Source organism: Rhyacophila brunnea, unplaced genomic scaffold, assembly GCF_057557595.1.
Source record: "Rhyacophila brunnea isolate RB1 unplaced genomic scaffold, BYU_Rbru_1.0 scaffold_11, whole genome shotgun sequence".
Taxonomy (NCBI): Eukaryota; Metazoa; Arthropoda; class Insecta; order Trichoptera; family Rhyacophilidae; genus Rhyacophila; species Rhyacophila brunnea.
Genome location: NW_028232763.1, coordinates 25,285,348 through 25,357,436, shown reverse-complemented (window position 1 = coordinate 25,357,436; position 72,089 = coordinate 25,285,348). Strand labels below are relative to the sequence as shown.

The window sequence follows — 72,089 nt, the reverse complement described above, 5'->3', positions numbered from 1 at the left end:
ACACCAGTCCTAGCAACAGATGGCGCTGAATCGATCAGCCTTTCAATGCGGTCAGATAACATTCACGCGTACATTAGAACCACATTAAATTTACTTTATTGTTACATTCTAATTATCTACACAAAATTCGCCAGAATCAATGAGTTTGGACTATAACCGGAGGGAGTCTTATAAACTTTTTGTATTATTAATGCGTGTTATCTTTTAATTATACAATTTATAATTTACTATTTCTTTTATTCAACGAATAATTCACAAGATTTAAGAATGCACCATTCTAATTATTGAACATACATAATTTTGAAAAACACTAATTGTGTTTGCCAAAGTAGCTTGATTTAGAAGAACGCTGATGAGTGGGTATTAAAAAAATCCAATAGTTAAAATTTGTCGCAATTAGTACGTCACCTTGTAGCATATAGGTAATGCACGGATGGTGCGTAAACCCAGGAGATGCAGGGTTCGATTCCCTACCGGGGTGGCTTACTTTTTTCAAAAAGATTTTTTCTATTGGTTATAATACATTTTCTCAGAAAGTGTTTTTCAAAATTATGTATGTTCAATTATACAATTATTATAAATATCCACAATTTATCATGCCTAGTCAGCGGCGATTGTTTTTGACACAGATGATGCAATAGATTCACCAGTAGATTTAAAAGGGGCCTCAAAACAGTTGAAGCTAGTAATAAAATTATTAAATTATACTGAAATCTTAAAATTATGCATTGAGTGCACACTATGATATGAGTGCACACCAATTGAGTGCACACTATCAAAATCCCTGGAACTAACTTCGAAGAGATGAATTAACACAACTTGTAACTAAGAAAATAAACCCATTGTTATTTTTATGTGGCATCATTGCCTTCTTTAATATATATTTTTTAGTTCAGGCGTAATTCTAGAGAAGAGATACTTACGATACAATGATATTTTTAATTGTTACCTAGTATTTTTTTATATTTTAATTTTTATCGTAGGGGGCTGAAAATTAGTTAGTTTCTTGAGGCTTCAAGTCCCTAACCCCGTCATTATGTCTAGCCTAGATCAAGATACATAAATACCAACATAAATTTCCGTGCATAATCATTGATATTGTTTGAAACTGACGTACGTCCGCACCATCAAATTAAATGTATTATGACAGCCTACGTCGAATAAATTTGCGCGTTTTTGTCAAAATAACATTCAGCGCTCCTCGCGTCGCTACTTCCGATAAAACGCTAAAATGTTCCCTCAAGGCTATACCTCAGTTGAGGCATGGTCTAAAAATATCGTAGCTCGGCGATGCGCGGATTGGGGGTCGCGGGTGCAAATGACGCATGCCGAACGAAATATAATTTGTCATATAAATCCAACATGCGTCCATTTAATGTTCTGTTTATTGTTCTATTACTAACAATAATAATATATTCATTGACATGTTTTCTTTTTAAAATAAATGGGTAACGTTTTTAGTCATCTTTACACGATTTAAGAATTAATACCCCCGTCGCCATCACGAAACAAATTGACGTATTCACACCTCGACGTTCGCTCTCCGAATGCCAGCTAGCCAAAAATTTCGTCGCGTCTATAGTTGAAAATTATTTGCCGTTTCACTGAAGTATCGTCTTTTAAAATGGCGACACATATTTTTGTCAGTACTTTTGTACCGTCCATGTTTATAATCCAGATGAGCTTTTAAAATTTCAGTAACAGATTTATAAATATTTTTAATCAGTTAGTTAAAAGTTTGTAAATATATGTCACTGTCCAAATAATTTTTTACTTCTCTTTAATAAGCAATCTTCTCCACTCTGCGATATATATTATCTTAATATACCAAATTCCCTAGAAACTGCAGATGTTATTAAAATTCGCACTTATCTATATTGAGTAAGCAACGGACAACTCTCGAATACTGACATCTCGCCTCCCTATATGACTCATAATTTTATTGAGATATAATATAATATATGTCAGTGCATAATATATGTAGATCTAATGTGTAGGCAATGTCTGTAATAGTTCACGTATAACGGTCTCACATAAATATGTATGGGAGGAGGGTAGGTATTGATCGAGAGCATTTCGGGTTCCGACGGCGGCTAGCTTGCTCCTGTGCAGAATCTGCGTTTATAATATAATAATATGTAGTATAACAGATACACATATAAATACATATTGCAGAAATACATATATATGTGACATTATGCAAGCTGCGCTAGATGCTGATTGATGTGCGACTAGTATTCTTATATAAAATATCAAATACGAGTCTATAAACACAACGCTAAAAAAATAACTTAATATAGGTACTTCTGATAATAAATGTATTTAAATAAAAAAAATGTTTAAAAATGAATACTATCATAATATAAACATTTTAAAAATCATAAAAATGTTTTTTTCAATAGTGTTTAGGTAATGAAATTGAAGCCCCTAGTTTCAAAAGCCCCTAAAACGACTTTAGGTAGTTCTGAGAAAAATGAGAAAAATGGTTTTAGGTAGTTTTGAGAAAAATGAGAAAGAATCATTTCTATTAAATTTGTGAACTTTATGTATTTATTTTGTAATTCGTTACATTCTAAAGAGTATTTTGGCTTTCGATTTTAGGGGTATTTCAAAAGCACACCCAACCATTTTAGCGGGTTTTGAAATGTACCCTAGTTTTTTATCATACATATTGACGGTTTTCGGCGTTTTTTTCAAGCTCGATCTTTGGCCATCATATAGGTAACAAAAATATCCATCTAAATACATATCTAACTCAAAAATTTTCAAAAACCGTTTTAGGGGCTTTTGAAACTAGGCGCTTCAAATATACAATGAAATTTAAGAGTAAGAAGGTGGGTACTGAAAATCGCAATATTTTTTTTCATAGTAGGTACACATTAAAAAAATATTAAATAAATAATAATATAATTTAGAAGGTACCTCTGAATTATGCCTACTAAGGTATATCTTAGATATTATGTAGGTACTTCAGAATTGGTTAATTTCTATAAAATTACTAATTTAAATGATAAAATTTAAGCTGTTAATACATACTCGTAAATACATATCATATTATTAACATACTTAATAGTATTAAAACAAAACAATTATTTTTAGATAGGTAGTTCTACAATATTTTATTAATGTATATTGATAATGATTTGGGCTGTCAACTCAGGCTCAGAATAATCTAACTAAGATAAATCATTCTGAGGATTGGTTTATAGACTTTAAACGATTTTCAATTACACAAATATCGCGAAATTAATAATACAACTATTTTTCAAAACCATTATAATTGATATGACGTACCACATTAACGTGAGTTAAATTTATAGAATTAACATAACCTAACATAACATAAGTAGATCGGTTACATATATTATGCGTTAATTAAATATTATATCTTCTTCTTTCCACCATATCCGATCCTAATAGGATCATATGGGCCTCCACAGAGTGGAGGTTTGTATTAACAGATTTTATTTTTACGAGAAATGGATGTCAGCTACTTGCTCAACCTATTAGGTTCATACTCTGACTCATACACAAATTGAAAAATAATATGTGTACTTGCCAGACCCAGGATTCGAACCTGGTACCCTCGACTCTATAGGCCGGCGTTTAAGCCACGCGGCCATCGTGGGTGTAAATTAAATATATATGCCTGCTATATTTATTTTTTTTAATTCTCACCCCTAAACGAAGGATAATATGGATTTGCATAGAGTTGAGATTGTTATTAGGAACAAACTTTTGATGAGAAATAGATATTAGCCGTTCTGGATCAAACGCGAGTTAAAAACAATTTTGACTGGCAAGGATACGAACCTGCAACAACTGTTGTATCAGACACCGGTAATTACTCTACCGTATTATAAAGTATACCTACCTATAATAATTAATTATCCAGTAAAATTTTAATTTTAATATGAGGGTTTTTAAAAGAGAATATTTCTAAACATAAAATATTCAAAAAAGAAAGAGACGTCATTATATACTCTAATACGTATTCAATTCAAAAACACTTTGTGAATGTTATTATTTTGAATGGGTTTTTATTTTCAATAGTATTGAATGTTTAATAATTTATATGCATTCACCATAAGTATCTTAAGCTTTGAATAGATACATTCATCAAGTTTTTTATGGCTCGTGAAACTATATACATATGGCGGGGTCTCTTCCATTTAAACTACATATCCCTTTTCCATAAAACAATCCTTATATTGAAGTATAATTGTATAGTATAGGACAGTATAGGTCATAGAAGTTGAAAAGGAAAGTAATGGGAGAGACGAGTGTGAAAGAGAAATAAAAAGCACACACGTTTTGCCAAATATGCGGTAGCACATCTTAGCACTATATTAAATGATCGAGTTGTGCCAATTACCACAAAAATGATTCTTATCAAAGATTTGTGTTCTACATATTTTTGAAAGAATAAGTCGTGGATCCTGAAAAGAGTCATGTTAGTAAATTGGCAGAGGAGAGAATACACCAATCACTCATGAACTTGAAATGATGAAAGCTGCATTCTGCAATAATTGATAATCGTGGAATGGACAATCCATAGAGACTGGTGGTTTCCAGTAACTTTTGGGACGGCAAAACAGGCGAAGAGTTTATGGGGCAGTATTAACTGCCCTGACAAAGGTTGAGGGACGTGAGGGATGGAAAGTCTTGATCTCGCGTAAGATGGCTGCATTTTGAAGTGACTAAGTGAAAATCTGAAAAAAAATAATACCTATGTGGTTTTTTATCTTCTAGAATTTTTCAAAACTATAGTATCTTAGGCAATAAATGGAATAGTACAAAACTTAAATTCATTAGAATACTATTGACCATTACATTATAATATATTTTTCTTGATTTATCTGTTTGCAACGCAGCACAACACAGACACACCCTCCATGTCTTCACATTGAAGACATTGAACGAATTGAGTCAATCGACAACAACGTTTCTAGTAAGTAATTTATTGTATAATCGTTGTTCAGTTGGCAACACTGATCCCCATCTATAAAAGAATAACTGGGAAAATAAGAAAGAATTCGATAATTTTGAAACATATTTGCGATGTTTCGAATGTAATACTCGTATTATAATATGAGTCACGAAAGCTCTGTGTAGCTTTCTTAAATTTATTTGTAGTGAGTGTTTCCTAAAACGAAGACGTGTGCACTTTGTCTATTTTGCTTATTCCGCACAAGTCGAATAAATAAATTCCTCTCTCACTCGCCTTGCATTTTCATACAAAGAAATAATAACGACATGCCTCCTCGCGGGGGTCGAGAAAAGCTGCGGGGTATAAGGGGTGGTGGCTTCAAACAAGACCCGGCGAAAAGAGATACAAGTCAATTCCCCCGGGGACACTATATATTATTACGCGCAAGTTTTATTACCTATCCCTCTCCGGATCAGGGCAGGGTAGGCTACTAAGTGGACCGAATTCTTAGGCTTTATCGACGATTCTGGCGGAGGGCTGTTCAGGAGGAATGCCCGTCAACCGCCATTACCGATTAATCGTAAAAGTTTACGCAAATTGCCAGTACTGTGACGTCAATGCACAGTAATACTACAAAACACAGAGCTTTTATGATGCCGATCTCTGCAAGTTCCCTGCGAAGGCGACACAAGTAGTGTTTGTGAAAAGATTCAAATTCAGACTTATTTCACTATTTTTTCTGGCCCCTGAGTTTCTAGAATTTGGTGACCCTCTACTTTGAAGTCGCAGTGGCAAAAATCAGTTATTGCTTGACTAACATAATATGTGAGTGCAGTTTAGTTTAGTTCCTGATGTACTGAATAAATATAGAAATCCAAAGACATGATACGGACGCTGTTATGTAAAGGGAAAAATATTTCATGTATACATAATATTACACACTAAAGGTAATTGTTTTTTTTAAATATTAATAGGCATACGAGTATATTTATTATTACATATTACTCTAACATTGGTATGTTTTACTTTTTACTGTTATTAATATGTATATATTATATCATTATGAATCATGTTGGAAATTTAATAGAGGCTAAACAAATTATTTTATTAATTTTATACGTCAAATTACATGCTCAAAGGCGTTCATGGCAAAATGGGGCCAAAAGGAAAATATTGACTGATATTTACTTTTAAAAAAATGTTGAATTTACAGGAAAGCAATTAATTTTAAGCTTTGAATTGCCCACATAAATCTCGGTTCATTTTTTTGTCTAATATTGAGAAAACATTTGAAAATAAATAACTGAAGAAGAATAATATGACATTAATTAGATTGTCAAGTATTCCATTAATTTGGAAGTCACTTATCGGTGATCAAACTAACCGCTGTATTTGTTCATATATCATCATATTATTACCATAACGTTTTCAGCATTTCAAATTAAATATAGACATAAGTTTTTTACCAAATGGAAGATCTACTTAAGATACTTTTAACATAAAATGACCAAAAAAGCAATTATAAGGTTATGCCCAAACAATGCGTTTGGGACAACAAATGTAGATCGATGTATATTTGTTGAAATTGGTCGCAAAACAAAACTTGACTGAAATGTTTTTGGTCCCCTGAATATATCTTGAAACGTCACCTTCCCTCACTTGCATACAGTATATCTGTGTCTATGTATAAATCCTAAATGCAATATTTAAATACAGATTACTCTGTTGTTTTCTTTTTGTTACATTTAAAAGTATGTTGTTATTTAAAACTCATACAGCGCTGACGACACGGCTGCCGTGTCGACATCAGATGGCCATTAGATATAATTAGCATGTTATTTAAATGTCGTACTAAAATATTAATTAACTGGTTCGCAGTGAATGAGTAAATACAATTTATTTGTCTTATGAAGCTAGGTTTTACATAATCGCCTAGTATTGAGTTCTCCCAAGATTCAGAACTAACCTGCCTTTGGTGATGCCAATTGGGAGGGCAATAACTCTGCGGATGTTGATATATTCCACCTACGAGAGGATGAGTATTATAGGTGGCGTTGTTTTATAAATTATTCTTAAAATAGGGTCCACTTAGCTCATTCGGTGTGCTTCCATGCATTATAATTTTAATATTTCTTGTACCTACTTATAAGTATACTGTTTATACTTTTTTGTGATACTGCGTATATTTCTTTCAAATTTCATATTATGAACGTCTTAAATTTATAATTTGTAATGTTCACTTTAAAAAATATCATAATGTTTTTTACACTATGCATAATATTTTTATAAGTGATTGGTGTCAAATTTATAACCATCCCTTACATAACAGTTCTACCACTGATACACGAATCGTCGCCTATAGACATCTATGTACTCACGCATATAATAATATGAGTAACACCCAAACTCTTCAGTCTAAAAATATAAGCCCCGTAGCGAAGGAAAGGGTGTAATTTTGATTTATCTATTCGGCATATTTTTTGTCAGCGAATAGAAAGCTTCCGTATCTTAGGGGTTGCATAGCTTAATATGAACTGGGTATAGTAGGTATAATATACCAACACAACATTCCATATGTAATTATCGTCAAAATAAATACAATTATATAGAATACTTTTTTATGTTATACGTCATTGTCTCGAGTTTTATTTAAACTAAATAAATAAATAACCTTTTGAGCGCAAATTCCAGGAACGCATGTTCGAACCCCTGGGCGTCGTATTTTTCTTTTCAAAAAGATTTTTTTCTAGTGGTTATATACTTTCTAAGGTGTTTTCAAATTATATATGTTAAATAAATATATGTAGGTATTAAATTAGTTTAAAAAATATAGGCCTAACAAAATTCACTTAAAATTCATAAATATTTCCATATTATATAAAATTTTAATTAATACATTATTACTACATACTTACAGTACAAAGATCTCTATTAGGTTGAAAAATTAAACAATAGTAAGTTTTAAAAAAATTGAAAGAAATATTTTCTCATTCAATTAATAATAGATACGATTATGATTTCAGAATAAGTTAAATCAAAATTAAGATGCATTGTCTATTTAAAAAAAATGATAAACCCATCGTAAATACGTAATTTTATATATATTTTATATTTTTCTAACTTTATTACTATCTACAAAATTTATTAGATTGTTGTGTCATCAACATACATTTTTAAATTTATCAAAAATTCCCTAATATCTTATCCTATTAAGTATAATTTGATCCAGATGCAAGGTTCGCGGGTTTTTTATACGAAAAAAATATATATGTATATTCAACATAATATATATTCTATTTTAACACTACAACAGATTGTCAGTAATGTAGTTAGTAAATATAAGTGAAACAATCACAAACCCGCAGACTTTACGAAAATCACATAAATATATTGTGACCTCATCGAGAATTGAAGACCAGAAATAACTATAAGTCATTTATTTAGGTTAATATAATCCCAATTATAAATTTACCTCGCTGATTATACATACGTGGAATTAGAAGCATCTTCAACCAGTATCACATATCAAAAGCATTAAGCCGTTCTCTCCTGTGTGCTTTCAGTGACAATGTGATAATATAATTATCACACAATACGTAAAAATATCTTTAATATTATAATACTTAGATAAGAAAACAAAAGCTTACTATTTGCTTTATAAATATTATGACAAGAGTGTTTCTATGCGGGAAATCAAGTGAACAGTATTTATTTACTAAGCTTGCTGTCGCTAAGGGACGGGAGAGGAGTTAAAAAATTGATCGTTGAAGCTTTTTTGGCGAAAGCTCGCCACATTTTTTATTTTCATACAAAACATTAGTCGCTGATGGGCCCCTTATGTACATACCCTTTTGTAGTGAATCTCAACTATTTCATTATTTTTAAATAAACAATTTTATACGATTATTTCTATCTATATAGTATAACTTAGTAGTTTTGATAATTAATTTATAGCCCTTTCGATATATTTTACAACTCTTAACACACACACTTTATTAGGTATTATGACTTTTATTACTCTTGATATATATTTATATTATAATAGTCATTTAATATATAAAATAAATAGTACATTACTCCACGAGAGAATCGACATTTAAAAATACTTACAAAATTACAAACAAATATCAATATTTCCATTAATAATAATTTTATTTTTCACCCTAACGTAAGAGTGTGCCATACTAAACAAATTTTCAAAAAAGATAATTTGAAATATACATATTATTCGAAATTTTAGACTTACCTATTCAACAACAATTGAATTCTAAAAATCGTATTTCTCTAATAACATATTTACAGCAAAAATAAAGGCAGAGGGTGGCAATCATATCTCAATCCAATACCATCTAATATTCTATTTTTTTTAGATTAATTGACATTCGCTCTATGTCAATAATAAGATTTGATAATAAAAAATGATTTTTAGTCATCAACTTCATGCCCTGTACACAAATACATTAAATAACCATTATGCAACTTAGAACGAGAGCACGTGCGATTTAAATATTTAGAGACAGGTTTTATATGGGTACTTCAAACTTCAAGTTCAAATTTAATACAAAATATATTCTACAATACAAAATTGTATTTCTGTATTAATTATACAATCTTTTACTAACTGTATAATATATTATGTAGTATGTAGGTACTTATTCTTAATAAATCACGACTTAAATCGATTATGTCACTCTTATTTGAAATTTATACATAGATTATTCAGAAAAATGTACAAAATTCAAATGTGATAGCGGCAATATCTCCTGTCATCAATATATTAAATAAAGTTATTCCAAAACAGTTTCATTCCAAAATATCATTGCATATTTTAATGTAACTATAATAGTGTAACATAGTAAGATATTACTTAAAATCCTAAAATGCTATGTCTTATGTTAGCTTTTATTTAGTAATTATAATTCTAATCATTTTTGAAGTTATCCTACTTCTTTTGGCGCGTTTGGGAAAACAGATCAAGCTGTATTTTGGCGTGTGACGAAATTGCGCCCGCCGATGTAACACATAATTTATTATTATGATTATATTCATTTCGGTCTCAAGGGTACATGCGCATGCGCATAGTGTTATTTAGTTAGTCGTTCAATACAACCAAGTAAATAGCACGTGTTGTAAACATAACCAATATTGTCTCATAATAAATATATATGTTTATAAACGAATTTCTGGAGACTAACATTCTACACAGTTAATTTATATTCATAAAACTTTATTTATATTGGAGTGTATATTTATTTTTCATTTTAAAGATTGTGTAGCAAGATTTGAGGTTATATTTATGTAAGTATTATTTATGAGTAAAATTATATATCAATAAATAAATTTAATTGTAAATAAATAAATGTTGAGTTGGTAAATAATTAAAAAAATAGATTGAATTTTTTTATTAATTCATTACGGGCACTTCTGAATCGATTATAACCGCTGTATGGCAAAGATGAGCTGTTTTGTTCCAATATTATATACGAGTATTCTACTTACCTACTTTTAAGAGTGCGTTCCACAAAAGTCGGTTTTTTTTGCAAAATTTATGCGTAAAATGTTTAGAGCCTGTGATCCGACAAGTATGAAAAGATGCTTGCTAAAAAATCCCATACGCTTTTTCTTTAGGACAAACATTCTGTAATGTTCCTTCGGAAAGGTCCGTCTTAAGTGATACGTGTGTACATAAAGCTTCAAGTAATGTGATGTTGGGGAATGTTTGGATTTACAATTCAGTATTCTTTCTTACATATAAGTAACATCGTAAATAATTCAAAAATATGACTGGAACATTAGTGTGACAAATAATTATACACACATATTCATTAATATTATTTCTATTTCATAATGATAATCTGGCGGGAAAAGTGAATATTTTAATTAAAACGAATGACCGCGACAAGATGAATATGGTTCAAATAAAATTACTCATTTTTTTCATATTAAAGCCGGAAGTCCATGTATATTCTTTTTTCTAATGGTACAAAATGCTCATGACGTGAAAATTATATGTGCATTAAAATTATGTAACTAAATTTTGTAGAAAGATTCGATGCATTATAATAATGAATTCTACATTCTTTAAATGAGTTCTGGTTCTAAATGAGACCAAATAATAATACATTGGGTATTTCTATTCCAATAACAATATTGATATTTATTACATATTTTGTGTTTATTAAAATTTAAATGCATAGAAGTCATACAAAATCCTATATATAATAATAGATAATAATATTTCGTTCATATCGTAATATAATATTTAGTATAAAATGTTTATAATATGTTATGTGACGCCTAATTCATTTTTTTATTTCAATTTATTTATAGTACCTAATGCATACATAATCCACAGTGGACAAAATTATTCAATTGTTATTAAGTTATGTGATTTAGATATTTACAAAAAAAATATATATATTGAACATACATAATTTGAAAACATCTCATTCATAATATACCCACTAGAAGAAAAAAACGAACCCCGACGGGACTTGAACTTGTAACCGCTGGATTTGCGCCAGTATATTTTTCCAATGAAGCTACGGGCACCCTACTTAATTACGACGATTTTAACTAGTAAGTAGATCTTACATGAAATGCTTACAAAAAATTGCGTTAATAATGTTGGCTATCGTATTTTTGAGATGTTTTCAAATTATGTACGTTCAATATATTATAGAATGTTACATTCTCAAATCCTGTGAATTATTCGTTGAATTGAATTGGTTTATTAAAACAATAATATATGACAGATATTTTAAAATATATTTCTACTGAGTACCAACGTAAATATTATTTATATGATTCCCTTCGCTAAGTATTACTTATTTTAGTTGAATCAGTAAAAAACCATTTTCAAGTAAATTTCATAAAATTATCAGATTTGGTACATTTTAAATTAATTAACAGGAAATGAATTTTGTGTAACATAAAATAAGTAGATATTTTTTAATGTTTAAAAACATTCATGGACCGGGGAAAAATCTAATTACTAGATACTCAATGGCATTTTTTTCAATTTAAAGAGAAAAAATCCATCAAAATTGTCAATTAAATTTGATTGGATAACAGTTTTATCAGATCATATAAATCTGATGCTTCAAAAAAAACCTGTCAAATAAACTGATCGAAAAATCGTTAATCTTAAAGCTACTTTATTTTCAATTAACTGATTTAGAAAATCACTCGTGCGTATTTTAATTAATCGTCCACAAATAACAAATCACTCAATTAGTAGGTAGTGGTGTTTATTGTTTAGGTGGTGCAATTTGAAAGTCCCAAAAACATAAAATGTAACAGATTGTGTCGTTGCGACCGGGACGTCCCCGCGAAAGGGATAAACTAATTGGTCCCTGGATTTATTTGGATGGGGTGGTGTTTAATTAGAGCGTTCGGCGGGCGCGGACCACCTTTTGGGGACCAGATGTTTTATTGGAACCGTTCGATAACGCCCACCTCTCTGGAATAAGCAGAAAATTACGCCCAACATTAACGTGTATTCGTGGATCATATATTATTAATTTCTATAAAATTCAATCCCATTAATAAGTAATATTTAATGTTTTTAATTATGTAGAAGCACAGAGGGAAACAGCGATCAACTGAAATAAATTAATAACATTACGTTATGAATGGGACGACTTAGCAACGTAGACTGGATGACGTCAACTGGTCGCCACGAAAACTGCACAGTAGGAAAACTGGACGTTGGATATATAGGTGCCGCATGGATGAATAAAATACGCAAAGAAATAAACGTACTTGACGACTTAACGGCCCACGTGCTCGTCGTAGGTCGAAATTGAGTTTTTATTGTATTTTCAAACCATGATCCTGGACACTCCTTAAACGTTGTAGATAATCTATTTATATAATTTTAAAGCCTTATTATCCTTTATAGTTATTTTAAACATTTGATGACTGCATAACGTATTTTTATTACATAAAATAGTATTCTTTTAAACCTCTCGCTCTAATGTTTCAGAATATAGTCATATTTCGGTACATAACTGTGCAGTGGTGTTAAGATTTTTTACATTTATTAATTTTTAAACGCATTTATAAAACCATTCGTATAATTTACTACGAGATAATTTTTGTAAAATATTCACGATAAAAAATTATATTGATAATCTCTGTGATCCCAAATTTGACAAGAATTAGGCATTTTATTATTCAAAAAATCGGCAAGATTAACACATTTGAAGATGATTCTAGAGATACTGATTATAAGCTATGTCTTTGACCATTCAAGTGTGATAAACATCTTATGAATAATGATTGCTTTATAATAATTATTGACCTAAGAATAAGGTAGTGTTTTTTTGAAATACGCCATTTCTTTTGTCATTCCCTAGTGGTTAAGCTACAACATACGGCCGTAGCCATAAATTGACAAACTATAATTAGAGTAGGGAGTAAAATTATGTTAACGCGCGTGTTTGAACATGTACCTAACCGAATTTTTTTTTAAACGGTACATGTTCAAACACGCGCGTTAACATAATTTTACTCCCTACTTTAATATCTTAAAAACTTCTATTCTATTCTACTAATATCTTAAAAACTTATAACTAAATTTACCCTAACGTAAGTGGAATACATCAATATCCGAAGCGATTTGATTAAGCATAGTTAATTGGCAATTGACATTACTAATGGTAAGTTAGTTCTGCACCTTGGGAGAACAAACATCGGATGCCCTCGATTACTAAGATAATTATCAGTGACTTTCCAGAGGAATCATCATCCAGAAAATATTACATATTATATTCGAACTACACTCAGTCAAAATTTTTCAAAATTATATTGTATTTTCAATAAAGCTAATTCATAAATCAATCTAAAACTCAGTTTTTTTTCTGCCGAATCGCTACATAATGTTTTTTTTTGTACTTACCTAATTATTATACAGACCTGATTTATTATTATATCTCGCAGAATAGATTATAAGGAATTTCTTTGTATTTTTGTCTGAAATTCGATAGTTTAGTATCTGGAAAGCATACGGTAGCTGGTAGCCAGCATTTCTATTCGCAATGCGGGGGTGTGTAGGTATAACAAGTTTCGATGAATATTCTGTCAATGACAATTCGCCTCCGTGGGAATTAACATTTAGAATACGCTTAATAATATATAATTAAATACCTATGTATATATTACTTAATGCATATAATTGAACAACGATCAAGATAATTTCGTCCACTTTTACGTAAGTCGAAAATATCAACTTCACGTGACTGGATTTTCAAAAATAAATAACTTTTACAACCGTACCAACATAGCAACGATATTTTCAAACAAAACTTATGTATTTGTTAGAATTGCTGAAGTAATATTTAAATTTATAATCAATATAAAACTTGTTAAGTATAGACTACTTATGGTTATTTAGTATCTTAGCTTCAAATTTTCCGATGAATAAACGAGTTTTAAATCTCGTTTTTGAAAAAAAAAATCAAGTTATTTAACTGTATCCGTAGACTCTTTATATAAGATCAGTAACGTCTAAATTATGGTTTTGCAAAGTGAGTGCTGAATGGATTTGGCAGACTTGGGAAGTAAGTGGACAATATTTAAGCGATAAAAAATGTCTGTATTAACATTTTTTTAAGCAAACAATTATGATGAAAGCGTCCTAAATGGTTTCAAAAGCAGATAAACACACGTTATACTGTATTAAGGCCATGCATTAGTTGAGGCACGGTCTAAAAAGATCGTTGCTAGGCGATGTGCGAAATGCGGGTCGCGGGTGAAAATGACGCCTGTCAAACGAAATATTATTTCTCATATAAATCCAACATACGTCCATTTTATGTTCTGTTTATTATTCTATTAGTATCAATAATAATATATTCATTGACATGTTTGCTTTTTAAAGTAAATGGGTAAAGTTTTTAGTAATCTTTACACGATTTTAGAATTAATTGGCCCGTCGCCATCACGCAGCAAAGTGACGTGCGTCCGACTCCACGTTCTCTCAATGAATGCGAAGCAAGTACAAATTTTCGTCGCGCGTACAGTTGAACATTATTTGGCGTTTCACTGATGCGTCACCTTAAGGAATGTGACAATAATAAATATATATTGCAATTACATCGATTCAGTACAGAGAGAGAGAGTACAGTACCGAAGAGATTTGAAGGTTTTGTTGCCAAATAGACTACCCATTATTTATTATTTTTATTTTTTTAATAATAGTAAAAAATCTAGTGCGCTAATTTCCAATTTTAACATAATGTTCAATCCAGTGTGCTTAAATTCATCAGTCGCATGACTTTTAGATAATTTCGTCGTAATTAGATAATATACTAGTGACAAGATGGATGCAGGTTCAAGTCAAGTTACCTACTATTTTCATTTTTCTTTTCTTATGTCTGTATATATAATATGTTTCTAATGTGTTTCCGAATTACTTATAATGTATAAAGAATGGTACATTCTTAAATCTTGTAAATTATTTGTTGAATAAAAAAACAGCTTGTTTAAATAGTATTACTAAAGTTTACCGTAGCCAGTACCGTAACCAGTAGCCAATCGGTGACAACTCTGATATGCTTTAGTTACATTTAGTCATCGTATAATAAATTAACACTAAATTACCTACAACCCACTTTGCCATATTATGCTCTACTCCAGGGCTTCCCAAACTTTTCCTGCGATGGAACACTTCGCAATTTCTGAAATTTTAACCGAACACTATACTTATTTTGTATTATGATAAAAAAAAATGTTAATGAGAAAAGCATTAATTACTTATTTAGTATTTATATTTGTTTCAGCAGTAGTTGCTTAAGGCTATACCTCAGTTCAGGCATGGTCTAAAAAGATCGTGGCTAGGCGATGCGCGGATTGCGGGTCGCGGGTGCAAATGACACATACCGAGCGAAATATAATTTGTCATATAAATCCAACATGCATCCATTTAATGTTCTGTTTATTGTTATTAGTAACAATAATTATGTATTCATTGACTTGTTTTCTTTTTAAAGTAAATGGGTAACGTTTTTAGTCATCTTTACATGATTTAAGAATTAATACCCCCGTCGCCACCACGAAACAAATTGACGTATTCACACCTCGACGTTCGCTCTCAGACTGCCAGCGAGCCCAAAATTTCGTTGCGCTTATAGTTGAAAATTATTTGCCGTTTCACTGAAGTATCGCCTTAACGGAACATAGTTTGGGAAACTAGAATCTACTGTATAATTTTGCTTTTCCGTAATACTTATAGAGTTATTTTAGTGATTTTATAATCCGTCCGGCGACAACTTGCCGCAGTGCCGTACAGCTTTACCCCCCACTGGGAAGTAATTGAATCGTTTCGGCGGCCGTACATTAGCCCGAACCGTTTATTACTTAAAAAAGCGATAATAAAATGGCGTTTAATTAAACAAATCACCCCCTTCCTTCCATTGGCTGATCAAAATGATTGAGTATTAATTATTATCGTTGATGAGACGCGCGATGAAGCGTTGTGCGATCTGACACGCCACTGCCATTTGATTTATGATGATTAAAAATGGTCATATTAAATAAAATTTATCAGTTGATAAACCCCATGCGATATTTTTATTTATTTTATTCATTTTACAGACCTTTTGAATTCGGAAGACTCCTCTCATATGCGTAATGGAAATTAATCGTTAGGTACCATTCAACGCAAGGGCTTAACAAAAACGAACCATAAGAGCGAGTGGGAAAGTATTCGTCACGTTTATATCTCCACAATATGCGTTAGAGTAAAATAGAATTTCTACGGATGAATTAAATATTGTTTGTACAATTCGCCGGTAAATATAGAATTGAATGACTACGGTCATTTCAAAATTGGGAGTAAGTGTTGCTGAAATTTATTGTTTTTGTGTTAAATATAAAATGAATGGTAATTATTTTTAGTTAATTTAATAAAAAATATGGTTAACTATGTTATACACATGGTACTAAATAATGTAAATGTTGAGAACTAAACAGTACATATATTAACACTGATATCATATCGAGAAATAAAGTAAATGATACATGACATATAGAAAATGAATTTTTATTATAGTAAATAATAATAATAATATCTTACTTGTTTTGACCTGGTAAAACTTAGAATCAGAAAGTAAGCAAAGTTTTTAAGTCAAACGTAAAGGTGTCGACGTTATGAAAAACTATCTAGTTATGAACCCTACGCATTGTTGATAATTTAGTAAAACAATAAATAAATAAAGTGCTGCCATTTTTACGAATTCTATTTTCTTGAAAAAAATCTTAATTTTTTTAATTGAAAAACAATGGGTAAAGTATGAAACCTGCACCGTATAAATTAAATAATTTTAAATATTTAATTAATATAAACTTTAAATAATTTCATGGTAGCTTATCAGTGGTTTATTTTAATTATTTTTTGAAAAGACAACATGATGTTCGTGTTCATTATACACAAATCTCGTGTTTACATAAGTATAGGTAAATTATTCTGCAACGGCACCATGGGCCATTTGCATGTGTATTAGTATTAATTGCTATAATACATTTATTATGGTCCATCCATTTATTAGTATTTATTTTGGTATGCTACACTGATTATTTGGCTAAACAATAGGGTGACAAACTTATAGTACGTATGGCGAAATAAATAATTATATTTTAAGACCGTGGCTGTAGGTACTTTAATGTAAATCGTGCAAAATAAAACAGATTTAACACATAGGTTAGGTTGGAGGCGATTTTCTTAGGCTTGTATGATGCGATCGATTAGTCAGAAGATTTAAAAAGGGGCCACGAAACAATTCAAACCTGTCATAATTATTAAATTATACCATCTTAAAATTATACGTATTTTTCACAAATTTAATATTAAATATTAACATGCAACTAACATGAAACGGGCAGATAACATAACCACCCAAACAGATACGTATTTGTATGCAAAAAAACCACTGAGCAACAGATTGTTCTTGCTTTTTCGTACAATATGGTTGTTAGTAATTTTGAACAATCACAACCACACAGGCTTTGTGAAAATCACATAAAATATATTGTGTCCTCGCCGGGATCGAACCCAGAGCTCCCGGATGGAAGGCCAGCGCCTTACGCACTGCACCACGAGAGCCTAATATTATTATGTGTCATCACTGTCTGGTTTTTATTGTATTTAATCGTGGTGGCCTCAAAATCGGTCCGTCCGTCGGGCCTCCACGTACTTAAACCCACCACTTGGTTAATGCAAGCAAAATAAAACAGGGATTTTTCAAAAATAAGTTTATATATTTATCAGATACTTGTCTTGTGCTTAAAGCTCAATAATTTGTTAAATCCAATATAAGTAACCAAACAATATTTAAGATTTGATTGAATTAATATTACTAATATGTGCTTATTTATCTTATGAAAATTATTATCCCTGTCTATGTATTATGTTACATTTACGAGATAACACACTGATATTTTATACAAAGCTCAAAAATCCTGTCATACATAAATGACTCTTGGCAGACTTAGCAGTGCCAGCTAGCCGGTAGACAGACGCGGGGATGGTCGCAGTATAGTATAACTAGCGATAGTTAAAGCAGAGCAGACGAATGGACAGGGCGTGGCCCTTCTAATCGATGCTATATTGGCTATCGATTGCTTTCTCGAGTACTCGGCGTGTACCTGCTTCGAGTCGCAAACTGCTACTCGCTACTTTCCCTGCATGATAAGACTGTCGCAAAATGCTCCCCCGGCGCGCGAAACTGCACTCTGCTAAGGGTGCGTTTTCTCTCCCGGGAAAATGAAAGCATTTTCACGGATAATAATATTATTATTAGACATTATTAATGACTTTCGTTTAATTAGTTGTAATTTCTACATATCGTCTCTGTTCTGGCAGAACACACTAACTGGAGAATACTAGTTTTGAGTAATTTGACTTTGAAGTTGTTAAAATGTTTGAAATGGTCTATCATGTGTGTTTATTAAGTAATCGTATAAAGGGTGACTTTAAAATAAAGATTGTTTCTTTACTAAGAAGGTTTCCAGACGGTAAAGTTTGAAATAAGGAACATTTTGGTGTAACTAACTCAATATGTCATTTTTTCGAATTAGTGTCTTCTGCCAGAACAGTGACGATATTATGTATGCATATGTTTTTTTAAGTAAACTTTTACTTTAGCTTTTTCTTATAGTACCATTCGCGAATGAATGATCTTTGCTCTATCATCTGCTATCCGGAGCAGTTTAGTGAAGCTGCATTCGTACCAATCACAGCCACGAAACGCAGCGTCGTCCTCTTCTACGTTTACTGTTGATCGTTCCTTGGATAATACCATACTTGTGTCCTCTCATAATGTAGTCTAGGTACTGTAGTTGTCTGGTTTTAATACTACGCACAACATCTCGGATCTTTCACATTCGTCTGATGAAATATTTAAGTAGGTAAGTAAATTAATATACCTACTATAATTTAGAACACCTCAGAAACCATATCAAGTAGGTACAGAATGAGGATTGCTGCCAAAAGTTGATAAGTCGATGATTTAGGTATTTAGAGTTAACAACGGATTATGTATCTATATAAAAATATATGTGCTAGAAATTGAAAGTTATCCGATATATAGAACATGCACATAAAGCACAAATAAATTAGCATTTTATCTGATTTTAGAGGCCATGTCAAACTTCAAATTACAATTATTACTACATAACATGATTTCGAGACTTACCAACTTTTGGCAGTCGTTTTTTTACTTCGCTGTTATGCAATGTCCATACATAAAGTTATCAGCTTTAATAGTTTTAATAGAATCTATTCTTCATAATTAAAAGATATATATTACCTACGTAAGCCTTAAAATAACTCGGAAAAATAAAAATGTAGTAGAAAAATATTTAAAAATAAACCAAAGAAATAATCTTAGAACTAAAAACTATAGAGGCCTCTTCGTGCGGCATCCAGAGAGATATCAAAATATTCAAGGAAGGCAGAAGAAGAACGCTTTGGTACGAGAATTTAGCATTTAGCAGCGATATACATGGAAATGATTGTCAAAATCATTATTTACGATAGTGTATATTAAGGTATATTAAAACGAAGAAGAATTTCTTGACATTATATTATTATTTCGACAAATCAACTATTATTACGACTTAAAATCACTATAAGTTGTACCTACGTATATTATGTATAATAATAAATTTTATAAGTAATGAAATATTTCCAGGAATTCAATACTGGAAATTTCAAACAGTCGATTCTTTTATTTTTATAAATATTATATAATGAAATCTCACCGCACAACCAAAACGTGCTTTCACGCTAATCGAATCGCGAAATAATGTTCGCCTGCCTTATGGAACACAGCATCATTAAAATCTCTCAGTCACACCATTAAAAATCCACAACATAATATTTCGTATCAGCACAATTTTCCAAGTAAAATGCTCGAATAAACCCTACATCATTGAGCTGTATTTTTCCGAGAAGTGAGCTTTTGAAAACTGACGTTAACCAGTGGGTCTATTCTATACTTATCGACCGCTAAAGTGATAAAGTAATAAATATTATCATACTTAGGGTAGGTTTGTATCAAAATGTTAGCACTTATTGTAACAATTACACGAAGTTGGTTTTTATTGTTGCAATAAGTGCTATATTTTAACAGCACCTATCTTGCTGCTGTTGAAATATCGCACTTATTGCAACAATAAAAACCAACTTCGTGTAATTGTTACAATAAGTGCTAATATTTTGATACAAACCTACCCTAAGTTTGATACAATTTATCACTTTAGTGTTCGATAAGTATAGAATAGACCCACAGGTGGGAAGAAAGAGGAAATCTTCGGAGAATATAGCGGACCGAGGAAAATCAAATACTTACTTACGTAAAGATAATTTTATAACTATTTTTTTTTATATAGGTACCTACTCTAAGTATTTATGACGTATATATATCGTGACTTCAATACTACAACTAGATAACTCTGATTTGATCATTGTTAGGAAAATGAAATTTAAACTTTACAGCTTAACTGACTTACCTAGTTTTATCATTTTGTAGTAAAGGAAATGTAGAATTATATTCAATAGTTATCTTTAAAAAAGTGAAAATCGAGTTATCTAGTTGTAGTATTGGGATGACGATATATACATAGAATAATCAATGGTGGTATTTTATAAACTAGACGAGACAATCGCTTTGTTTAATCTTGCAATTTTAACTAATTATGATGATATTATGGGTCTGCAAAAATTAAATACGGAATAATTTTGCAAAAATGTACCAGTAACTTTTTTGTTGACAGCCGAGCACCAATGAGACCGTGGTAAATGTAAAAAAAGATAAAACTTACATAATTACTTGATAAAGTTGTTAAGATAGATAATATGTAAAATCGCTTTAACGTCACTCGGCTATAACAATTTCAATAATAACAAAATGAATATACTCTGTTGAGAAAAGGCTTTTACATGATGGGTTCATTGCATGTAAAGTTTTAACGTTGCTCTCAGAGATCCGCTGCATCGCGCTGTTTGTATAATATGATATTTACGAGCGTGATGCGTGAGCGTGACAGCATACAAAAAATATTGAGAAGCACTGTTCTACTGTACATAGCAACTTGAATGTCACAGAATTGTGCACGTCCTAATTGTTTTAATCAGCTTCCGCCAGTCCAGTTAGTGGAGCGATTTTCCAACCGAACTGCCTCCGTTTTCCATGGAGAGATTCACAATTTTCATTTGGAAAATTCTTAGAAACAATTAATGCTCTTCAAGTTTAAATACAAAATTAAGTCTAATTTAAGCTTCTTTTTCATTTCGACTGTTTTATAAGGGCTATAACAAGTATTTTATGGTAAGTCCAAAATAAGAAAAAAGGATTACCCTCTGGTTGTAAAAAGATACAATTATTAAGCTTGAGAAAATATGAGATAAAATGAGATGAAGATTAAAATGTTCCACGGTGAATGAGTTAATAATACGTGAAAGTACATTTAAAGAATATATTTCAAGATTTACGTCTGTTTGATATTAATATACATTAAAGCTTGACACGTAAACGAAACACGTATTCAAAACTGGTAATATTTGAGGACACTCCGGGCTTTATATCTCTTGTACGGCGTGGTCATCATTGCGACATAAACCAAAACTAGCTCCAAAGCATTGATATTTGATTAATCTGTTCTGTTAGTAAGCCTTTAGAGATTTTCCAAAGCGTGCGCTCACAGTCGAGGAGTGGAAGAGTGTCAATATACATGTATGTACTACTATTTCAATGTGTGAAGCGATGACTATCATTTCTCGTAAAACACCTTATAATGATAATTTAGCTTGTTTCACCTTGTAATTATAACTATTTCTGATTATATAGGCCTGCAGCATTTAAACATGGATGCATAATCGAAAAATGACGTCATAATTGCCCCTATAGATATTAGATCTTTTGTTGTTTGGTTGTAGAATCCAACATCTATTAATTGTATGTAGAAGGTTGCGTCATGTGTGTGATATTATAAATGTTCGGGGCACAATAGAAATAAGACACATCGTTGACATTGATTGTTTTATATTATGGTAAAACATTTTGGATTGTACACGGCATTAACGAATAGTGACATTGATAATGATTTTATTAGATATTCAATGGTTGCGACTGTTGCGAGTGAATATCTGACTGTACAGTTCTAGGCCCAAAATACAACTGATCTCTGAGCTCTCGTTTCCGCTTAGTATTATTGTCTGTGCCATACAAATGACCACAGATAATAATGCGTCGGTTTTAGAGTTGGGTAAACCTTTACACACACCCCCCCCCCACATGTGAATGAATGAAAAAAAATATTGTATCTGTCAAAGATGTTGAAGAAAATGGTAGATCATATTTTTAAAAAATGCATTAAATCTTGTAAAGTCTAATAAAAAGCCATATTTTATTTTTCTTATAAATAGGTTCTATGTTTAGTAAAAAAAGTCGCCCGCTTCGCTATTTTATTAAGTAACTACATACCTATATTTAAAATTGTGCTTGCCTGATTACCACGTAATATTATGTTAAATGTTTATTAACTTATAAACTGCGGAGCTTTTAATTAGTATATTTAATTACAGCATTTAAATAACATGCTAATTATATCGAATGGCCAATTAATTAGTGTATACAACAGGTGTGCCATCCGCGTTGAAAGGATTTTAACGGTCAAAAAATAGAAATCTATAAATTTTGCATTGCAGTCACTATAAGGAAAATCTTTTAGACGTCTAGTCTAAAATGAGTTTGTCTATAATGAAGGTAGTTAAAGGCTTATTCCTATATTTCGAAATATAAATTGTATTATAATTCCATGCCCAGAGTATGAAAATATATAAAATATTGGCATTTTAATCCAAAGTTTTCGCTATTTTTAGTGTGACAACTTTCTTCGACATTGACAGGGCCGCAATTAATCATTACACGTTAAGTAGAACAACATCGCTTGATCAGTTATGTAGGAGACGCGATACGTTCAAGAATTCCATTACTTTTAAGTATACAAAGGCTTGTTGGCAAAATCCGATAATGTACGATCCATCATTTATGAGCTAATGCGCCCCTGACATTTTATACCCTTTCATACCCTGTCATCAGTGGTGTACTCATGCCTATTTAATATTATTTTAATACATAGAAACTTTTTTGTGAGGCGGCCAAGATCCACATCGGATTTTACAGTCAAAATATATATATAAACCGACAGGATAGTACATGATTAACGGATAGTGCTTATAAAATTATAATAATAGTCAATACCAAAAACAGTATGTGCGTGTCGGATAATTAAAAATATGTACGTAGCATGTATTATGCAACGGAACAACGATTTTTCGAATAATACTTATTTATTGTATAAAGTAGTAATAAAAAATGATGATGGAATTAGATATGTTTTCTGTTGTTTTACATGAAGCACGTTCCTGAATTATGAATTCCATCAGAAAGTTTCTAATAGTTAACAAGAAGTTTGATATTTTTCATACATCCTCAAATGGGATTTCCACCTAATCATTAAATTCCGACCACGTCCGACCCTAATAAGATCATATGGGCCTCCACAGAGTGGACGTTGGTATTAACAGATTTTGTTTTTACGAGAAATGGATGTCAGCCACTTACTCAACTTATTAGGTCCATTCTCTGACTCAAAAACAAATTGAAAAATAATACGTGTACTTGCGAGACCCAGGATTCGAACCTGAGACCCATGACGCTATGGCCTGACGCTAAAGCTGCTCGGACATCGTGGGTCTAATATGCATCCTTAATATCGCTACCCGAAAGCAACATTGAGACTAGATAAATTAACTAATTTCTTAGGTTAAAGTTTGTTATGTACATCCTTATTTGATTATGCTTTATAATAATAATCACCTTCCAAAGAAGAAAAGAATTTATATACTGTTGTCTTACGTCCTTAGATGAGTTTTCGCTGGGGAGATATATATTTTTAATTTACCCTATTCTGCACAATAATTATCGGACTGCCACTGCTTTTATATGTACATATTATAACGTAATATATCCACCTATGTTAATATGAAATATGAATTTTTCCAAGCCAAGGCATATAGAGAGAGAGTGAGAAATGTAATAAATATTATAGGAGGGAGTGTGGGGCAACGATAATGACATTAACGTTAAAGAAAGGTATTAAGATAGGTTCACTATTCAGGCAGATTGTACTTTCAGATACCTTGGGGATGTTCCCGAAAAGGGTTGTGTTACATTACTCAGGCTTTATCAAGCTTTAAATTAAAGAGAAAAAGAGATTTTCTAAAAAAAATACTATGTACCTATATTAAGCGTAATATTGTATAGTTCAGATATATCTGTGCTTAAGATTAATAATATACCTACCAGGCCTTCACATACGACTTCTCAAAATTAGCCCGGTCGCACATACAAAATCGTCTCGACTGAAACATGGTCATAGATTAAAACGGCCGGCAATGCTGTAGCTCTCTTTTGCGAACACAGATGGACCATGCCGGAACGGTGACGTCACACGGCTAGCTGAAACGAATAACTTTCCGCGAAAAGCAACATCTGTGCATGTGCCGATTCAACAATTTGGTATTCTACCTACAGCGTATGTTAAGTGAAATTTGTTACATGCGACAAACAGATGTTTTTTTACCAAAAATATCACATCAACTCTATACATTAATAATGTACCTACATTATGCCGTCGAGACAAGTTTATATGAGCTTAAAGCCGACATTTTAGCGGAATTAAAATAAATCTAATACATGAATGAAAATCAGTAATAATCTCATGTATTGTAAAGTAATATATTTACAGGTTGATTTTATACTTGTATATTTACAATAACGTTGAGCAGATAGCTGTGGAATCATTAGTAGAATAGGACAACTAACAGTGCTCTGAGGACATGAATTCTGATTTTCAATTTTCTTCTTTGGGTGCCGTCGTCTACCAAAGGTTGGCGACCAACTTGCAGTACACCTCCCCATCCTGGACCAGTCGTATCAGATCCCTAATGCATTGTACATTGAGCCACTTACGGAGGTTGCATTGTCAAGAGAATCTTCCTCGACCTACGCCTCTGCTGCCATCTATCTTTCCCTACATTATGAGTTGAAGTAAATCACACCTCTCATTGCGGAAATATAGCCGAAGTATGCGATTTTTCGAGGTTTGATACTAGTCTTACCTTATTGACTCGTTTTAAAACGTCCTCATTGGCAATGTGATCTACACATGATATCCTCATGATATTGATATTGCCAAGAATGGCTCATTTACACCACCTGTAAGTCCAAAAAATATATATAACCAAATAAAGATCTTGTCTCACTTTTACACTACAGTGTGTATGTAATCATATCTAAGAGAATTTCAGTCGGGTAAACCCAAGGATTAGTATCCATCCACACGCTTGTGATTTAAAGAAATTTTCAGTGTTTTTGCAAGCCGATTTTTTGTTTGCCGAATTGCAATCAGCAATTCCCGATAAAATGTTCAATAAGGCTTTTTTTTAAATTACCATCAATTAAGTACCTTGTATACCTAGAAAAATCCTTATAGTGAACATGTGATACCCATAAAGGTACTTATCACATGTAAATTGTACGTATTACTTTACACATATCACCCTGAGCTACACGTTGTTCGTGGAGCATTGCAAACAGTAATGTTCCAATTTTATTAGATCCAATAAGAACATTAATTTGACATTGAACAATGCTGTCATTATCATCAGATATTTGATAGATACGACTTGATACTTAGGCATAAAGCCCACCAACGCGTCAACCAAAAATTATTATTATCAGCGTCTCTCATAACAAAGCAATAAAAATATTATTAAATTTCTCGGGGCTTGTAATTAATACTCACGATGACATTATTATACCAGCGAAATATTGGACACGCAATAACTAAACAAAGAGTTTACTGTTATTAAATAATGGCTTCTCGCCCGTCTATCGACGACGCTGCCAGGGGCGTGATTTTGCTAGCCATGTTCAATGAATGGACTACGTTGTATTTTCGTTAATTCGTATCGCTGAGAAGCCAAAAAACGATGACTCATGGGGCAGGCGGGCACAATGCGTCGTCAAATCCAGTGTGCGCTGGCGTATTTGATTACGTTGTAGTTTTGATGATTTACGCGCCACTTGTGAAATTTTGCGCGAGAGCCCCACTTGCTGCGTTAAGTGGGTTTTACGCCTTACGAGCACTTACCAGAACTTTATATACTTAAATAATTATACGATATGATTGTCTTTATTATTTACTTATGTATCTAATTTCTTCTTTTCCATTTTATTTCGGTGGTTTTGTTACGTATTTTTATGTGTTTTATTTAGACATAAATTTATCTTTATATATAAACTGTGGTACAGCCAATTAAACACGTAAAAATTTCCACACATGAAAGGTAGTTAGGAAATAAATATATATACAGCCTCAATTAAAGTCTCAATTTGTTTCAACCCTCTCCAAAGAATGCATAATTTTATTATAAGTTTAAAATTGGATAGCATATAGTAAAGTTGTTTCATACAATTGTCACAGCAACCTAAGTATGTATTCAAATCAGTTGAATGTCCCTGTAAATGTCGATAGATCATAAGATATCGCTAATGACGCAGTGTGTGGTGACTTAGAATTTATGAAAAACCTAATGATTTATGATGCCCGGAAAATATATCCTTTGCACATTTTTATCGTGGAAACTTAAGCATGCGTAACACTATCGTAAAATAGTGATGTCATCCACGCGGATTACACACTAATATATTTACTCTATCTTCTCTATAATATAAAAAAGATAATCCTAAATCTATCACATTTTCCTGTCACGTTCAATTTTTGCTTATATCTCATTTACCCAGACTTTAATTTGGGTACATATTATGTGCTAATGCGGTCATTATATTAAGGTTTTGGATTTCTTTTAATCCCATCTATCTGAAACCTTAATCAATAGGTTCCTAATTGATGATTTCTGTACATAAATGTAAAAACAAGGGCGTTGTCGATATACTTTTCGAGATAATTGAACTTAAATACTTAGCTGTATTTGTGCGTCGTCTCTTTAGGAGTGTAGTGAAAATAACGTGGAAATGTAGTCTGGGGAGGCGAACTTAAGCAGTGGGCGAAGCCGCCAGATCAGACGCAGAGACTCCTAACGAGAGGCTGGGTCGCTAAAGGTGCTCTGGTGGCGGAGCACTACTTAACTGCTATAATATAATATATTGCGATGACACCGTATTATCGGTAAAAAATTATTATTTTACCGATAATTTATAATTATTTTAAAATATTTTTTATGTAGATTTAGATAAAGCATAGTTGTAGTGAGAAATTTTACGACCTACCCAAAGTATGCTTCTTGAGTCTGATATGAATGTATAAAGTTAGCATAATACTACGTATAAAAGTGAAACAGGACTTATTTTTAAAAATGTATTAAAATAAACAATGTTTCTTGTAAACTGAAACCTCGTAGAGCCAAAACAGACAGATATGTATCAAATTCTTGATAATCATTCTTATGCATAGTTAATGTTTTATTTAAAGGTTTTGTAAAAAATATTTATAAATACTTAGTGTTTGCGCTCCGTTTAAAAATAAATGAGTGTTAAAATATATATTTTTTTAGACTTTGTTATTTTCTGATGACCGTCGCATCTGCCTCTTGAAAAACCACCGTGCATGTACCTACCTACCATATGGATAATTTTATGTAAACAAGATGATTGTTTCTGATCAGTATACGCAACAGAAGTGAAACTTTTTGTTCTGCTGTCGATGTTAATAATCTTCAGCGTCATCGTTATAACTGTGTGTGTGCGCACAGAATTCTCATCATCACAATATCAGAGCTCGAAACGGAAAAGTTTACGAACCGGAGCGCTCGACAGTTTTCTGAAGATATTTCCATAGTTATCAATTTTTATGGGTATTTCATAAAAATAAGTGTGTTACATTTTCTATTTTCGGCCTATCTGGTTCAAGTGGTCAAATTATTTTTTCCACGAGACGGAGCGATAATTTTACCGATTTCACGAACAGGAACGGCGCTCCGGTGCGCTCCTGTCCATTTCGAGCCCTGCACAATATTGAAACCATCTTTAACTTCCTTTAAGATTCTCCGTATACCCACAAAGTTACTTATTAATAATTATACATTAACATAATATTATTTATATACGTATATATCACACCAAATTCAAGTGTCAATCGTTTATTTTTGTTTATTGTTTAAATTCCCAAACCCGCACGAATTTCAATATAGCGATTTCAATAATAGCGATTTACGCTATTGGCCGGCTGGCTCGATATCCAATCAATCTATCTTGTGCACAGTGTTCTAAAAAAAACCGTGATCTCAATAGTCCAACTGGAAACGCACTCGACTGTCAACTAAAAGGTTGGTGGTTTCAGATTGACCATGGTCTTATTTTTCAATTTTCGAATCGGTTGTAATGGCTGCGCGTAAAAATGGTTCATGTTAATAAGATTCTTCATTTACGCGATTAAAAGCATGTAAAATTCCCACTCATTCAGCGCCTGGGTATATGACTAGCATGCCCACTATATCACTATAGATCTGTGTTCATTGAATGAAGTAAGTAAGCAATAGTTCAATTCCGAACGGAGTATTCAAAGCCAATTATTAAAAAATGTTTTTTTTATTATTCTTCAACGATGACACGCGGACAAAGGTTTCCTACCAAACAGAATGTATTCTTTTCAATCAAATTCAGGTTTTACAATTTCACAATTCGATAAATTTCTGTTTCGTTAGATCTCAATTGTCCGAGAATGTATTGAACTGTTGCACCTGTAAGTACGTACCTAAAGGCGGACAGCTCCCATTCATTGTATATTTTTTTCGCAAATTCGTCCAGAATCTATTGTAATTTTAAACGTTTGCACAATAATATGTTGATCGGAAAAAAATCCTTAGGAATCAAAAAGATTCGGATTTTACAAACAGGTGATGGACTATAATAATCAAACGCTATATTTCTTTTGATTTCTCTTTTATCTACGGTTGAATTTTCAGCACATATTAACATATCATTAAAATATAATGCCAATTTAAAATACATCTCTAACATTGTATTATAGATGTCGCTCGTTATCAAGGCGAATTAAAAGTGACAGATATATCAATAATTTATATGCTCCATGTGTGGTACTTCAGTAATTACATTCACAACTTCCATGGTAAATTTATATACGTGTTTGTATATTACGGATGAAAAGCAGGCCCGATCTTATGGAGGTAAGACCGATTAGGCTCAATTGGGGCTGGCGCTCTAGGGAGCCTTGCATCTTGATTGGATCCAATGGAAACAAAAATGTAATCCACAACAGAAAAATTGGTTTCAAATTTGAATTAAATATTGATTGTAATACATTTAAAACGCAGGGTTTTTGTATAGTCTTGAAATTTGTGGGGCCACATTAGAACTGATTATTTTTTTAATGTCTTTTAATAAAAAAAAATCAGGACCGCTATCTCAGGCATAGTGATAGGCAAATACAGCCAGTATTTTGCTGTTATTCTGGATTTTACAGCTTATATGAGGAACAAAAATTTCCGTGACAATTAGGTACATGTCTGACATATGCCTAATAAGTAGACTGTGCTGCAAGCATGACGCGCACTAGCGGTACATTCCATGGGGGCGACAAATAAAGGAAGGATATCTTAATAATGAATCTGAATTTTTCACGAGTATGTATCTATCATGGAGATGAGAATAATGAGGCCTTGATCACAGGTCAATACCAATATATGGGCAGAAATTTAAAAGAGGGTCGTAAGTCATAAGCATCTTAAATCACTATCAATAAATAAGGTCTACATATTATATAGAAAAACACTGTTGAGACTAAAGCTTGCGGTTTCTCCACTTTTTCATTTACCGATAAGAAATCTCGAAATCAGTAATATTTGATTTCTCGATAAATCGACATTATCATGAAATTACCTAGAATCTAATAGATAATTTTTCGAGAAATAAGAATTCTCGAAATTTCAGAAAATTAATTTCTCAAGATTCGAGATTGGTCTTTTATAATTATTTCTCGAGAATTTTTGAGACGAGATTTCTCGATAGCAACCAGTATTGTGCTACATACTAGAGCTACCGATATTTGAGCAGATAATTGTGCCAGAGAAAAATAAAAAGAAGCAACGGTGATAAAATATTGCAGTAAAATTGTGGTAACATTTTTATAAAATATTTCTCTTACAGTGAATTTAATGTTTTGAATAAAGCTCTCCCTCCGCCCGCGCTGTAAATCGAAAAATCCCCAAGTCTAATATTATTCCAATGTTTATTACGAAGAACATCCATATAACACGATTCCATTATAAAATCCCACCCTCGCTGGCCAAAAAAAAATGCCCGCGCAGTTTAGCCAACCCAAGGGTCACTCATTGTATTCGCTGTTTGCACTGCACGCAACATTGTGCTATTGCAACGATATCAAAACGCGCACAATATTGCGTGAAATTATCAACAATTATTTTTTTATTTAATTTGGACGTTAACTTAATATGACATAGTCCAGTCAGTGTGTCGCGAGAGATTCCAGGTGTGCCGTGAAAGAAGAAGCCTGTGAATCTGTCCATATCGTGTATTACACTATTTAAAACTGGCAGCTTTATTGCTACTTAGGCGTAAACGTTTTCCCAAACAAATTGTCAGCAGAGCAAAGGACAGAATTAAACCTCTGTACATCACTTTTTTGCAAGACACTACCTGACATAAACAATGATAAAAATTCATATACTTGAAAAACAATCCTGTGCACAAAGCCTCATTTTGTGATACCAGTATTTTCCATTTCGGTTTGGAGTCAATAATGGTAATATCCTTAATTGGCTCGTAGAAATGAAATTAACAAAACGGGAATGGTTACAAATGATAGATGAGGAATTACGCGTATGTTTATTAGAGATCGTTTTGACATTTTTTTCTCAAAATGAATTGCACCCTTCTCATCGATAAATTATTATGTTCTTGTATATTGCCTATTATATTGATAAAACTATATTGCTGTATTTTTAAGAACTGATTCTAAGAATATTTTTTTATTCATATTAGTAGATTTGTGTCAAATTCTTCTGGTAGTATAGGCCAGTGCTCCGCAACCGGTGTGCCGCGAGACGATGCTAGGTGTGCTGCGGCGCAATAGCCAAATTGCGTACATGGCTGCTGATATATTTGAGCACCTGCATGAACTTAATAAAACAATGCAAGGTCAGAATGAAAATATATTGACGTGCTCTGATAAATTAGAAGAATTCAAAAATAAACTCGAACTTTGGCAGAAGGAGTTAAGACAAGGATCTCTACAAATGTTCCAAATGAACTAGCAGATCACCATTGAAAACAAGCAATCAATTTTGGATCCGTCTCAAAAACATTTAACTTTGCTGCAAAAGAAATTTCATCAGTAAGTACTTTCATACAATCAATGCGACTGGATACGAAACCCTTTTGCAACCAATGCCAAAAATTTTATAGAAGCGCTTTTCCTATAAATTTGAATTTGAATTGGAATTTGTTGAATTGCTAAATGACGGGACGCTAAAACTGAACATCGCCGATGTTCCATTGGCTATATTCTGGATTTCGGTTAATAAAAAATATCCTTGGATTTCCGACAAGGCTATCGCAGTTCAACTCCCATTTTCGAGTAAAAAAAGTCGCCTGTGGTGCTATTTCATTACGCTACTATTAATGTAAAAACATCTGATTGTAGGATACAATTTATTATTATTGTGTCAATACTCGACAAATATTTATTATTCCTAACCCGACAACTAACCATAATTTATTATATTAATATAATATAACCATGCGAAAAATCGCTAAACATAAAATCAATACCATTAATTTTACCTCGAACACTATTTTAAAAATGCTATTTTAGAGTATCACGCTGTCTTTAACCTCAGTGATAGGTAGGGGGGCCGCCAAAGATCTTGACCTGGGGTCTCCCTTCAGAATGTGAAGTCCATGTTTTGGTGTACAAATTGTTTTACGTGTGGTGTGCCGCGGAATTCTGGGAAGACCTTTGGTGTGCCGTGGGTGGGAAAAGGTTGCGGAGCACTGGTATAGGCTACTCATTTAGGTGTTAGTATCGTTACTTTCAAATGACGCTAACACTATTCTAAAGTGATTTCGTCGTTCCTCTACACATACTTTTTTTGAAAGATTTTTAATTGGTGTGCCACGAAATAAACTACTTTTTCTCAATGTGCCTTTAGGTAAAAAAGATTGATAGACACTGAGCTAGACCTGAGTAGAGCAACACATGTAATCATATTGATCGGCCATTAAAAGGTATGCCTTAGTAAAGTCAATCTTTTTTACCGAGAATTGGATACTTGCTCAACCTATTAGATCCATAGTCTGGGTCCAAGCACACATTTAAAAACAACGTGTGATTTTTCCAGATCCGGGACCCACGACATTATAAGCGTGACGCGTAACCGCTCGGCCATCGTGGGCGTTAAAACACATGAATAATAAAATTAACTACATTGAGGTGGGTACTAAAAAATTATGACAAATTTGACATTCAAGCATTTAAAATGGAGCTGATGAGTACCAAGATACTTTCACAAAAAATAAAATATGCATCATAAATCTATTAGTAATAATTACAGACTATGCTTTAATATTATTTATAAAGTTTTAATAAAATTTACATGCAACATTGTGTCCGTTACGGCGCTCCAAATAGTAGATACATAATAGCAGTAGTATTTTTTATGCATTCCCCTCAAATTTAAAACGCAGAAAATTGCATAAACCTGTTAAGTCCAGGCTTCAAAATTTTATTCTCACAAAATAATCCAGCAGGGTAAATCTCTATACATTGTGTAGGTGATTTGGGATAAAGAGGGTTGCCTGCAACACACTTATTCTTCGCCATTATTCGATATAAATAATATATATCCCACATTGTGACAAGTTCATGAAAATTTAAAATCCCTTCGACCATTGTGAGGCGGAATAAAATAGTTACATTTTGTGGGAACGAATCAATCTTTGCATTTTTTTGCATTGTTAGATTCGTTATTTTTATTATTCTTTTTAGACTAATAAACTGTTTGAAATGTATATTGTATACAACTGTATGACTGTGATTGACAAGGATCTTGGTAATTTTGTTCAACCTGATCAAATGGGTTGCATAACATATTTTTTATGGTAGGTGGGTTAATACATATTCAAGTGAATCCCTACAGGTATATTCATCTTAAGTCAATAGTGACAACAGCGTCTATGCGATAATTTAACGTTTTACTTGTAAAATGTTCCTTTTTGTGTTTTATTTTGCTAATAATAAATTATAGAAGACACCAAAGACAATAATATAATTAAAAATATAGTAAATAATTAGATAAGTGCCACCAAATTAAAGAAAAATAGTGCATTCAATATAATATTTTAATTTTAACATGTATATAATATATATTACATGTATGGCCATTAGCTTGGTTTAGTCAACTGCTGGATAAAGTCCTTTCCAAGATGATTATACTATTCTTAATTCTGTGCATTTTGTTGAAAAGTACTTTGTCGATCCAGTGGCCTCGAAGACTCTTTTTTGGCCGTATTTATCGTGTGGGTACATATCATAGGATTACTTTATTTTTTTTCATTTATGGAACGTGAATGGATTGACCCTGCGATATATTAAAAATAATCACAAGATAAAAAGATCTTTTTATATACCACGTTTTTAAATTTTCTATTGAATCATAATCATATAAACTGGACAATTCTATGTATTAATAAATACTTTTTTTGAACTTGATAGAAATACTGAATAAATATAGAATACTGAAATGTCATTTTGACATTTCATATTGATTTCCATAGTAACGCACGTACATATTAATAATTTAGTTGCTAGGACCCCTTAGCATCCAATAATATTGTTTTACTTTTTACGGTTTTTTCCGAAATAACTTTCCATACAAAACAGAATTAACTGAAAATGAATTTAATTCTGCTTAAAGATAGCTAAAAGTATTAAAAGAATGCATTGTCATCTATTCTGATATATTCTAAAAGTTTCAAATGTCTAGCTAGTCGGGAAGTTAGTTAAAAATGCAAGATTTGTATTGGACAAACAAGAAAAAAATTGTACTGGACAAACAAGAATACGAGCTAATAAAAACGTGGTAATAACCAGTCACAAAATATATATATAGCATAACAAAAACAGAACGTAACACTTTGCAATTTTCTCCAAAATTGCGAACCAATTGTACACTCCGATATAAAGTTTTACCATATATATTTTAATATATAATTTTAAATTAAATGTGTAACCGGTGACCAGGGAACACTAAATTAATAGGAACTGGCTTACCCTACTTGGGTATTGTAAGTATAACAGATTACGGATCTCGAGTGTAGGAAAATGTTGAATAAACTTAAACACGTTAAAAGAATTGGTATATTGTTTTCAATAATTATATATGTATCATAATAATATGCATTAATGTTTGTTGCGTAAATGTAACTCGCATTCAACATTTGAGAGTAGTCGGCGCTCTTTGTTTTACTTGGGTTTTATGGCCTGGCCGTCTTAAAATACCCTGCCTTGGTCCATGGCGATGGCTTTTATATTTATAGATTATTAATCTCTTATGTGCGTGTGACAAAATAATAATTTGAAATATCATAATCACCGATACCTTATTAATTTAAACGTGGCTTTATTCTTAATATTTGTGATATGACCATAAAATATATGCTCTAAAAGTAGACAATAAGCGGAAAATGATTGGGAAACTATGATTTAATATACCATTATATATATATATATATATTATATAATATATAGATACGCAAGAACCATGAACACACTTGTTATCAATAATGAACTGATATTATAATACCTAGTATCTCCTTATCTGCAAAAAACACTTTACCTCGTAATCGAATACTATAAAATATTACCCCGGTGGAATATTTCCACATAATCTGTCGCATACATAATCCGATCCGACATAAAGCTTGATTTGCTAGGGGGCCTGCTTCACATCTTGGGGGTACATCTGCAGTGGCGTAGAAGGGGGTTCGCAAATTGCTCACGCACCCCCGCACACGTCTGCAACACTCGTGACACATGAATAACAAACAATGGACGCAAATTCGGAGCACAGTAATGGCGTCTCTAGCTGCATAAGATTTCTGTGCAAACAGTATTGATGAACGCCATATTCTAATAGGGGGGGTTAGAAGTGTTCTTTTAATGCATTCCACTGCATTTATTTGAATAATTACTGGTTTATATATTTTATTGTTATCTAAATATTTTAAATTTGGAACCACTTTTAGGTTTTGGAATATTTATTCATAATCAATTTCTAATATTGCAAGCTGCGAAACTTAATTTTTTTTCCCACCACCCATTAAGTCTCCCTATACTCCTGTATACTGTGTCCGGTGCCGTAACGAACGTAAGATCCTCTTCAATGTTGTGCTGAGAGTGTACCGAACAACATCCTAATAAATTGATTGGTATACAACAGTGTGCGTGATTCATATTCTTATTTATAATATATTACTAGAAAAAATTACCAGGTGACAGTGCCACCTGTCAACATTTTTGGATATGGCTTAGTTATGCATCTGTCAAACTAGTATAATAGTATATATTTATCATATTATGCAGACGAATCCATGGCGCCCGCGCGGTTCAAGTACCAAATTATGGATATGAGGAGTGGGAGTCACGACCACTTTCTGGCCTGGCACCACGACTTTCTTTTATACTGTCATCTTAGGTTAAAAGAAACTACGTCTCTCATATTATGTACACGAACAGTATTTTGTTTAAGTGGGTGCGCCGCGCCGCTTCCAAAAATCGACCCGCCGCCTCCTGTGAATTTTGTTCCTTGTGTGGTATTCGAACTAGGCCATTCATAAGTCCACAATGTATTAAATATGTTATTATAATTGCTTTATTTATTTTATTCATGTTCAAAACAAATACTCATTGATCGAGTAACACTTGTGATAAAAATAAATTAATAATATCTACCTCTATTCCATATTTGAATTTCTTCTGTACCATATATTATTACATTTATTATTAATAGTGGTTCTTATTTTGTTTTGATAATAAGCAACTGGTTTGTTTAATATAACATTGTATAAACAATTTCTGTATCTATGTGTAATATAATAATATATTACGTGAAAATATTTCATTATTTTCCATAAATACACAGCAAACGACCTTTCTTCTCCGCTATTATTTATATGCGCGCCTTATTTTTGTTTTATGTGAAAAGTTCCCGCCATTTTCGTTAATATATTAAAGACATGACTTCCATAGATAATATTATAACCTCTTCAAGAATGTAATATTTATTATAAAACTTTTCAAGTTTATAAGTTTTACGAGAAAATTTTTGCTCCGAGAATTCTCAGAATATTCACTTACCTACAATAAAACTGAACATTATTTATTATTATTTCAAATATCTAACTTTTTAAAATAAAAATCTAGACGATTCCTATTAGCACGTAGGTACTTACCAATAATATATGAAATGATTTTTTAAAATTTCCAATTTATCTTAATAGAGGTAAGCTTTTAAATAACTGAGAAGCCAATAAATTAAACAAGTAAGTATGTAATGATGACATATTGAACAGTTTTTATCATCATATACGAATTCAAGAAAGGACTCAAGCATATCCGTAATTATATTTATTTCATATAAAAAAGTAAGAAGCATTTTTGTCCTATCATTGGACGACTTTCAATAGTCATAGACTCCTATTTATAAACTGAATTCACTGTTGTGATTGCAACGTATATAATGAATCATTTTTCATTAACGCAGAAATTTTAAAGGGGGCCTTGAAACAGTTAACACCAATAATGCAGTGATTAAATTATACCAAAATCTTTAACAGATGCGTACTTGTATACACAAAAAAACTCTTAAATTAATGTGTCATCGTCAATATTAATAAATTATTTTTAGTCACATGAAGTGAGTCTGGGAAAGAGGGTCATTGATATTTTTACTATATATACGTTAGTAATTGTAATTTACGGTTCTTATTTTAGTCTTATCGAGGGGGGGGCTTAAATTTAGTCGATGTCTTCCAAATCTTTAAGCACGCTACTTCTTGCATTCGCTAAAAAAACTAATAAACATACAGAAATATCAATATTTTTACACAATAGTGAAAATAGATCATTTCAAAACATGGCTTATTTTACAGGATCTTGAAAATCGTTAAATAATATGTAAAATTTACAATAACATAATATTATTAACTTCGAAGTAAATTTAATCAAATTAGTAACCGGTGCACTTGTATCCTTAGCACCTCATTCTTTAATAATGCCTATATAAATTTAATTATATAAATTATAATTAACATTAGTAGGTATTATTTTAAAGGCTGATAGCACCGACATATCAATTCTGGCAAGTTAATAAACTATTTTTAAATTAATTACGCAAACCGGTTTCTAGAAGGTCTACCGGAATTACGTACACATATTTAAAATAATTACTAGACTTAATAAGAAATTACATCTAGTTTTTTCCTGTAAATAAGAATAGTTTCTTACATCTAATACGTGTGTATATACAACCGAAATAGCTATTGACTTAAAAAGTAATATTGTAGAATTAAATAATATTGTGATATCAAATCGTTTTATTCCGATGTCTAACAAAAGGGATAAGATCTACGTACCTACTAAGAGTTTAAGTCAATAATAAATTCATTTCACTAAGATTATGATCGGTAGATCAACAAGCCAAAACAGATCCCAGCATCATCCAAGAATATCTTCCATCTACCTACATCCTGGGCCACTGTCCTTGGTGTCTAGATCTGCAGCTCTAGCATCCCCGTTGATGACGTCCAACCACTGAAGTTTTCCAGTCGATCTCTGACCATCTGGTCTGCAATCCAAGATATCCTTCAGTGTTTGACCACTACCTATGTGGGTTAAGTCGTTTTAGATAACCATAGATAGTAGCCCTTAGCTCCAAAAGGATTAAAAAGCGTCATAAAGAGTAGAGTAATTATATTGTTTTAAAAAAAATCATAAGTCCTTAGTAAAGCCTTTGTTTATATATTTTATTCATTACTTATATAAAAATACGCATATATATGTTATGTAATATGTATTTACCTATTTTGAAGTTTTCATTTCTCAGTTATCGATTAATAATGACCGTGGCTACGTTTATTGAATGCTTATTATTATTTTCTTATCTAATAATGGCGTCTGAGAAAACCCCGACAGAAAAGCAACGAAACCCACCCTCGGGCAATCGTTCCTATTCAAATGCTGTGGTCCAAAATATATATTAAAGCTTTGCTCCATATGAGACCAAGACGGGAACCGCGGCCCATTTAGAGATAAGATACAATAAATTGTTCACCAAATAAAAAAATAGTCTTTCAACAGTCCAATAATTTTTTTTTAAGATGATTTTATTGTTATTGTTTTACAACTAGTGTGCCTAGAATATTTTTTTATTTACCTATAAATACAGCAACTAGCTAGGTGTAACTTATTAAGTGACCATTATTTGACCGATGTGTTGTAAATTGGCCGCTCTCGCGTTTCCAGCGTTGTCAGTGATTGATCCTTTCACACGTAACCACGCCGTGTCCAGGTCGACTGATGTTGCACATTGTTTATAGGGAACATGAAGTCTAATTATTTAAATATCGGTGCTTGGGGTTCCATGGGAGTTTTACAGATAGCCAAGTATGCCACTTTACTCAAAATATTAGAAAATAAGGATAACGACGTAAAAAAGTGTTTTCAAAATACAACTTTATAGTATGGCAAAAAAAAACAAAAAGTAAGAAGTTAACTCATTGAAGCAAGCGATAGTATTGTCACATTGGATAATATGTACTATTTTTAAAAATGTAGATATATAAACGATTAACCAATCATGTGTCATCGTTGAAGATATTTTCTTGGCCATTGGTATCAGCATTGATTTATCATAATACATAATATTAACCACTTTATAAGTCACTAAAGTATCAAAAATTTATAAAATAAAATAAACATTTAATTTAAAAAAAAAGATAAAAGACAAGTTATCGCATTCGCTGCTGAGTAGATGATGACTTTTTAATTAGCACCTTTAAAATGCACGTTAATTACATCGATCGGCCGCCTGGTCATTACGCGCATGTGCGTCTTCAGCGTCCAAAGTATTAAGTCTATATTGAATACATAACACCAATAACAATAGGTTAATTTACTGTAATGTTTGAATGCTTTAACGGAGGTATTGACCATGCTATAATTAATTAATAACCATTCAGATTCCCCACAATTACTGTCTAACATTAAAAACATTTTCTTACTTTTATACATAATTCATACACCTAAAATCAATCGAGGTTAGAATTATTATTGTCCGGTGGCTCGACTCTGTAGAACCTTGAATCTTCACAGTGATCGAGTAGATCTATTTTATTCTCTTGCCTTTTTTAAATTAAGTTTTTTCAAAGTTTACAGCTAATTGCATCTGAGCAACTGCTTTTTTATTGTATTTTATAAAATTGTATTTTTCTTTTCCTATATTGCCTGTCGTATCTACTTTTTTTTATATTTACTACTAATGTGTTTTTGTTTTTTTAACCATTTTCAATAACTCTCCATCATTACAGCGGTACCTAAATTTGATCTAATGTACTTTAATTTACGCTTTGTGTGTCCACCTGCTATTGTAATATGGGTCATAAATTGTAAACCAAACCAATCTCAAATGAAATCCTATGCAATCAATGGGAATTTACAGACAACTTTGTTCTTTCTTGAAAAGCAACAGTTTGCATAGCGACCCCGAATCTAGTCACTCCTGTCACACTCCGACATTACAAATAATCTGTACTAGCTGCTAGGGTGGGGCGGCACAACCTCGCTTAATATTCGTATCGCGTGTCCACGCATTGAAAGACCAAGCCGAGTGGATTCCCGTGTTGGCCGGCTCATGCATGATGCATGGGGAAGCCGGGATCCGCACACCACCGCAGCCTGCACCCCCAGCGTCTCTAATCATCAGCCATCAACCCTCGACCAGCGGATATCACGCCGGAGTCATTATGATTGACGCAGCAATCAAACGAGAGGTGTTATTCGTTTATCATCACGTCTTATAATCGAAGACGTCCTAGACCTTGACAACCATACGTACTATTACAACTAGGCCTACTATTATAGTCAGGCCGTGATAAAAATTGTAAACTTGATAGACAGACGATTATAGTGCTAATTATTGCTAGTTGCAATATGCTAAACTGTTTATAGAAAATGATGTTACACATTAAAATAAGTGTTTAATTTGAACGAAATATTATGTAATCAAAAATCTTTATTTGTTGCAAATAGTTTTCCACGTTGCATTTGAAGATAATCAATAAATAGAACTACCAGTTTAATTCATAATTCTGTGCCACGGTGTGAGTATAGTCGGTATTGGTACTAAAGATAAGACGACGATTCATATGACATTAGTAAGTATACAATCAAATTTATTTATATTTTATATTATTCTTATTAATACAGTTTTTCCAAACTCGCATCATTCTAGTAAATACCACTTTAGAGATTATATTTACCGGTATACCCACACGACTTTTTACGACTAATAAGTATATGAGTCCTTTTTGCGTGATCGATGAAGTGTGCCATCTTTTTTTCATTAATTTTATTTTCTAATCATTCAAATCATTGAATGCCTAACAAGATTACAATATGGAAATGAATATTTTTATGATGTATTAGTACGGTTGGCGAAACTACGCAAAATATTTATAATTCATTAAAAAGTTTACCCGCGTGCCCATTAAAGTCTTTCGTGTACGTCCATGTATGCAAACTACGGTTTAGTTTAGAAAATACTATTCTCCTCGGCGCAATGACACGCACTCAATACAGTAGCTAGCAAGTAAATTCGCGCATTCGCATGTATAGGTAGACGTCACGCAATTTCCAGTATGCGATATCACGCATCAAGAATTTATAGCAATATGACCTTTATTGTAATGGCGTTAGAGCAGTGTTTCTAATGTCAATGTTCATTTGAGCAAACCCGTTCGAACCGAACCATTCGGCAGACCCAACAAAAAGCATCAGAAATTTATAGCAATATCACCTTTATTGTAATGGCGTTAGAACAGATTATGCCATTCGGCAGACCCGACAATAAAGTGAGTGTCATTTTTTTTCCAGATGATTCGTCCATATTAATGTCATTGCCTCGGCGTTACCGACTCGGAGTTAGCTTTTTGTAATTTTTAGCATGTATGTAATGGTAGCATTTTATTTTATTTACACTTGTTATAGAATATTAATTACAAATTCGTTTTGTTAGACAAATTACAATCTACGGTTTAAAACAGATTCCTACGTATTAAAAACTTAATGTTGCCATTCGTTCAACCAATATACCTACTTATTATATATATTTTTTTTTAAATATCTGTATATATATATGTATATATATACAAATATTAAGCATCTACTTTCATTCGTTCAACCTCTGATTATTTTGTTACCGAACAAATATTAATTCATTAGAATCCTTTCTTTTTTGCAAGTATAGAGATTTTAGTTATGTTTTCATGACTGTAGATACTATTGTATAGTATATTGATAATCAAACGTATGAAAAAATACGACAAAGTGTGTTTCTTAAAAATTACGCGGAAATATATATATATTATATAAAAGATTTTGATGACAACATTCTTAGTTATTAGTTATAATAATTAACGTTGAATTGAATTATGGCGACCGCACACTTCGATAAAGGTATATTAGTCGATGACTTTGACGGAGAAGTTGATTCCATTTATTTTGTTAGTCGTCAATTAATTGTGTATTTAATATTATTTTCTGTTATTAGATTGCAGATGTCACTACTGTACCTACCTTGAGAAATATACCTTCTGATACTCGAATATGGATATATAATTTGATTTCTTGACATATCGATGAAAGTTTCCCTAAATATATAATAACGAAAAATTGTTTACCAATTCATCATAATCCATATTACACTCCCAGCCGATAAAAAATATAAGATATTTTAATATCAAAAACGACATTTTTTTCTCTTTCAACCTGTAGTACCTTCCAGTACGGTAGCGATTTCCAAACTTGGAGGCGCGGAGTGCTGCAAAGGGAGGCGCGAAAAGTTTAACACAAATAATGTACCCACAGGTTTGCAGTTTGCAAATGCATAGTTTATAAAGAGCCTGGGGGGGTGGGCATAACAGACATCACAAATTTACTCTAGTAGTTAAAAAAAAAAAAAGGGCGTATTTTGTTTCAAGACTATTAAATATTTTAAATATGTGGTTGTGCGTTATAATTTGATGTGATACCTATATGATGATTGCTATAGGTACTTAAATGAGAACTCCCGTGTATAACTTACGAAACACTACTTTAGAGCACCACACTGCCCTTAGCCTCAGCGATAGGTAGGTGGGCCCGCCAAAGATCTTGAGGGGCCCGTTTCAGGGTGTGGGTCCCATGATAGAATCCATTTGTTAATAAATAATGATGAATTTGGATTGACTAGGTACCTACTGAAAAGGAAAATTTGATAGAATTATCATGCGATAATTCATTGAAACAAAAACCCTATTTCAATTTTGATTGAATCAAAGTGAAGAATAATATAATACTTTGTCAAGAAAAGCAATGCAAGTAGGTACTGCTACCATTCGTAACATCATATTTATGCGAAACGGGACTTTCTGCATTAGCTGCAATGAAATCCAAATATCGGTCCCGCTTGGTAGAAAAATAGCACTCTGTGCTAATAAACAAACACATCCATCGCATGAAAAACAAATTAATTAAAAAATGAATATAATAAAAGTAGTGAAATCTTGTTTATTTTTATAATTAAGTTTTTTTCATTGTTGTATTAAGTAGTACATTTTTGGCTATTTAAAAAGGTGTCTGTATTATTTAATGAAATAACGGGTGGGGAGGCGCCAAGATTAGATTTTTTTAAAAGGAAGGCGTAGTAACATAAAGTTTGGAAACCACTGCAGTGCGGTGCGTACGACTTTACAATTTCCTCCCATCGTATCTGGTTCTGTATTTTTATAGTATCTAACATATATCAACATATATAACTAGTAATCTCAGACGATAATTAAGTACTCGTCACTAGAACTTATCATATTACGTTGTATTAGATAAAATGATTAGTCGATATCAAACCTTTCAATCAAGCAGTTCAGAATGATATCTCAATTGAGTAATCGTTGTCGAGTAGTCAAGTAACTCAATCCAGCAGCTAATATCAGTCGTCCATCTTTGATGAGACTTTCCAATACTTCAATTTCAACTTCCAGTTTGAGCTCTCCATTCTAGAATCATGTTTTCCCACTATCATCAAGTCGTGCGCGTGATAACACTGATAACAATATTTTGAGTGTTGTTCTTAGACAAATATCAGTACCTTTTTAATATAAATAATATATAATAATAATAGTGTTAAACTAAAATTAAATCTTTTCATCGTGCGTTACATTAATGAAAATTGGCAATCTTTATAATGATACTATAAAGGTACACAATCCAATTACTAACTATTTTATAATAGATATAGAGTGTCTGAATTATTCAAAGCCGATCGACACGTGTCGCGATCGCGGATCACTTTATATCGCAATAATGCGAAGGTTCCATCGCCTATAAGTAGGCTGGGCCTAATAAATAAAAGAAAAACAAGCAAGATCAAAACCTAATCGCGCTCAGCCCGTTTGATCTTTCAGGTATCCAATATCTATCTACGGAGCCTTCTACACTTCAAACACATCGGATTCTTAGAGATGCTTTCCCCCTTCTGGACAACTGGACCTACCCACGCTATAAGTATCTAAACCTAACAGGGTAGAGTAAATTTTAGTGTTATTTAATAATTTAAAAAAAAAATCGAAAGAATTTGGTCTCTAGATATAAGTCTTTTACGCACTCTGTATTACGAATTTTGAATGCAGTTCGATTTTCGAATCGAGCAATTTTTCACGTGGATTGTATTCATTCAACGAGTTCATTATATTTTTTCATCTTCTATTGGCAGCCCCGAAAACAAAATGGCGGCTCGTGTCCTAGTTTAAAGTCTGTTACAGACCTACAAATTTATCTGTAGAATGGCCAAAAATGGAACTACAAACTACCATAGGACGCCATTTTGAAAATTTCATTCAAATGTCAGATTTTGTGCAGTTACGAGTCTTGATTGGGTAGTTTTCGACAGTGGCTCCCCCATCCCATTCTTCAGATAAGTTTGTAGGTCTGTATTTTGTTTTCATAACGTACGTACGCATTTTTCGATGGTTTACATGATTATTCGTATAAAAAAGAATGGTCAATGAAAACTTTTGGCTACTTATATAAAATCGATGATGGAGTATTTTTCCACAGGTGACCAAATTTTATATTCAAATGTCTTATTTGATACAATTTTTCAGTCAGAAGTCAAATAAACTATACAATAGCTAATTTTGGTAATATCTGCGTATTTAGAACGATGTAGTTATCTAACTAAATGAGTAAGCTAAAATTATAGTGAAATGTCATAGTAGAAGTGTAAAATTCTCTTCAAATGAACCACATTTAGGAAACCTAATCGGTAGACCAATGGTATTTTAATGCTTCAAGTTCATGTATTTAGGATTCACCTCTATAGTAGAAGATTTCTTTTCAACATCTTTGCTAAAACCAGTTTTCAAAACCAAAACGTCAGAAAATAAAAGGATGTTGATCCCTTAATAAGTAATGCTAATTTTTTTTTTAATTAAAAGACAATTTAAATTCTTCGGGTAACCCTGAACTGCATACATGTAAACACTGACTAATACACCCTTATGGCCATACACAAACTACCCCCAGCCTAACGTATCCGGTGACCCTTCTTTCTAGCTGAATGGGAAAAGCGAATCGCAATGTAACAACTTTTATTGGACTCAAATATTTAAAGCCCGGGGCCAGTTTGTGCATACGTAGGTTAGTAAATCTTATTTCGGGATGTGTATTTATTCAGAGCATTGGCGCACCTAATATCTATTGAATCGATTTACCTATACTACATTTTACTACACCCAAAAAAACAATCAAAATGACGCAAACCAGAAGATAAATATAAGTAATTACTGTAAGTTGCTATATTCATTAAAAAAATTATGCAATGCAGCAGAAATTAGTGCCGATTATTGTTAAAATGTTTATGACAAGGTATAATATGTTAGATTTTAAATTTATAAAAAAATATAGTTCACAACCAATTATAAAATATGTTTTTATTCTCACAGAAAATATTAAATTTCCGTGTCTATCCCCATAATATACAAACAGTAAACACCTGTATGTTTTTTATGAGACTACAATTAGAAACTATATACTTGTAAAACAATATTAATACAATAAAAATAAATGTATATGCAATCAGGCGCGCGCACACATGGCCCATTTTGAAAAATATCCACAACATTTTTTATTGGTTTTTAATGTCCTGACCCTGTACAACTCCCCTGAATTATTCAATAGACAAAAACACTATACGTACATAGTATACGTAACATTGGTATTTCATAGAAAGACAAAAAAAATAATTGTAGAAACAATGCATCTAGAGGTTTAATCGATGTGGCTATTTACCATACGATAAATACATCATGCAACACGACAAGTTTCGTTATTAGAGAATTCATTGAAAAATATATTTTATGAATTTCCAGTTTTTAACCAAATATTGTTTTAATAAAACTTTATAACCTCTATCACATTCTTGTTTTATAATTTAAATGAGCGGGTGGGTATTTAAAAATGTCCGTATCTACGCCAATGCGGTCGATTTGAAGTTTCACTGAAACGGCGAGGGCTTATCCATTCTATCCATCGTTAAATCAGGAAATAAAAAAATGAGAGCAAAGGGATGATTATCCCTTTCAAAATGACGGGATTACAATTCCTTTCCGCAAATTTCAATAATAAATTAAACAAAATAAATCCAGGATGTTGATTTAATGAAAGAATACTAACTCGATCAATACTCATAAGTATTTATTCACGTTTCTCACGGAAAGATTGTTATAACGAACGCAAACATAATTTAAAAAAAAAAAAACTTTGTACAAAACAAACTTATTATCTTCAGTGATAACATACCTAATATAATGAAATAACTGTAGGTAAATCGAAAATCTAAAAATATTTTGTTGTATCAAAATTTCACATAATAATTTCGAGTATAATGTAAAAAATACTTTAAGCAGATTTAAGTACTCGTATTTTGATAAATGAGTCTTCCAAATTAAAAAAGTAATTAAATAATTCGCCTATTTCCAAAACAAGATAAGTCTACAATTCAATATTTGTGACGTTTTTATGTACAGTAAATATTTTGTTTTAACGCAATATTAATTTGGTTCCATCGTATTGTATTTAAAATTAGAATTTTGTTAGGCGTATTGTAGTAAATATAAGCCACATTAAACTCAGTGGTTATAGATTATCACATAATATAATATAATATTATATAGCTATTTTGTTTTAATTTGTACATTCCAAGTATTTCTGCACATTGGAAATAATATAATATAATTTCTTTTTTATGGCGATATATGCATATAAATGGATTTATTATTTTTAATTACATCTACTACCAGTATCTGTACAGTCATTTTTATGGAAAACAGTGTTTATGTGTTATCCGGTAATTGAAACGGTTATTGAAATTGTCAAACAAGTGGCTCCAAAAATAAACCTATTATTGTTAATATCATAAATATTAATAATAACGTTAATAAAAATATTTATGGAAACATTTTGTAAGTTCCAAATATAAGAGAATAACAAGGTTTTGTTTCTAACGACCTATGAAATTCATTTTTATATGGTTTATATTGACGGATCACGGTCTATACACACACGTACCCACCTAGATGGAATCTGGGAATGAGTATGTATCTATTGTAATATTTTCCTTTTGTTTTTTTATCTCTTTCTCTCAAATATCAATTAAATGGATGTTAGTTAATAACTTAGTAATAATACCTCAATACATTTTTATGGGTCCCAATAATTATCATTTTTATAAATTATTTTATTTCAATTGAAAATTTAATCAACTTCACACGTTTTCAATAATATCTCACGTAACATTAGTTTGTATTTTGCACAAGAAAATCCTTTGAAATGAAACGAAAAAATATAAGAAGTTATTTATTTCTTTTCTTGTGTCGAAAACTCATTGAAAATGTATAAAGGCTCTTGATGCCTGCTGGAAAACCGGATTCAATTTTAGAATTCAACGTTTCCGGCGGAGTGGAGCCTTTTTTTGGGATCGGAGGCTTTCGCAGGTAAGAAGGCATGATAAAGGGCGGGAAAGCGACGGGGGACACTGCCCGACCTATTCCAAATTCGAATTCTGTCGATCCGGCTTAGGGTCGGAAAATACTTGTACCTAAAGAGCAGTTTTCATTTCGCCGCTTTAAACGTTTCAAGCCACTTGCTAAATGTAGTTTAGTTGCCGTTAATTTTTATTTATTTATTTGATCGCAAAATCTGATATCATTCTAATCGTTTATTTTATAATATTATGTTCATTGCAAATCAAAAAATAACGCATAAACATTTAAATCGATGGGTTATGGATTTAAATACATTTGGCTATAAAAGCGTCATAAGCCAAATGTTTCTTAGACGTAAATGACGAATAATAATAATTAAACACTTGGAGAGTCATATAGGCGTGATCTAAATGCATTATAATATCACTCTTTCCAAGATATTCAGAATTTACTTGTTTTACTTCATACCGACTACGTAAATGTATATAATTTTATTTTCTCTTCATACTTACTGGCATGAAACGGTGATGACAAATATCGAAATTCGCAAGAAAATGCCATGTAATTTATAAAAAGGTGTCTCCAGAGCGGATTTGGGGCTCGTTGACTCAAATATAATATTACTTTTGGATCAATGACTTTCGGCTTATTTTTAATGTTATATCTCCTGGCTTGGTGTTGACCTAATTTATTATTACATGTCTGAATTATGAAGATGTATTAGGGTGAAAATGTATGTTTTACTTATATGGTATCATATAAAAATTTATCTAAAAAAAACTTCTCTGGTGAGTAGACAGCTACGTATCTGAAGTAAAAATCAATGTAGCCTCCCAAATGATACTGTGAGTAGTTATTTAATCGATGCAAGAGAATTTAAATCAATCATTACATTTATCAAATTAGCATTGAGTACACTTAGTTTCACTTCACTCTCTTCTTATTGATCATTCCCTCGTGGTTGAGATTGTGACCACCTTAAAATTTTGTCATCTTTTGAGCGAATGAGACTTTCCACCCCACTCGATCCTCTGCTTCTCTCAGGGCAGAGTGAATGCTGCACCCATTCAGCTCCTTCACTTGTCGCTCCAACATGTCGACGCTATTCCTCCGCTTTGCCTTCCTTGGATTCTACCCAAAATCAATAGTGTATATGTCCAAATAACTGCAGAATGCATCTCACTTCACTAATCTTTGTTCAATTACTATTAAACATAATACTGTTTCTAATCACTTAGAGACTATTGTGTCTAGTGGTAGTGTTGCCACTTTCAGTCGAATTCTCCGATTTTAATCTCCGAAGATAATCTAGTGTACAACATAAATAATACCCTCACATAAGGATTATACAAAATAAACAAATGAAGGTCAATAATTTGTTATTCAAATATCGATATACTAATTAAAAATGAATATTTGCATCATAGTCAGAATATTTTCAGTTCACTATTTAGTAGTTGGCATATTGCGAGAGAGCACCATGCGGCTTCCACTACATTGGGTAACTAATCAAAAATTTCTTAGTTGATCGAGTAAAAATTGTAACATAAACGTGCATTTTTAAGGTCGTATAGGTGGCATAATACAGCGTTGCTATATTTTGTATGAGGGTAAGGATTTTTCTAGCGCAAGGATATGCGGAGAAGTGATATGCCTATAGAGAGATTGTACCTTAGATGTCTAGTAATGTACATATACATATAAGAATGGAGACCGTTGAAGGTAGATGGAGCTATATTTCCCGTCCTGAATACTGTATGAGATAGCTAAGCGCGTGCGTCGATTAATTTGAAACAATATATTTTATGAACAAAACGACATGATAAGAAAAACGACTGCATACTGAAATTAAATAGATGTACTAATCAGTGACTTTATCTTTCACTTATCTACTATATAACAAGACAATTCTATACCAAATAAAATGTAACTAAACAAGAAGCAACCTGTCAAGGGAACGGTTTTAAACTTTATTATTTTTATTTAATTATGCTACAAATTGTACCAATTTTTCTTAAATAATTAAATAACTTAACCAACTATTGCTTTCTGCTGACATAATGTGTTCACCAAAGAAACGACATCACTTCGAAGAATCTTTTTTGAATTTTAGAATAAGAGCCGTTTCGGCTTCGAGCATCGGAACCAACTCTCTGAGGAAAAATAAGTACTAATAATTATCAAGTTATTATGTATCAATCGTTTCTAGAGTAATTAAGAAGAACATCCCATCAGTGGTAGGTATAGCTACCTCATCACAAGAGTTCCTAAATCCCAGTCTGATAATTAATGAGTTTTCTTTTTGGTTATATTAAACAAAAATATAAATCACACGGAAGTTTGAAAAATTAATTGTAAGAAAGAGCCAAAAATTCCAGTTTTTTTTTAATGTGAATGCAAAACACGTGTCTGGGATATGGCGTTAAATCTAGCATTTTATCCGATATTTAAAGCAAACAGATTAGATGTATAATTACTTACATAATACAAACGCGTTTGAAGTGAAAACACCAGATAAATAAGTACTATGATAATAATATGCTAGGCCTGGTAATTTTTCTTGAATACTAAGAGCCACCGCTCATGACCTCGGCCGGTCGATGTCAGTGGGCCAACCACCATACATTGTCGATGCACAGTGCTCTCCTCTTACCTCCATGAGTACCGTACTTCACCTTATTATTCCAGTTGCCGGTACCCCGCTGCATCTCTCTCCGTACTCCGATACTACACAATGTACATAGATTGCGTCTGGTTATGCTCACGTATAGGAGGCCGTCGCCTTGAGTTGTACTAACCGGCCGTCGTCATGGATGGTGGCTCTAAGGTGTGTAGCGAGCAACGACCTCAGACCTTATCAGCATTATTTCGACAACGTAAAAATTAGTAAGTCATTTACTATCGCATAATCGTCGCATCTACAGTTAGCATATTCTACAGGCGTGACATACTTTGATGGAGTTCAACTACCTCGGGCTTGGTTATCGAAACGGCTCTAAGTTGCAACATGCATCGGCCAGCAGATTTCCCAACTGCGAACCACATCAACAATGACTCTCTCAATTTACCGAATATTCATGTATATAATTAGCGAGTCATAGTTGATCATAGCGAGTCATAGTCACATCAGTCAGCTCAGTCAATTCTTAGTGTCAGTCAGATCTTAATTTCAGTATCACTCCGCACAGCATCTTTTTCACGGAGATTCGGACCAGCGCACTCTCTCGTCATGTCTCGCCCTGAAGCATTCTCTCACCGTGCCTGGGACTACAGCATCACTTCCACCGAGCCGCGGACCGCTAACGTATCTCCGTATCATTAAATTTGCTCTTGTACTAACTGTATACCGTTACGCAGCAATAATCTCTCGCTCCTCCAGTCATCTGAGCAACCTCCAATCTAACTTTCATCTCTACACGTGTCTTATAACTTTCAAAGTGTCACTATAATGGATTAATCTGAAAATAGTAATATTTTTCATATTATTTAATGATAACAGACACGGTACATGCTGTAAATAATCTGCGGCAACTCAACTGCATTTATTTTATTTTATAGTAAACACACCATTGATTAATTCTAGTAGTATTTAATAAAAGTATTTGTCTATTAAGATTTCTTTAAAGCTATTATAATATTTAGTAATCGGCGCAGTATTCCCTACATCCATATTCCAGCCATCCCGAGCTTAGAATGAAAGCCCGCCTGAATACATAGAAAATGGATGGAATATGGAATAGGCCCTAACACCGTCCGGGCCGGGCACAAGTATGCAGTGAGCACCGCGCATACAGGATAATACGCAGCCTCTGATATTATGGCATACACCAGCATCCATCAGAATGCCCCCGTCCCGGGGAATAACCGAATAACTCAATGAGAAGTGCGGGGAAATAATGTTTGCCATGCATTTATTCAGAAAGGAAGAGTCACGTAGTTTTTCCTCTTTTTTATATAAAACACTTGCGAGGTTATATTATTTATTCCATGTAACCGATACCCTTTTAAAATTATTACATTCAATATTCGGTTTTGTGTTGGATATTCAAAAAATGTAATAAATTGATACCATAGTGGTTTTTAGCTATGTAAATATTAAATCATATAAATCATTATATTATAAACCATAGTTTAAAAATTACAAGATAAAAAGATTTTTTTATATACAACGTTTTTAAATTCTGTTGAAACATACAAACTTGATTTGACTAGCTTAAATGACCAAAAAAATTTATACCTGACATGTCATATTGATTCCCATAGTAAAGCACGTGTATATTAAAAATGTAGTTTCCAGGACCCCAGCAACCAATAATGGTGTCGAAATAACTTTTCATAGAAAACAGAAATAACTGAAAATGAATGCAATTCTACTTAAAGATGGCTAAAAGTATTAAAAAATTGCATTGGCATCGTATTCTAGTATATTCTAAAAGTTTCAAATGTCTAGCTAGTCAGGAAATTAGTTAAAAATCGATTGCAAGATTTGTACCGGACAATTATCGACAGATATCGTTAGTTCTATTTCTAGATTTCAACAGTGCAAATGTATCACTGCTGACCTACTAATTACTAATTAATTACCACATTTAAATAGCATGTTAATTATATCTAATGGCCAACTAATGCAAAACGCGCCAGTCGCGGTGTCAGCACTAACACGGTGTCACACTTTTTTACAAAGATTAGTTGTTAGTAATTCGCTTTACCACTTTACCGCACGGCCAGAATCAATAAAAATAACGTCATTCTCATTGGAAAATCATTATGTATGTAAATAAATCAAACCTTGCCAGAAGGAATCAAACACGTAGATTTATCATGGAAAACAACTTATTTTGCTTGAAGATATAATTTTCACCATTACAAAATTCACAAGTCTTCTGTATATTTGGTATAGATCAATTATTAATGTTTTAATAATTGGGTGACCTTGCGTACGAGTCGGATAATACTTTGCTACATACATACCAAATATGGGTCGTCTCGGCGTCTGCTTATTTGATCCTTAACAATTTTCTAAAATGCGACGGTTATGGGTTCAAGTCCCATTCGATGTACTTTTTTCCTAAAAAGTAGGTTTCGTATTTGTTACAAAATAATATGGACATTCGATACAGAACATTACATTATTAAACCTTTGCATTATTCATTTAAAACCAAATAATAATCTAATATAATATCTTCGTAATTTATTTTTAAATAATTGTTAGAATTTACTTAGTATTAGCAAAATTCGTAACATAAAAAAGGCGTATTAATTGTATCACAGTACATCACATACCTACACTTGTCAAAAATAATAAAATCTTCATATTATAAGTTTCTATTAATTACTAGCTGAGTAAATATATGAACAAATCTATATGCGCAATTTATTTGTGTTATATTCAGTACAAATATTGTTACATTTATTTTTGTTAATAATTAAATAAAATCTCTTTTTTCCATTGTTCCAACTGTATGGGTACGAGCAAAGTCAGAAAGCTCTTCTGAAAGCTCCCATCTACATATAAAAGTGATTGTAACGTCACCACCCATATAAAAGGCATTCTTTATGTTTGTTTCTATACATATAAACTCAGCAGCAGTTAGGTATGCTAGACATTTGACATTATAAAGAAAGCTTATATGATAAAATTCGTGAGCGACTGTGGCATCAACGGATTGATTTTAACTTTATAATGTGTGGAGTTAATAATAAATAAATACTATTTTAATGATACTAACTGCGTATTTTTGTGGAAAACATTGTATTAATTAAAATAAAACACAATATTTAGTATTCATCCACTATAATAGGGCATTCTTGATTTATAGGTAAGTACCTTAATTTTATTTAAATTATCTTTAAATTTCTTAGTATAAATAGGTATGTACCTCTAAGAATTTATATTACGTATCTGTTGAAAATGTCTGTACTAATAATAAGTATGTACCTATTTACTTAATATTCTAATTGATAAATTTAAAAAAAAATCTGTTTTTAATTGGTGACTGTTTGTAAAAGATTCTGCATTTATTTTTATAATAATTTAAAATGATAAAATAATTTAAATAGTACATATTATGTTGAAGCGTCGGCCTATCGCGTCGTGGATCACAGGTTCGAATCTTGGCTCTGGCAAGTACACATATTATTGTTTTTCAATTTGTGTATGAGTCAGAGGATGGACCTAATAGTTTGAGCAAGTGGCTGACATCCATTTCTCGTAAAAACAAAATCTGTCAATACAAACCTCCACTCTGTGGAGGTCCATATGATCCTATTGGGAGGAAAAAAAATAATTGCTAAAAACCACGGTATTTCAGATGTTTTAAATTGCATTCAAATTCTTGTTTTTTAAGTGCGATATTATTTTGTAAGTACATTGTTTTCCATTCGATTCCTAATAAAATGTTGGTTTCATTAAAAATAAGTAAATGCTCTAAAAAATACAATAAAACAGAATTATTGTCTCAATTTCGAAATAAATTATTATACAAACATGTAAAGCACCCGTTACACGGAGAGAATAATATCCAGAGGGGTGTGAGTTTTTGACATTCGACAGCCGGCAGCCGCCCGCCGCAAACACGGCATAATGCGAATTTTATTTTTATTTTATATCTATTCTTGACATAACCCCGAATGATATTTATGTGCGGAGCCTCGCCCCATTGGAGCAGGTGTCGTCCATTTTTATGAGACATCACCCTCTCCTCCCCCCACTTCAAATCCATGCCGCTCTCCGCCGATGCCTCGGGCTCTTCTGCGACTCCCCTCCCTCCCACCGAAAGATTTTCCCGACCGTTTTTCCAACCCCCTTCCATCCACTCGACTTATTATTATAGCCAGTGTTTTACATAGTTTTCAACTATCGTGAAATTACTTGATACATTTTTAAATTAATATTATCTATTCGTAGTAATACCAAGTTGATTACTTAACGTGACAGATCCTATAATACGATATTTGTAGATATGCTTAATAGCTAAATTTTAAATTAAAAAATTACAAAAATTAGAAATTTCTAGCCGTCGGCATATAATATTTTGTAAATTAAATGGACGGAGCGTTTGAAATATAAAATGACACCAAAATTTAAATTTTACTTTGCTTAGTCTGCCAAAATCACCGCATAAAAATGTTATGTAGGTATTCTCTCTTTATAAACAGGTGAATGTGACGGAAAAATTAACTGTTTCTGCATTATGAAAATGATTAATTTCTACACTGCGTTAATTTCTACATAAACGTAATTATGATACATAATTTGTATATATTTAAAACTGGACTCTACCATCCGCAGATTTTATTCAGATAGTTGCACTTTTGTAGATAGTGTTGTTTGACACTAAGCCCTCGATATGTCGATGTGATTTTGTTGTTATTCACAAAATACATGTAATTTAATGTACCTCCACACACGGCTCGAATGCGACATTTTAGTTTGAAAAAAACAGCTGGTGTCACAAGCAACAAATTTCACCCGACATATGGGGCAGGTATAATACCAAAATGTCGCACTGCCACATGTGCGGTAGCTGCTTTTTCATAAATTTCAGCGTGACGTCACTGTCCCGACATGGCGTCGTTTAGGCACACGGAATATAGTTGCAACATTACGCCCAGTTTTGATTTGTGAGATAGTCGAGACGACTTTCAATGTGCGACTGTGCTAAGATGTAACAATGTCTCTGACACTACAAATAAATACTCATTCAAGTAGGTACTTAATTCATTTTAATGCCTATTTAGTAACTTCCCCATGAGTTCACTATTTTCGTTTTTCAAAATTCAACACGCACGGTGGCTTGGTTAGTAGAGGGTGCATCGCGGATTCGATCCAGTGGCTGAACAAAATATGCATATACATAATTTGTTTCAATACCTATGTGTTTGATTCCGTGCAAGAACCCAATGTGTTGTTACCATTTCTCGTATAAACGCTCTATCAATATAACTCCCACTCTGTGGAGGCTCATATGTTCCGCTTAAGAGCGAACGTAGTAATTTACTTAATTTATACTATAACCTATAGATACTGGTACTGTACGACACCTACTAATATAGCATTAACAATGCCGACCATTAAAGGGTTCGAGTTGTGAATATATCCGGACGTACTATGGGATACGCATTCATTTTAGCAACCTAACCTAACATAATAAATGTAGTAATCATACCGCTAAGCATTAAATGAATGACACACTTTAATGTAGGTTTTGTTATTAAAGCAAAAGATTATAGCAATAATAATTGTCAGCGTTTCCTCAATCATAACTAGAGCAATAGTGTTTGTTTTGATTGATAATTACGACAATATCTGCATTAATATAAATAAAAAGGACAATCTATGAATCTACACCCAACTCGTCGAGTCCGTGACGAGACGTGCTGCTATTGTCAAGAGTTCTTCACTCGACATAGTACTCGTACATCTATTATTCTACTCGAATTAAGTCTCTCAGTGCATTCTTATAATTAATCTCTTGATCATATCGATCTCATCAATACATCATTACCTCGCGATTATAATCTCACGTCATCATCCTTATTATTGTATTCAGTGTATTCTTGTATCAACCAATAAACTGTCATCTCAACAACCAAGCAACCATTGACATTCTATCTACCATCACCTCATCTTACGCCCAAATAAATAATTGCTTCACTACGAAGTATCTCCTCCAACACTACGCGCAATGCCTCACAAGAAGGATGTAAAGTGCTCTCAACGCATATTCTAATTATTATATATTACTTGTATGCGTTTAATTCTCAGCTCCCGATTTGACTGTTTTTAGCGTGAACCTGTTTTTTTTATATTAAAATTCCTAAAATTCTCTCAAATAAATATATTGAAATCGAAGAGTGAGAAACACTTGCATCGCGTCAAAATACTTTGTGAATATTATGTACATATGTAGGTACATACATATAAAAGGAGATCGTAATACTTGTATGATAGTATAAAATTCCTTTATGACTTTCGCATTTTTGTTTTACGCTGTCTAGTTAAAAGATGGCGGTCGCAGTAATAAGAACATCGTGTTTTGATATACAGAAAATATTCATTAACAAGAAAAACACACTATAATAGACACGTAGTAATCAATAGTAACTCAATTACCACATAGTCAATAAAGTGTCCTGGAAGAATCAAAATTTAAATTAATTTTATAATTTTAATGTTGCTGCAAATAATTTCTTCTTCTTCTTGCGGTGCCACGTTCTCTCGAAGATTCTAATAAATTCTCCAATAATCACGTAAGGGATCATGAATTTTGCACCACAATAAATTAATAACACGATCATTATTAGATGCTGTGAATAAAAAATCTCATCTCGAGAACCCTCAAGAAATCAATTTTCCGAAATTTCGAGAATACACATTTCTTGTAGAACCATCAATGAGATTCTCGAGAAATCGAAAAATAATCTCTAGGCAGAGCTAAGTCCGATTTTTATCCCAGAACCGCGTTGAGATTACGTTTCCCGGTATGTAAACTTAAAAAGATTTTTGAACCATCATCATTTGGATGAAAAATCGCAAATAACAGTATTTAAGTAACCAAATTTAAATCCAGGGCGTTGTGGCAATATTTTTTAGTTAGCTACCAATACAACCATAGACTATTTTCTTATTCAACGAATAATTCATAAAATTTAAGAATGTCACATTCTTTGTTAAACATACATTATTTGGAAACATATCAATTTGCATTGCCCGGAATCCGATGGATGCTGATTCGAGTCCCTCATATTTTTTCAAGATTTTTTCAAATTGGTATAATATGTTGGAGATGTTTACGAGTTATATAATATGTTCAACCATAGTTACTAGGCGGCTCTCGTGGTGCAGTGCGTAAGGTGCTTGCCTTCCACCCGAGAGTTCCTGGGTTCGATTCCCGGTCAGGACAACACAATATTTGTGTTTTTCTCAAAGCCTGGGTGTTTGTGATTGTTCAAAATTACTAACAACCACCTTGTACGAAAAAGCAAGGACATGGTTATTAATAATTCAAAAAAAAAAAAAAAAATTATGTGATTTTCTCAAAGCCTGTGTGTTTGGAATTGTTCAAAATTACAAACAACCACCTTGTACGAAAAAGCAAATACATGTTTATTCATAATTATTCAAAAAAAAAAAACATTCTGTTACTAAAACGTTTTGAATTATCTATCAAATATTGTAATACAAAAAGTGTAAAGGTATAATTCTGTAAATATAGATATAGTCCAAATAAGAATGATTGTCCATTTTTTTTTTGTTTTATTCCTTTAGTCCCCTTTGTCTATCGCGTAGAAATAAAATGATTTTTTTTTTTAAATAAGTAGCTGATATTATATCGAATGATATATTATGTGTCCAGTTGATATGCTAAATAACGATAAGGAAATACTTATATATTCTAGCCACCAATATGAACGGGAATTACTTTTTTTTCTATAAATATAGTGTAATATAATCTCAAAGTTTTCTCAAGAACTGTCCCCTCCGTTAGGTAAAAAGTGTCTGATTTTTTCCTGGATGCGGTGGCATGTAAAGTTTTCCCCACTTTTTTTTCGAGACCGAAAAAAGAATGATCGCATCACACCCCCAAGCGGTGGAAAAAAAGAAGCCTCTGCCGCCCCAAAGAATATCTATCACCTCCCCCTTTGGAATACATAAAAAATAACATTCTAACATCCTATCTGGAAAAGGCGCGGGACACTCGTGCATCCCTGTTACGGCACCAATGGCGTAGACATATTTAAATATAACCATTACAGGATTAGTTAATAAATATTATTCCCGCTAATAATAAATAATATCTAAAATAACATTTATAATTTTTATGACAACTTCTCTGCTACTCAAGTAGACTCATTCACTCTGTCCGATCCACACTCTGCTGGTTAAAGCCAGCGCTCCATTGGTGAGCCAAAAGTCCGAGGATAATAAATCGTCCGATTTGTCTATGCTCTGCTACTGATCAACGAACGAATAAAAAAGTCGACCTGTCAAAAGTCAAAAGTTGCGATCATCGTAATGTCTTCCGATAATCCTACAATTGTGTGTTATTTATAAATGTAGACTTGCATAAAATAATATAGCAGTGAAAACAACACAAGTTTTACGTTTTCTTTCATGAATTTCATGAATACAAATAAAAAAATAATTGGTAGGTAAATCTCTTATTTTCTAATGTGTAAATTAACAAATTAATCAATGAAAATGTTTAAAACAATTGCAGATTTTTTTTCGGTCCGAATGATCGCGTATTATCCAACATCGAAAATTATATTTTGCACATAATTTATATCCACATCATTGTAAATACTGTTTTTCATTCAAATCAGATTTTAATGGAATATTCTATAATCATATAATATGTATAACATATTATATTAAAAACAACACTTGTATTTGGTTCCTATTAATGAAATCCATCTCCAAATCCGTGAATCTGAGGCTTTCGCTATTTATAAAATGATTCACTTGAAACGTCTGATTCACTTATAGACGTTTTTTGAATCGGACTTATCTAAAGTTTTAAACATATTTACATTTATGATGTAAAATTATCATACGCACCGATCATTTTTAATACAAAAAATGAAAAATTGATACTTTTTACCATTCTAATAAGAAGCTAGAAAAATTCTATCGGGAAGCTTGAAACTGTGGTGATACATTATGTGCATTCTTTGAATTCCTATGTGTAAAAACATTATTATAGGGTTAGTTAACTATTCAAAGACTTCCTTATGTCTGATTGATCACTTTTAATGTGACTTATTTTATTTGTATGCAATTTATTTACCAGATGTTTATGTGATTTTGCTTAAATTTGTTGTACACTTAATTGCAACCCATGCAGTTTCGTTTCAAATCGCGGTGTTGTGTTACAATTATTGTGTTTGTTGGTAACTACATTTTAGTCGAGAAATTTTTTTCCGCTTCTGTAAGTGTCATTAATAAAAATATTTTTTTTAATACCTGAACATTGATTTGTTTATTATGAATTTGCATGATAAACGAACAATTTCAAATATTAACATTGGCACTTTTACAAAACATGTATGGGCACCAGTACTAAATATAATTCACTTTATGTAGTAAAATGGGTACGCCAATGGTTTACAGGGGGCACTTTCCCGGCCGTAAAAAAGCTCCGGACTTTTAGCATACTCGTAAGCCTTATCGAAAAGGGCTTAGCGTCGAGAGTGGATGCAAACTCCCAAATGCGACATTTTTTATCTTCGAGACAGCTCACTTCTGCCTCGACAATGGACCAGTCCACTGGGATAAAAAAACATTCTTATGTTTTGCCTGGAATATTATTAGGATTTTCTTTTACAAACAATATAATTTGTAGTTTTCTTTGCTCCGAGGGAACAACTGGGCTTGCCTATTGAATTTATAATGGCACCTATTCCAATTTGTCAATATATCGGATACCTACCTATAGGGATTAATTATATTCGATAGCATAATAATTAATTATAATATTGTAATCTAGAATAGTGAAACGCATCTGAGAATCGAAAGGAGTGGAAGGGGTAGGGAGTTATCTTGATCCAATGTTTTATTGAGCCCGGCTGAAAATAATGATCGAGATTTTAATGTGTATGTTAATTTTAATGTGAACCCTTGCTCTTTCGTACAATTGATATACGTTCGATTACATATCTTGCATTGTTGAGAGGTCATTCCATTAAGAGAGAGGTAAATTTAAACACCCTTGCCAGCAACATAAAAACATCACACGAACTCACACAGATATTAATGGGCCACGGAGCACTAAAAGCCCACATATCTAAAAATTGAGGGACGATGACTGTTGCCCATGTGACGGCAACACCTCTCAAAATCAATGCGCGACCAAAAATAATAACGTTTGAAGTCAAACTAGGAATTCTGCACCAATTGTACAACGATGTAGGTTTTACACATATGAGTCTGTTATAAAAAATAGTGTCAGGCACGGTGGGAGACAAGAGTGGGAAGGGGGTTTCGGGTCCAAACCCTTCCCTATTAGGAACGAAAAAAAAACAAATTATTTTGTTGAATGGAATATTATTTCTTCTTCTTCTTCACCCACGATGGCCGCGCGGCTTAAGCGTCGGCCTATCACGTCGTGTGTCCCAGATTCGAATCCTGGGTCTGGCAGTACACAATTATTGTTTTTCAATTTGTGTACGACTCAGAATATGAACCTAATAGATTGAGCAAGTGTCTGACATCCATTTCTCGTAAAAACAAAATCTGTTAATACAAACCTCCACTCTGTGGAGGCACATATGATCTTATTAGGATCGGACATGGTGGTAGTAGATTATCATGACCTCGTGACTGAGGATCGTGACCCAGACAATTTTACTGTCTGAACGGATTAGCCCCTCTCTTTTCGCCATTCTCCAACACGCAAGGCCTGTATCAGTAGAACTCACAGATTGGTGCAACTATCTTTGGCATCTAATGTATACTCTAATATTCTGATGCGGAAATGTCTTAAAAGACATGATAACGTGGTCGTCGCAAGCATTGTAGCAAATCGCCGATACACATGCGAATCGCCCATGGTGCCACTGTGATTGATGATGATTTACCTATACCGATACCCAAGTACTTTAACTTCATCACCTACACATACATAATAACACTATTATAGCTACCCAATCCAGTGACGTAGATTGGCATCTTATCGATATTTATTTGGAGAAGAATACATAAGATATTTTACTGTTATGAGATTATTAAAATAAAGATGTGCGCATTTTATTGTCGCTTGACCCCTCGATCCGTTCAAACGAAATAAGTAAACTGTCAAAGATAAAAATCCCCTAGTCGTGTTTTCCGTAATACCTACCATACCAATATTGCCAATCGAACAAAAATGTAATGAGACTATTTTTACGTGAAAGTAATAAATTTTACGATTAAAAAAATATTTTTAAATAATTTGGACGAATGAAAATCGTACAGTTCGGTTATGAGGAATACAGCGGAAAACACATTTTGAAAATACCCGATATACTAGATTATTTGTTAGTTTGGGTTAGTTTAGGTTAGGTTAGGTTAGGTTGGGTTAGGTTACGTTAGGTTTGGTTTGGTTAGGTTAACCTAACAAATAACCCAGTATATCGGCTATTTTCAAAATGTGTTTGCCGCTGTATTCCTCATAACCGAACTGTACCATGAAAATATAGGGATACCTTCATTTTTTATTTGATAGTGATCTATGGGCACCCAATGAAGGCATCACTTATAATGGAAACGCCTTCACTCTTCTGTATCCGTAAGCCAACTCGCACATCAAAACTCGTCTCGTCTGCAACGTGTCGAATACGTCGTTGTGACGTCATCGTCATTCACAAAACACACGTTGCCAAATGGTACTCCGCAGATTGGTCAAATGCGATTTTATAGTTTGAAAAAATATCTAGTGCTGCTATCAACAAATCGAAGCGAGTCGAAGACGCCAGAACGCATACGCACACCTACGAATTGGTCATTCCTATACCGGCTCACCGGTCACCGCATCCAAATATATATACGTTTCGAGAGGTTACGCGCGACTGTCGTCAGGTAGATGTGCGCGGTCTTCATATGCAACATCGAAACGACATTCCTAGAAGATTTGATTTATGGTGCTGTTTATTTATGGATTCTGTGCGCAGACGAGGCGAATTTAGATGTGAGAGCCGGCTTACAAAAAAAAAAAAAAAAGCATTTCATGTCATAAAAAACGATGTTCTTTAAAAAACATTAAGTAAAACTATGAACCACCCATACACCCACGGTGGCCGCGCGGCATAAGCTTTGGACTATCATGCCGTGGGTCCCAGGTTCGAATCCTGGGTCTGGCAAGTACACACATTGTTTTTCAATATGTGTGTGAGTCAGGGTATGGACCTAATAGGTTGAGCAAGTGGCTGACATCCATTTCTCGTAAAAACAAAATCTGTTAATACAAACCTCTACTCTGTGGAGGCCCATATGATCCTATTAGGATCGGACATGGTCGGAAAAAAAAACTATGAATCATTCAAAAATGTTTTCGCTGCATTAGGGAAAACTTAATAATTATACTAAATTTTAAAGATAAACATAACCATGGAATAATGTGTTATGATAAGGCAGAATGCTTTAAATGTTTTTAATTGTTAGTTTATCTTTGACTTAAAATAAAAAAATATTTTCTTTTTAATGTTTTAGATACGTATTGATTAATTAAAAGACTTTAAAATGTAAATTATCCATAAATTATTACGCTAGATGCCTCTGGTAACTGGTCAACTGAAATGAACGAAAATGACTGTATAAACATATATTTAAATTGTTATTAATCAACAAAAGTTGATTCTCTCTAATTAGTTCTCAGGCATGCCATAATTCAATGTACCTATCAGTTTGGTCGCTCTGTATCTTTTACTTAACCTCAATCTTACAGACACGTATGGTTGACTCTTGATTTATCGGGCTAGATGAGAAAATTTCGCTATCTTAGCTCTATATCCCAGAGTAATTTACTATCCTTTTATTTAGTCTCCTGCAATCCTCTCTACTCTGCCTTGTAATGCCAATTTCCGACATCAACAACTCAAATATTGTTCTTCACTTCGTACAACCACCGAACGGGCAATGCACCAGACTCTGTCTTCCCTCAGGTTTAACCTGAATACTGCCAGAGCCAAGTTAACTCGTCAAAACATGTATATGGCGTCAGGCCATGGGCAAGTTAACTCGGTAAAGTGACAAAAATAAAAAATAATAATATGAAGTTGGGACAACCATGTTTGTGTAGAATATTTATCATTTGAGTGTGAAAAAATTCACAATAAACTCGAGAAACATGTTGATTTGGTAAGTTTGCACAATTATTTATCAGTGATAAGGTTAAAGATGATAAGTACATTTTCTTCTAAGCGTCAAGCCATACTACATATTTATGATCGGTATGTTACCTACTATCGACATTATCAATATTTTATATAGGATAATTTAGTTGTTTTACATGACCAGTTGGTAGATTTGAACTGATTGTTCATAAAAAAACATCCATCTACGAGCTGATAGGTATAATTCACTTTTGGATCTCATCACTGACAGATGAGAATGACATTCTATTCTAGCATAATCGAATTCCCAGCTAATCCTAAGCACCACTAAAACATGCAGTTATAATCAGTAAAAATATTATAATAATAGTCGTCCACTTTGCATTTCTCAGTAGGGTGGCTACTAGAAACAGAAAATACAATTCAATTCATAAGAAGTATTTTTTTCAAAAAGTATACACATACTGTCCAACAAGAAAATCTATGCAATAACCGGAAGTCGCTGGAGTCGAAGTGCGATTAACTAAATAGGGGGGGTTTGTTAGCTCACAGTTTTAACACGTGGACAACTCATCGATAACCGGAAGTTGTTGCACTCGAAGTGCGGTTAAATACAGGAGGGGCTTATTAGTTCACAGTTTTAACACGTTGACAAGAAGATCTTTTTCGACAGTACACAACAAATTACTTAAGTCATTTGAAGTGTGCAAATGATGTTTACAATAAAAGATTTTGTTCCCGACTGTTAATCCACCACCCGGTTAACACGGCCCCGATAACTCTGAATACTGTTCAGCAAAACCTTGAATTGCTAGTAATTTGGTCTGCAAGTGTTTTACAAGATGATTAAATTAAAAGTTTAAAAAATCTTATCTTGATAAACGAGCGAAATCTTGCAATACGAGTAGTACATATACGCTTTGTCCACCGAGCATCATGTGATCTCAACTGAGCCGATGGTTCTTCTCTCTCTCTCTAAGAAATCCTCAAAAGAAGGCAAAAGCAAGTGTCATTGAATTGCTTCCTTATTAAAGTCACACAAAGGATTCCAATGCGCCAACAGATAGCACTGATTCCATAAGTGACAGTAAAAGTTGTCATACACAATAATTGATAAATTTGATTACTCTATATGTAATTTAAATATTAAAGATATAAAAAAGTAATTTGTATTTATCATATTTAAAGAGTATTTTTGGGTTTTGGAACGAATCATTTGAGTTTCCATTATTTCTTATGTGGAAATTCACTTTATAAGAATGCTTTGGATTACAAAAACGTAGCCAGAACAAATTACGCTCACAACCCTAGGTCTGACTACTAATAAACCACTATTAATTGACTTAACCCTTCAGCGAAAATTGTTCCAACGTTCCATTAACACGCCATCAACAATATACACATAGTTTCAAATCTCGGCTTCATTATCTCTGGTATTATCAACTCATTTATAGATACCAGATATTTTTAAATAGGTATCAATCCTAATAGATGTGGTTATGACAATCGAGTATAGATAATAATAACTGTTCATTATCCATATCAACTCTGAAAAGGCTGTAAATACTTTCTACTGATACTTCATTCCTGCAAACATACTAAACATATACCATAATAACAAACAAACATAACTTATATCAGTAGATGTTCATTACCACGGACCTTTTGTCACAAATCTTTCTCTGAGCACAGTGTTTTGTTAAAATATTTGCATTAATACATATTCTTCTTAGATGTTGATTATGCTTTAACACATTGATAAACACATATTATGGTACCAGAATTTATTTGTAATTACAGAGTCATTCCACGCCAAGGACGATGGATCGTAAGCAACCTGAATTGACAATGTGCAAGTCTAAACAACTTATATAGTTATTTATTTATTGGATATCAATATGAATGTCGACCAAGCAAGCCTAAAATTCAATTATAAAATGCAATATACAAAATGTCTCATGAATTTAAGTAAGCTCAATATTAACATTACGAAGTGTTTATTTCCAAAAGTCCACATAATGGTCAAAATCTAATAAAAAATATATTTTGCATGTAATTTCTTACCATATCTGATGATCTATAACTTCCATAACCTGTTAAAAGCATTAAAATAATTTCTGTTAAATTAAAATAGTACAAATAAATACCGTTCTGCCTAATTTTATTTTGCTTATATTGCAATCATGGGTCGATCGCCTTATTAAATGGGTATATTGTTTTAATTTGTAAATGCAATATGATGGATAAAAAACTAAGATAAAAACCAATCATGCTTGAAACATAAACTAAATTGTTTTTGGAAATATATGCCTATAGGATATAAATAATGAAGTAATTGTAAATTTTCTACAACGTTTCCACACAAGATTTCTTTAAATCTGTAAATGCGTTATATAAACTATATTCAAGCGTATGGACACATTAAAATACATTTCATACAGTCAATAGCTTACAAATTATGTTATTTAAACAAACAAACAAAAATGGCAGACAGAATATCATATAATATCAAGATTTCGAAGCAAAGATGAGCGGATTAAATCGCTTGAAGAGCAGATCATTGCTGGACAAAACATCGTCCAATAGTAACTAACTACCTACCCAAGACACAAAAAGACTTGAAAGACGACTAAAATCCTGCTGAATCAATGAGATCACTATTTTTCTTAAAATAGTCTGGTATTAATAAATTTAGTTATCGAAGATAAGTTTTATAAATTTATAAATGATTTAATTAACCATGACGCATAATATGCATAAATCAGAAACAGGACGAGTCGAATCGAAGTCTTGAATTAGTAAATTTTCCACAATGATTGTATTAATTTTAGACTTATCACTCTTTTCCTTTTGCACACAAAAATATACTGGACAATTTCCATAGCAAAATATAAAAATTCTAGATTTTACAAAGTAGGATTAAAAAAATATTTACTTACATGTAATATTATTTGTTTAAAATAGTAATCCAATAATCCAGCATATTTTCTTTGGGCACTGCACCATGTCTGAATTTATGATTTTTAAGAATAAAAACACATTGAAAATAAAAGCATCAGTAGGTATTTAAATTATATAAAATACCTAGGTACCTAAATAATAAAAAAATGTTTTGTTTTACTCGGTGGTCTATTTTATTAGAAAAAGAGATGCAATATCACTATAAGATTTTGTTAGAAGTGTATTAAAAATATAAGAATATTTTCTAAATAAGCGCTTTACACCGATTAACAAAAATATCCCAAACATATCCACACTGAGTAATAAAAATATATATTTTTTTACAAAAATTTCTTATCATATGTACCTCCTAATTAACAATACTTTTAATATAACAATCTATTATCAAGTGGAATGAATATTTTTATATCTCTGTGATGCAAATGCAAGTGTTCATCGCTTATATTTATTTAGAAAAAAGAGTATTATGGCATTACAGTGATTGATTGACCAATGTGCCATAATTAATAAGTTAATCATATTATTATTGTTGATTTTAAATTTAGGAAAACACTAAAATAATCTTAATTGTATTCAGCACTAATTCGTTTTTTATCAAATTTTTCACATAAGCTTACTTTATTTTTTATTTATGTATATTTATTCGTTATTTATCGACTACTATATTATTTTTTAATTTTATTAGACAAGAAATATTTAAATGAAACCTGTTCAAGCTCTAACCACCTCACTCAACTGAATTCCATCTCAAACTGACTCATATGCAAGTGTGAGGAGCCTACTCTACATTTATTGGTATCGGTGAAAGCGAATACCCTCAACGCTACATCTCGCTCACGCTATTACACACCAATGGAGTACTACCTTCAACCCTTGCAATTCGTATACCACTACATGAAAGAAAGTAAAATATTGAAGGGGTTACATTGCTTTTTACCCCACCTAGCGCATGCAACTATTTTTTTATTTTGACGATATTCTCCGTCTCACTTGCTCATTCAGAATTTATTCAAGCCGCTAATGCTAACTCAATTGTTAACCCATCAATGGAGAACTGCATAAATACTCTCTTTTAAGAAAATATATTGACATTACTAATAGCTAGAGTTTTATAAACTTTATATAATATAAAATTTTTGAATTCTAGTGTTTTATGATTCACAAAATGGATAGAACAATAAAATAAGAGGTGTTTGTTGTCTCTCTTCTGGATATACTTATGCAATTTTATGAAAGGGGTAAATATTCTCCCCCTACCATTTTTTGCAACCCTTTCTGTGTTAGACAATTCAACCCCTTTTTTATATTTTTTATGCACCTTTTTTGGTTTTGAAGATAGTGTTGCCATGTGAATTTAATACATATCTCTAAAAAATGCTGGTTGGTGTGCTTTATTACGGTAAAACACAACTCGAATTTTCAGTAAAATATCTTATTTATCTTTTTTTTATTTACATAATGTAATATTATAGTATTTCAAACATTATTCTTAGTTTTATTATTTAGCATTTGCGTTTGAGGGAACATGGTTATTTTTTTGTCTATCATTGTTGGCAAACATGACTGTCAAGTGTCAACATCCTGAGTCCCGATAACTCGATAACTCGACAACTTCACGCCGGTAGCCGTCAAAAATCTACTAATTTTCGACATTAGCGAATAATTGTGGTTTTACAAATAATTAAATATGACGTTATATCATTTTGGCAATTGCCTTGCTTTAGTATACGTACCGTATTGGATGGCGTATAAATATTCTGGATTGTATGTCATTTTCATTCAAGTTTCTTACATTATTTAAACCTACATTGACACTAATTTAATTAACCTATAATCTGTGCAGATCTGAATATGGAGCCTTTTGGAAATGCATTCAAGCTGGAGGAATATACGTGTTCGCACAGTTGTGCAAAATGCTCGTCCTGGCCACATTCTTCCCTGACACTGATGCTGAAAATCTTTCTAGCGGTGTTGACTTTTTAGGGGTAAGGAAAATAATGAAGACTGATTCCCTACGTCCCGGGATTTTTTATAAATGGCATAAAAACATTTTGGTAAAGATAGTATTGTACTCCGAATCGGTTTTGTGGTTAAGGTTTCGAGACCAAAAACCAAACCAAAACATAGGTAACTTAATTTTTTCTGGGTTGCAGTAGATTGTGTTGGTTTTTGATCTCAAAAGACACCGACCACAAAAACAAGGAATACTGTATTTTTGTTGTAACCGACACTTTAAAATTCGATGACATATTTAGATGGGTCAGGCTCTAACTACGGATTAGAAACAATTCAGAGATTGGATAACTTTTGCTCGGCATGAAAAGTTATCTTCGAGCGGTCCTCCAAGCTCGATTCCCGGCGAGGTCACAATACATCTATGTATTTTCTCAAAGCCAGGGTGCTTCTGTAATTTTTTCACTGCTACTACTACACTACTTTTACTGGGCGTCAAGACGTTTTCTAATGTTAAAAAACAATTTATTTATATGATATATGCATTATTCTTGATATACATAAATGTTAGTATTGTAAATGCTTCTGTACAACATTGCTTTATATTCAAAAATTGGATAATGAACAGTCTCACTTCATTATTATTTTATATGTATTTTTTTCTAAATTACAGGAATTCTTGAAATCGACAATTGATGTAGCGGATCTAGTTGGAATGTATATTGTTTTGGCGGGTATTCCCGGAAAAGGACATTCAAAGATATTAACCGCTGGCATAGGATGGGCTGGTGCCGAGGTAATAAATATATTATGTTACACTCATTTTATAATTAAAAAAATACACTGGTTTTTTCATTTAAAATATTTTTCAAACAAAATGTTTCTTTTTACACCCAAAATTGAAAACCAAATACGACCAACTATAATATGTAATTGCAGCAATATTATTCTGTGTGCTTAATGATTGGTCGTCATAAATGGTACAAATATACTTACAGTTACACTGCACAAATGTTCACCAGTCAATCTCGATGTGTAGTAAAAAATGTTAAAGCTACAAACTATATAGCCTAAAGCTCTGAAGATGTTGAATAAAACTCTCGAAAAGAAGACAGCTGAAGTGGAGCTAAGAAAACTATTTATAATAATGATAAAATTTGTTGCAAGACACTTCCCAGTTCAGATTGATTTGTAGAAAAGTTTACACTATTATCTGTCAAACAATTTCAACACAATTTTATGATCACTCAGATCAAAGTCAACCGTCATAATAATAATAGCTAATAAAATTTCATCTAGTTATAGTCCAAACCCTTTGATTAGCTCAACTAATTGAAATGACACATTTAATGTTTTTCCACCATGTCAATGTACATATTGTGGCAATGGCCCAGTGAATATCACACATATTTCTATCATAAACAATATATTATTACATCCAATATTGTTTGAGTGGCGGCTCTTGTGGTGCAGTTGGTAAGGCGCTCGCCTTCCACCCGAGAGTTCCTGGGTTCGATTCCCGGTCATGACAAAAACATTTATGTGTTTTTCTCAAAGCCTGGGTGTTTGCGATTGTTCAAAATTACTAACAACCACCTTGTACGAAAAAGCAATGACATGGTTATTAATAATTCTAAAAAAAAAAAAAAAAAATATTGTTTGAGTATATTTTATTGTATTTACTTGTGTCACTGTACTGCTCAAATAACGTGGATTATGAAGCAACCTGTTGAATGATCAGAGCAGTTATTTAAATACTATCATCATCAGCCGGGTTCCATCCAATGCTGGATGAAGGCCTCCCCTAGCTCCCTCAAATCTTCTCACTCCTTAGTTCTTCGCTGCCATGTACATCCACCGAACTTTATGAATTCGTCTATCCAGTGGGTTTTCCCTGTGGTCGTTTAGTGCCTCTTAGGTACACTGCATGGCGACATTTGTCCAGCGGTTGTCCATTCGCTGAGCAGCCCATTATCTTTTCATCTACTTAGCAACCTCTAAACACATCACATACTCTTTCTTGTCTACTTGATCTTTCAGGGTTAATGAACATACACCTTTCCAAGCCACGTTGCGCTACTCATAATTTCTTGATTTCTCTTACATTAAGAGCTCATGTTACACACACATACGTGAGTACTGTACAATCACATTTTTATTTACGATTTCAGGTTATATTAACAAGAGCGTTACTTCTGTGGTTCGGGGCAAGAGGTGCCGAATTCGACTGGAAATACATTCACAAATGCTTGGAATCAAATATCGCTTTGGTCCAGCACATCACGACTGCCACACTAGTCTGGCTGTGGGGCAGACACGACCTTAACAGAAAATTGGTGCCAGCGGTGATGACAATGCTCATCTTCAGCCCATACAAAGGACTACTGCTGGAGACTTTGATAACATTGTTAGGATCAGGACCTTGGGTAGGTCTCATGATTAAATCTGCCGTGACTATGGTGCTCGCTGGAACAACATTACATATTTATGCTGGTCTAGCTCAGAAATTGGGCATTTTTTAATCTTGGTTTGTTTAACATTGGTATTTTACTGCAACTCATTGTCACTGCAATACAACTCCAAGATTAGACTGTTTTCTAATAATTTATTAATTTAGCTTTAGAAATATGTAAATTAAAGGATATTTCCAATAATTCATGGATTAAAATATTTAATATGAGCTGCGGCAGAATACTGTGGTAATGTATTCTTACCTCGAATTTGTTTTTTTTTATTTTATACATCGAATTGTAGTTATTTTCTGTTTAAATAGGTACATATTTTATATTTAACTAAATTATTTAAATCTATGTCAACATGAGAACAAAATAAAGATTTTATTATGGATTTCTATGATTGTAGTTTAATTTTTATTTTTACTCTGGTTTCATGTATGGTGTATCTCCTTAAAAAGAATTTTATTTGATAGCCATAATATCAAGTGGGTCGAGAAATAATTTGAACAGCAGCAATATTTCTGACATAACAACATCATTATTCACAAACATCGTTATACATTCATTTTTATTACTTTTGTTTGTTTTTCTTCTTTATATTTCATGTCAAGTTGTCAACGTCTTCAACTTATAATTTGTAATGTCCACAATATGTAAAAATAAATAAATTGAATTGAATTGAATTGAATTATAATATACTTAACTTCAAGTTAAATAAATAGATTTATTTATTTATTTAAAAAAGACACAAATTATTAATTCACGACATGACATTTAGAGTAAAAAATACAAGTAAATCAATTAGAGAAAAAAACAAAGCAAAAGAATTATTTTATAGAAAAGAAATAAATAAAAAAAAACAATAGGTACTTACTTAATTTAAAAAAAATCAAATTAAACAGTAAAATAGAATTTTAAAAACAGAATGCATTTATGCATCACTAAGAATGTCTACATCTCTAGGGAGTGCATTGATCAGCCGCACAGCCCTCGCTATTGGTGCAATACACAAATAATATAAAACACATGCTCATTTGGAAAGTCATGTC

The 72,089-nt window shown here is 32.4% G+C and overlaps 1 protein-coding gene across 1 annotated transcript; it reads left to right on the top strand.

Moving 5' to 3' along the window:
- Positions 1 to 68,229: 68,229 nt before the first annotated feature.
- LOC147078527 (BOS complex subunit TMEM147) lies at positions 68,230 to 71,438 on the top strand. Its single transcript, XM_085957330.1, has 4 exons — positions 68,230 to 68,395; positions 68,475 to 68,616; positions 69,258 to 69,380; positions 70,756 to 71,438. Exons 1-4 carry the CDS (start codon positions 68,319 to 68,321, stop codon positions 71,104 to 71,106), a joined length of 693 nt encoding a protein of 230 aa, XP_085813456.1. The 5' UTR covers positions 68,230 to 68,318; the 3' UTR covers positions 71,107 to 71,438.
- The last annotated feature ends 651 nt before the right edge of the window (positions 71,439 to 72,089 follow it).

Excerpts from the sequence above, each read along its gene's own strand:
- LOC147078527 (XM_085957330.1), top strand. The coding sequence starts at position 68,319 with ATGACGTTATATCATTTTGGCAATTGCCTTGCTTTAGTATACGTACCG. Across the intron at positions 68,617-69,257 it reads GCGGTGTTGACTTTTTAGGG|GAATTCTTGAAATCGACAAT; the intron begins GTAAGGAAAATA and ends TCTAAATTACAG. Across the intron at positions 69,381-70,755 it reads TAGGATGGGCTGGTGCCGAG|GTTATATTAACAAGAGCGTT; the intron begins GTAATAAATATA and ends TTACGATTTCAG.